Source organism: Dermacentor variabilis, chromosome 11, assembly GCF_050947875.1.
Source record: "Dermacentor variabilis isolate Ectoservices chromosome 11, ASM5094787v1, whole genome shotgun sequence".
Lineage (NCBI taxonomy): Eukaryota > Metazoa > Arthropoda > Arachnida > Ixodida > Ixodidae > Dermacentor > Dermacentor variabilis.
Genome location: NC_134578.1, coordinates 112,043,638 through 112,115,726, shown reverse-complemented (window position 1 = coordinate 112,115,726; position 72,089 = coordinate 112,043,638). Strand labels below are relative to the sequence as shown.

At 46.3% G+C, this 72,089-nt stretch overlaps 1 protein-coding gene across 1 annotated transcript; it reads left to right on the top strand.

The window, feature by feature from the left end:
* Positions 1-34,487: 34,487 nt before the first annotated feature.
* Positions 34,488-46,497, top strand: LOC142563117 (acetylcholinesterase-like). Its single transcript, XM_075673652.1, has 3 exons — positions 34,488-34,769; positions 36,651-37,873; positions 46,346-46,497. The coding sequence occupies exons 1-3, from the start codon at positions 34,503-34,505 to the stop codon at positions 46,485-46,487; spliced, it is 1,632 nt and encodes a 543-aa protein (XP_075529767.1). The 5' UTR covers positions 34,488-34,502; the 3' UTR covers positions 46,488-46,497.
* Positions 46,498-72,089: the final 25,592 nt, after the last annotated feature.

Genomic DNA, 72,089 nt, shown 5'->3' with positions numbered 1-72,089 from the left:
ATTAGACAGCGACATTTCTTTCCGAAGTGTATTTATCAAGCTTAATTTCAAGCAGCAATATTGTGTGCGAAACTACGACTATGTACCTTCCGCATGCTGAGAAGCCGCTGCTTGTTTACAATTTCACATATAAAAACGAGGGTCGGCCGCTTACTACCGAGCAGAAGAGGCGATTGCTACTATTAAGGGGGATGCTGATACTGAAGCAAGAAAAAATGCGGGTCAGGTGGTACATGTGGGTGCGGCCTGTCTGGTTGAGAGGAGAGCGAGCACCATACACTGGTAATATTATTAGCAAATTGTCTTGCCAGTATTAGCGATGAGACGCGACGCTTCTCCACTTTAGTTATTAGGGCCTCGTTGAAGGTTGCTTTGTTCATTTTAGGTGAACACGATGCGCGAACGAAATCACGGTAGCACGTTTTCCTTGACGCGCGCGCCAGTTCTGCCGAGAAAAAAAAAAATTCCGCCAATTAGCTTCCGTCGAGATGCGCAGAAAGGAGGGCCATCTGGTGGCAAAAAAAGAACCAAAATGCCACGTGACCAAATGCCACGTGACTTACCTGAACTCTGATTGGTGGACGCGCCGCGCGACGCGTTTTTTACTACTCCGAGCAGCAGCACGCGGCGGCGCGATTTCGTGACGGATCATGCTGGGCACGCGTCAAACTGACGCGCGCGTCCCACCACCCGCGCGTCAATCGCGCCTGCAATCGCGCCATGCGGTTTCGCCTTAAGACAACCTGTGCCACTCTTGGACCATGTAAATGAAAAAGACACTAATGCAGCATATACGTCATTGTGCTGTTTGTTCTTTATATGTGCAAGAATACAGTGGGTGTTGATTAGCCACAAGATGAATGGTGTGTGTGTTTCACAATGAAAAGAGAGGAAACGGCATGAGCTTAATAATGCTATCACCTATAGACTGGGCATATGAATGCAGCACTCCCCGATTTAAAGGTGCCATTACATGCATGTTCAATACCACATATTCTTTAACAATGTCATATACTTGCATGTACTAATTTTCACACAGGTTTAGCCCATGCATAGCTGGCTTGTGATGTGTCCATTTTATAGGCCAAATAATTGTACACTTTGTCCTTTTGTGTTGTATGAAAAGCGGCATCCTCTAGTCGGATACAACTTCACAAGACAGGAGAGGCCCCGCCCAGATGACCAAAGCGCAGCAGCCGATTGCCTCCACGTCTAAAGAAATAGTCCCTCTCCAATGAGCGGGTATTAGTGCGTCCAGCGGCACGACGTTAGTGTAGAGTGTGTGCCCATTGGTGCAAGCTTGTGTTTACCTGCCGTTGAAGTGCAGATTCTGCGGCCTCCTAAAAAGTTGTATCTGACTATAGAATCACTTAATGTCTTGCACTGGTTGCATAGACTTTAGCAACTTGATAGCACACAATGATCAGCAACAGAAATCTATAAAGGCACCCAAGCAAAGCTGGCTGGCCACACATCCATTATGAGGGGCTTTTAAAAGGTCTCGCCAAATATTCCCATGACATCCTTGAAAAAAAGGTGGTGTTTGGCACTTCTTTAGAATCAAAAACCGATTACAGTGAATGTTGTGTACCACGTTAAAACAAACTGAGCTTTATTATCTGCACAGCATGTAATGGACGCTTGTGCTTCACATAGGAAACAAACTGCTCCGTCCAGTACAAAAAAATTATGGGGTTTTACATGCCAAAACAACTTTCCGATTATGAGGCACGCCGTAGTGGAGGACTCCAGAAATTTCGACCACCTGGGGATCTTTAACGTGCGCCTAAATCTAAGTACACGGGTGTTTTCGCATTTCGCCCCCATCGAAATACGGCCGCCATAGCCGGGATTCGATCCCACGACCTCGTGCTCAGCAGCCCAACGCCATAGTGTCCAGTACAATTGTCGAGTTCGGTGTGGCACCTATTATGTCATTAGTGTCAACATATAAATTTTCAAAGGCCATTCATTTCACCATTATTTTTGTATGACGGTTCTTTCAATCAGTGCTTGTATTACATGAGCAGGTGGATTTGAAAGCAAAGCTTTGTTTGCAAACCTTCAGACTTTCATAATTTTGTGGCAAGGCACTTGCGTGTTGTCGAATAGCTCACACTTCCTCGGTCCTGCACCAAAGAAGCCCAATGCTCTATTTGAAGTTGGATCGCGCAACAATTAAACGGCACTCAAAGAAGAGTAACACAAACAGCAGAGCGTTCTGCTGTGTGTATTTCTTTTCTTTGTGTCCCGTCAAATTGTTGTGCAATTCAGCTTCAAGCTTCTATACCAATACAAACAGTCTTCAACCTCACCAATGCTCTAGTTATTAAGCCACAATGGCGCACATCTTTGAAATGTCCCAACACGAAGAAGCTCTCCAACATATCACCACAAGCGTAAAATTTTGCTGCACAGGTGTATGCACGTGCCATATTCTCTACCACTAAACTCGCAGGAATCAAAGGGGCAAGCATTAACCAGCCTTACTGCTGCCGTTGCCATCATCATAATGACACAAATAGAAAGACAGTGCTGCGTTTCAGTAAAGGGAGTGCCGGAGAGAAAGGCGTGACAGCGAGGCTTACAATAAAAATAGCATTTACAAGACATGTTCAATGCAAAAATACACTGCATATCGCTCATCCTACTTTGGCATTGCGGCAAGCTTTTACACGTTTGAGCATGTCACAGTTTGTGTAATCATTACTCTAAAGCTGTACAAAAGGTCTATTCTCTCTGCAATCTTCATTTTTATCATGGCGGGTCAAAGACCCACTTTTCATTGGCATCTGCACCACATTTCTCCCGATATGTAATTTTGCCTTGGTGGTTCACGACATCTTCACGCACACCAAGTTCTGCAGAGCATTGGATGTGCATTACTCTAATGCTGAAGAATTAGAGCCCCATTATGAGACGAAAATATACGATTTGTCCATACAGAATAACGCTGCCCCCCCCCCCAAAAGAAGATACACTGAACCACTGGCACATGCACCAACAGTGAACACAGCAAGCACTCTGAAGTATTTTCTTCATGCAAGCCAGCACACTAAGATTCTCAATGCATTTTCATTTCGCCATCAATGCATAGACACAACCGGCTTGGCGCGACATCCGCATCTCGCACTGCAACGAATTGTGCAATGCCTTGCTGTTTCATAGTGCGGCCGATACATGACGCATGAATAAAATTCAGCATTATGCATACTAAGTAACTTGTACTAAGTAATCCCATAAAAAACACAAGTTGTTTATGAGATTAGCATTCACAGGGTACTTCACACAATTTGTGATATCCATTTATCTATTTATAATTCATTAACCTTTTTCCCCAAAAAGTGAGCCATTTGGAAGGCACCCTGAAAGACAAGTACAACAACCGGTAAAAAGTCAGCAACCAGCGAAAAAGTCAGTATCATAGGCTGCCACATGTGTGATGTCGGTAACACAAAATTTAAGTCGGCTACACAGAAGTGACAAATTTGTCATTATGGTGCGTCTAGACATTACTTCAATGCTAATCACAGTAACGCTGACATTGAAGGCGCCTTAATTCCTACGTACGTTCCGTCGACACACCCTACTACGTTCGTAATGTTTCCGCGAAGCGTTTTTTATAAATGCCCGCTCAGCCGCAGTCTTCGGGAAAGCCAGCCACCGCTTCCGCACTGCCGCATCAATAAGCGCATCAGACATCTCTCACACAGAGGCTCACAGTAGTTTGATGACGTCCAATGTAACGCTCGGCGCCGACGCTTCCCTGAAAACTCCCAGTCCCGTAGAAACGGAGGGCGCAGAGGACTTGCTCTTCGACGGTGAGCGAACGATGCCCGCCACGCTGTCTCCACAGACGAGAGTCTTCGCCTAGCTCGGCCCACAGCCAGCGCACTGATGCCTTCGACAGGCGAAAATGACGCTGAAACTCCACGGCGGTCATGTAGGTGAACGGATCTAGACAGTCATACTGACGCTTGCTGCCGCTGGAAGCAATGACACAGGCTGCTGCTGCCGCCGCCATGTTCCCGAGTTGAACTCGGAGGGGGTTTCGCGATGTACGTGTTTAGCACGAGTTCGCTTGTCTACGGCTTGTTACGGTATTGCAATCAAAGCCAGAGGTCACACCCCGCGCGAGGCATGTAACTCGTGTTCGCGCACCCATCACGGTTGGGCCACGCCCAACTTATCTTTCGGCAACAGCGACGCGGTGCCGAGCTGAGAGGCATCAAAAATATTCACCACCGACATAAAACACACACAACGCACTGTTATCGGTGATGTACTGCGCACTACTATGAAAAACAAAGCGTTTACTGGCGTTGGCTTATGCATATCTCTTCTCGGGCTGAGATGGCTCCACAGCACGGTTTCATTGCCTGCATTGTGGCGACGTAGCGCACAGTAAATAATTATCGGCCCGTCACTGTAGCTGCTTGCAAGGCGTCGATGCGTCGAGGGTGACGACGATGCTGAGGAATGCGTATCGCAGCAGTCGTTTGAGATGGCTGCTCTGTCATCGGTGATGTATCGGAGCCACAACGTCGTAAACACGATCAGCGTCCGAGAATCGCTCGCTCTTCTAGACCCAGTGCAATGGCATTTCTTCATCACAAGCACTGCGCACTCAACAGTTCCAACACCTTCCTCAGTTCGAAGTCTCATTTCATAAACGCACACAAGCGCCCTCACCTGCCAAAACGCGATTGCTGCGGTGTCGTTACGATAGCGTTCTGCGATCGCTGCGGGCTCCAACATAAGTAATCCGCAAGCACCTTGGTGCGCACAAAACACTCAAATACTGCGTACATGTGCTCAGAGGCACTTTCACTTGGCAACCAATGACAAGCGATGAATTGTGTCGCTGGGAAGCACGCACTTCTTCGTAATGCATCGCCGAGGCTTCGCGCACAAAGATAAACTGGTAAATTTTCACTGAATTTCGTCACTACGGGCACTACGGACCGCCATTTTGCAGCGACAGCCGTTGCTCCCGTATTTATGACTAGTGTGTCGTTTTCAGTAGGTAAAGCAGGGGCCTTAAAGCGCCTGCGATGAACAGCCGTACCGCAGCGCTACGTTTCTATTCCCCTATTAGAGAAAGAGTGGTGATCACTGACATTATTGAGAATAGCACTGTAGCGCCCCTAGGCGACTTCTCACCGTATGAACGGCCTCGGGCGTGCGACCCGCTTCAATGTATCCGCTTCTAAGCTTTCGCCTCACTGTCACCACTCGCGGCAAGAAGTGCAAAATTTAATAATTTGCTCGATCTCCGTTTGTCATCAGAAATTTGTAGCATTCAAAACGACAAACAGACACTTAATGAAATAAAAATGTTCGTTAGGTTATTTGTTGTATTTTAACGTATTTGTTTGAGCGAAAGCGTAAGTGCAAGAATGCGCCGCATGTACCCTGTTCGCATGCGATGGAGGATAGAAAGATAGTGCCCGAAAGAGGAGGCACACCCTTGACGCGCCCGGGAAAGGCGTGGCAAGCGGCTCACGTCAAGTGTGCAGACAGACAGCGGGACAGTCACGGTATTTCTAAGTTGGGATAATCCGTTGATAACAATACGCGGCGCTGGCGCGTTCCGTTGTGCAGCCGTCTGCGCTTGAAACGTGGAAGCAGCGTACCGCGCAGGGTGCGCTCATGTTGTCATACGCGCCTTTTTGGCTACATATTTTTTTGCCTGCAGCCTTTGCGCGTTTCACGCTATCTCCGTTCACTGACTGCCGTCGAGCAAAGTCGGGTAAAACTCGGGTGAACGAGAAACTCGGCGCATCCCGCATAGCACCCCTGAACTGTGTTGGGCAAGCATCGGACTAGGCCAACGAGCACTAGGTTGAATATCGTCGGGCTCCCCCCAACTCTCCGCCTTGCGGTACTCCACGGCACGTTTGGTGTCGAGTCGTGGTGTCATCATCGGTCATCACGAAGAAGTGCCTGTCGGTCAAATAACTGCACAGCCACTGAAAAGTGCGGCCACTGATTCCAGTTTCAATCAGAGCATCTATAATGGCATAATGCGCTATATTATCATAGGCGCCTTTTATGTCTAGGAATAATGCAGCAGTGAGTCGTTTCCGACGTTTTTGATGCTGAACAAACGTAACCAAATCGATGACATTATCTATGGATGAGCGCCCACGCCGGAAGCCAGACATAGCATCTGGGTACACGTTATAATTTTCCAGGTACCATTCCAGGCGCGTCAAAATCATTCTTTCCATTATTTTCCCTATGCAGCTGGCCAGAGGGATGGGGCGGTACGGTGACAAGTTTAACGGTGATTTACCAGGTTTGAGAAGTGCAACAAAGCGGCTGCATTTCCATTCACGTGGAACCAAACCGTTGCGCCAAGACTCGTTGTAATGGTTTAGCTGCATGAGTCGCGCTTTCTGCCCAAGATTGGCGAGCGCCGCATAGATAACCCCGTCCGAGCCAGGTGACGAAGAGCGCCTGCAAGTCGCCAGGGCCGCTTCAACCTCCTCCAGCGAAAAAATTTCATCCATGCGGGAATACCGTGGCACAGGAGTGGCACATGGTGTAATAGAGTCGTTGAATGTTCCAGACTAATCGTTAGGATATGCGGGTCTTCCACAAAGTTCTACACCATTTGCGTCAGGCGATGAAATCAGATAACCCAAGGTTCGGCGACAACAGACAGCGGACAGAAGCATCGATTACTTTCCAGAACCTTCGGATACATGCACGCGTCCCGCGCTTTATGATAACATTTGTTAGGCGGCGAAACGTGGTCGCCCGATAAAGATAAGTACACGTGTCAATATATACTCATTTGCAAAATTTGAAGGTCTCTTCCAGTGCCACACTATGTTACTTGGAATTCATTGGCTGTATCTGCGGTTTGTTCGTACATTTCACTATAGCAAGTGTGCTCGTTCATGATACCCAAGGTCTCCTGAGCGCTTAAAAGAGCTAGCTGCAGTCCAGTTTAATATAATAGTCGGTGGTCCAAGGATCTTTATTTCCGAAAATTGTCTTAAGTCGAGTCGGTTCAATGCTGTCTGAAGAGCTTCACGCTGGACGTCGTACTAGGGACAGAGACAATTGATGTGTTCAATTGTTTCTATAGTTAAAAAAGAGCGGCACATGGGCGTATCCACCATTCGAATGCGGAAAAGTGGGCCTTCGTAAATGCCACCCCGAGCGAAATTGCGCCCAATACTGTCGCCTGAAAGCGGGAAACATTTGATGGCATTTTTAGCATTAGGGATGGATCAAGTCTACGAAGATGACACTTCGGGAGGTTGGGAGAAAACCAGGATTTGTGCGTCATAGCTTTAGCCACCATATCAAGCTTTCTTGGGGCGTCGGTTCTGAATAAGTGAATTGAATGGTCAGACTTTCATATGGGCAGACCGGGCTGCTTCGGCGGCTAGGTCATTACCAACAATGGCGGTATGCCCAGGTAGCCACTGGAATATAATTTCACGCCCTTTAGCAATAGCGTAATAGTGGTCTTGTCTTATTTAATTGTTTAGTTGCTCATGTGTCTTGCGGTATAAAGCAAACTGCAGACTCTGAAGTGCTGCCTTAGAGTAGCAAATAATTATCCGTTTCTGAGGTGCGTTGTTCAGGAGCTATTTGACGGTAGCACACAGGGATGCAAACTCTGCCGCTGTTGATGTAAGGAGTGACAGTTTGCATTTTTCGGTAGTTTTCGCAGCCGGAATGACAACTGCCCGTGAAGTGCTGGTAGATGACACCGAACCATCGTTATAAATGTGTACGCGGTCCCCGTGTTTCACATTGATAATAACAGAGTCATCTGTTTCAGAGCTATTTTTGAGTGATTGGCCGTCTTGTTTACTCCCGGAATACGTAGACGCACCCGAGGCTGTTGGAGACACGACAACGGGAATTGAGGCCTTGCTGCTGGTGAGTATACTGATAGAAGACAATCTTTATTGCTGGTGATAACGTCCTAAAGCGTTACGCGAAGCCTCTGCGAGGTCAAGAACGCCAAGTGATGATCGGGGACGAGGGGAAGATGACGGATATGCGTCCTGAGACAATCCAGAGCTACCTATGTTTAGATGAGATGATGGTTGACTAGCATAATTGTTGCAGGTGTTCACGCGCGGTGAGGAAGCCCTAATCATCTGCGCAGTGCTTGGCCCCGTAAGCTCTCCAGAGCGAATATTTGACTTGCACGTGCTGGACAACATGTTTTATAGCAGACGCTCTTTCGACGCTAGCGCCAAGGTCCCCTTCAGTTATGGCCCTAGCAAGAGGGCGATACTTCGTCAAAATATCGGCGCACACGATTGTATCCGTTGTCATGGCAACCAGAACAGCATCCGCGCGTCGCCTCCTCATCGTAGCGCTCTTTGTTTTTTTCTTTTTGTTGTAATTATGAATACCCGCTCCCTTTCCATCCTTCCACATGCCCCGCCGACCTTTCCTTTTTATTTCTTTTTCCCGGGCTGCTGCAATATATATGGCGCGCGCTACGCCAGACATTGGAATTGTTTGTGAACTGGAGCGTAGTGCGCCGTGGGTTCTTTATGTGTTTGCACGCACTCAGTCTTGTCCATAATTTGAGTATGCCAGCATACGCCAGAACATCTATAAATTCGACTTCCGACACAACAGATCTTTGGCTTCGTTTTATGGACTTCCGTTTCCGAAAACAAAGTTTTTCCTATAACTTGATATAATGCACGCTTAGAAAATGAACAAAAGTGAGAAATGCATAACTGTACATGACTACTAAATGACACATAAGTTCACACAGTGAAATAAAAAAATAAATAAAACTCAAGAAAACACGGAGGTGGTTTCATGTGCACACATATGAAAAAATATTTTTATATAATGCCCTAAAGACCGAAGTGTAGAAGAGCTTCTGATATACTCCCTCAGATATTGCATAAAACTGGACAACATGTCTGGCATAGTCATGACAACTAAAGAGAGGGAAAATTCACTGGTAATGGGAAAAACAATGACACGGAAAATACCTAAAAGTACAATAAAGTGCTGAGGTTCTGTTATTGACAGTCATATAACAGAAAAACAAGAAGCGTACATATACCTGCACAAAGGTATATGAAATGCGTCGCATGGTTCATTACTACTGAGCAAAATGAAAAGGGCATGGCAGAACAAAAATACTGTTGTACTAACGAGAGTAATACACATTATCACATTATATTGCACTTGGCCACAACTTGAGTAACGGAGGCAAGGGGGAGCAGAAGGTAGTCAGATTTTGTAGACGCACATAGAAAACATTAGCAGAAGGGCTTATTCGTCAGTCAAAGAACAGGTGAAATAAGCCAACGACACGACTTTTCTTTCACCCCGAAGGCAATGCTTAGTTGTGAAATTACGTCACTTAAAGCACTAAGTCGTACCTACTGGGCACTCCTTTGTGTAATAAACACGAACTGCCAAAATCTGCATATAGGACACTTGCAATGCTCATCCTTTCCAGAAAAATAAGTGCATCATGCCTACACGTGAAGTTTCCTGGTGCGGTTTTCCCATCGGCAATCACTGAGATAATACATAAACGCGAACAGTAATTCTTCAGCTGTTAGTACGTTTGCAGAACGGTGACACACAGAAAAACACTGAGGGCGGAATGAAAAGCTGGGCGAGTTACTGAAGTTGGCAGAATGAGACTTGGCACAGAAAAACACAAGTCATACACCAGGTGACAATGAGGAGGAACATATATTTGTCAGCTTTCTCTACTGATAAGAGGGAAGTATAGCAAAATCTGCCGAACTGCCTCTGTAACCGGGAGAACGCGAGCGGCAACGCGTGGGTAACACGTGGGCGCGAATCCGTGCAGCCGCCGCAGACAGGGCTCCGCTCATGCAGTGCTTTGTTTTGACGCGGTCGCCGCATGACTTATTGATGACACCATCGGTGAACAGACGGCGTGCGCTACTCTAGTGCTATCTCGGACCGACCGTCAAGGCAGAAAGCGCCACACACACTAAGCGCTAAAATGCGCGCGGCGCGCCGCCGTCGTTGAAATGCAGCGGTGGTACAGAGGCCACACCAACTGGCGGCGAGTCGCTGTGGGAGTAACATGCCAGCACGAAAATCTGTACTCCGCTCTCTAGGTGCCAGATGGGTGCTTTTATTGCGAAAGCAAAACTGCTCGCACATTCGGCCCATCGGTGGTCGTGGCGCCACAGAACACCTATACAAACTTAGAGAAGGGAAACTGTACCTTCCACAGTGCTACGGAAATAAGCGTAGCGGTAGCGTCGTCAACTAAAGTATGCGACCACAGGTGGCGCTGTACAACAGGAAACGGAAACGGGGTTTTGCACGGTATGGCCGCTTTACCAGGTGTTCTGTGGCTTTACTGGGTGTCTGGCTGCTGCGCCTCGATCGTGCTCCCGCCAGTTTAGTTGCTGTGTGACAAACGTAGCGCCTACATATATATGTAGGCGCTACGTTTGCCACACAGCAACAAAACTGGCGGGAGCACGATCGGGGCGCAGCAGAATACATGTAGCGCTGAGTCATATCGAGTTAAGGCACACTCTGAACTGACCTTTAAGGGCATCCGGAGCGGTTTTTCGTTTATTACGCCGCCGTTACCCCGAGTTGTGCCGCCACGCTCCAGCTGTTGCATTTAGTGTAGGGCTACTGACAGAATGCGGTTTCCAGGTGGCACGATGGCCTCGACTGGAATAAACGCACACTACACCAAATATTGAGTAAGCCTGAAAATATTTTATTTGCATTTTACAAGTACAACAAAAAGCACAGATCTACGCATCCACACAGACGTGGTTACATAGTCAAAAACATAGTCAAGAACATAGTCAAGAAATGGCTCATTAATAAGGGTAGCACAAACGCACAAGAAAGAAGACCTAAGCTACAAAACGTACGGTCGGCTGCTAAGTATAATAATTTCCCTGTAACCGCGTGTCACTTTTATACAGCATCTTTACAGCACTACCAGGCCGGGTAGTTTGGCGGAAAGAACGCAACAGTTTACGGCCTTCAGCTGCCTCTTACGAGTGTCATAATTATCCTAATCTCCGCATCAACGTCGTGCAAGTCCGCATACAGGCATCTGTATCTGAACCATATGTGCCAGTTTAATACATGTGTAGTGAATTATGATAACCACTGCGTCTTATCAAACGTATTGGTTTTGCAAATGCGCATTACATCTGACGGAACGACATACTGTAAGTGAAGCACAAGAGAACAAGGACAAAAGGAGGATACGACACTTGAAGAAATGAGGAATTAGTAGGCGTACAGCAAACAAGCGATGACGGAGAACACACAATGATGCATCGGGTGTTCTGTGACATCGGTTTGTGTACTTACGGTGTTATGGAGATCAACGGCATAAAAACGTACCTTCAAGCGTACTCCCTCAACCTCCGCCGCATTCATTATGATAATCAACGCCTAAACAAAATGAGGCACTATTTTTTGCCAAGAGTAGACCTCTTTACAGCAAGTCTATGTAATGACTCGCAGACGAAACCAGCATGCTTTCGAAAATGTTTTACCGCCGTAGTATTCGAACGCCAACGGCCAGGAAACACATCGATACCGATAGGCTGTCGGCTGTCGGTGGTTAATCAAGTACAAAAACCTTGACGCTATGACTAAAAAGCAGCTTCAACTATCACATTTAAAAAAAAACAACTGCGTATTTGCCTCAGGTAACAAAACATCCTTAGACACCTCGATTGTTTATGTCAATGACTTGTGTAAAGTAAAAAATTCAGCATGTTCAGCGCCCCTAGCAGAAAAAGCACAAATTAAAGTATGCGACCAAATTACAGTAGCTCCACTTGCGCTTACGCTGAAACACGCCTCGATTGATTTTTCACCCTCTGTGGCCATTTGTTGAACTTGAGAGTGTGCGGGGCCTGGTGGCGCCTCCTTACACAGCTGCGCGTCACGTGACCGTGTGACGTCACGCCAGACCAAGAGACGGGCCCCAGCTCGCGGCATCGATGGTGGAGGCGAAGCCTTGCGCGCCGCTGCTGCGGCGCTACCGAGAGAGGGCGCTCGCTGGTGTGACGTCATGCCAGACCGAGAGACGGGGCCCCAGCTCGCGGCATTGATGGTGGAGGCGAAGCCTTGCGCGCCGCTGCTGCGGCGCTACCGAGAGAGGGCGCTCGCTGGTGTGACGTCACGCTAAATGGGGATAAATGGGGCTACAGCTCGACTCCTCGCAGTGGTCGGCGCGCTGCCTTGAGCTATGTCGGAAGATGTATAGCCATAAGTTTAACAAAGGGCAACCATGTCCACACCATCAGCCGAACCAAGGCGCAGCCAAGGGTATTGCTTTCGCAATCTTCCAGGCTTAACCAAGCTAAGCCTTCAGCCAATTTTTCCTTCGCCTCCTCACAGGTCGGCGCTGTGTTTACGTTCTTGTAACTCGAAAATTCTGTCTTCTGAACGACTGAAAGCAGGCTTTACACCCAAGTCTTGAGTGGGAGTGGAAGGAATTGTGCGAGCGTCTAGCATTGTCTGGCTGAGAGGCTGTATTGAAACCGCATCGGCGTACATCGCGTACAATCGCGTCGGCTGAGGCCATACCATTTTGGAATGCGCAGTCGGCCGCGTATTTGTGCTCTTGAAGTTCAGGAAATAATGCCCGAGAGTGCCCTTGGAAATTAGATGTTTTCTTCGTATTTTAATATTGTTTAGGATGAGACGGGTGTTATTTACCTCATGTATGTGAAAGTGAATTCCTTTTGTTTACAATGCTAGCGATTCACCACTTTTACACGTTTCGACTTTAGAAGCAGTAATCCTATATTATATACATATATATCTAAATACCAAAATGGCTTGAATTAGTAAAGGCAAGGCGCAGACGACCAGGACTCAAGCAGAACACAAACGACAGGACCGGCGCCACTCACAACTAAGTTTATTTCCGCAACAAGCCTGCCTTATGTAGGTTAATCCAAGCCGAGTCACACACGAAAATTTAAAGTAAAATACAGCAATCCGTCGACCACTCAGGAATCATATCCGGCACAAAATATCAAATGAGCAAACAAGAACAACACGTGGAGCAGCACCGGAAGCAATTTATCGAGCATAGTCTTTTCCAAGCCAACGCGGAGAAAAAACGAGACATAAAAGTATCGTCTACACTTCACTACCAAACTATCCACGGCATAACACACTTCAAACGCCTAAGGCCCAGTCAGTGATAAAACCCGCACGACTATGGGAATAATGACCAACGAATAACACGGAAAAACATGTATAAGGGCGTCTAAGTACAGCGTCTGCGTCAAAAATAAAATCTCTAATAGTCACTCACCTAAAAAATTGATAAAACATGTGACTGCGCGAAAAATTAACCATGTGACAAACAATGAAATGGACAGAACAGTTGAACGATAAAGGGTCTAAAGAACAGTGTCTGCGTCAAAGAACGCAACAAAAGCTTAAGAGCTACTAGAAAATTGTGAACAAAATAAAAACTAATTAAATAAAAGGAAGACAAGGTAAAAACCTAAATGAAATCACTCTAACATGAGGCCTAAATGAAATCTTGTAAAAAAGTAGTCTCCTTGTCACTAAGCATAATGGACGGCCTGCTGACGCATTTGTTTCCCTCTTTCTTGAAGGAATAGGCTTCCACAATTTCCCGCTCGAACCTGTCATTTCCAAACTTCAAAAAAGTTTTGTCGAACTGAGGGCGGCAATTGGTGCAGTCTCTGCAATGCTCTGCAACGAAACTCCCTTCGTTGTTGCGCAGATTACGACAATGTTCCATTGCACGCTCACTGAAACATCGACCTGTTTGTCCAATATAGCTGCAACCACAGCTTAGAGGGATTTGGTAGACGACATGTGTCCTGCATTCCTTCTTTGTGTTCTTCTTGAGTCCTGGTCTTCTGCGCCTTGCCTTTACTAATTCAAGAATGAACCAACTAGCCCAAGCAAGAGTTTTACTTGACCAAAATGACACATGCTTGTAATTTACTTTCTTCAGGTGATGATTCCCGGTGAAGCTTCGTACGGCAACAAATGTTGCTTACCTGGTGCCGCAACGTTGGATGAATAAACAAAAAGCACGGAACGTAAATTTATAGAGCAACATAATCATTGCCTCATTTCACAACGCAGGTTGCGTCTACTTTATGAAATTGCACGGGGCACAAATTCGTTGGAGGCTTGTAAAGATCGTTCGCAATCATTTTTACTAAATCAAACGATTCCGCACTAAGACCGGACGCGGTTGAGAGTAGAGTGGCTACGCCGATCTACGCAGTCGGAGGAAGGCGTTCCAGCTAGCCTTCAAATCGCTCGCGCCCAGTACAGAAACCGGAAGTGTGGTTCAGGTATTAATGGCGGCTGCTTGGTGCGCTAGAGCCGATTTGGTCGCTGGGCTGCATGGCGGTGTCATCTCTTGTTGAATTTCTTTTTAAGGCGAAAGCCTTTCTAGGCTCATGGTGAAGTTTGTATCAGCAGACCTGAGCGCCGGAGCGCCCGCCGAAGCGTCATCCCGCCATATGAAGGCAGATTAAAGACAGATTGAAGAATAGAAAAATGATTGATGGTGACAGTTAGTGAATGATAACGTTATAATTGAGATCGGAAGATGTTAATGATGACTAGTAATGTATGCTAATGACTTGTAATGACTACGAATGACTCAGAAATGACCAATAAGTCTAACGACTGCTAGTAATAACCACAATTGATTCGACATGGCTAGAAATGTCTAGTATTAATTAGTAATGACCAAAACGACTACTAATGACTTGTAATGACTACTAATGGCTACTAAATGACAGAATATGTCTAAAGACGGCTCGTAACAACTACAATTGATTAGAAATGACTTAAAACGCTTAGTAATGACCAGTAATGACAAATAATGACTGAAATGACTTCTAATGACTAGTAATGACTACGAAATGACCAATATGTCTGACGACAACTTGTGAAGGCTGCAATTCATTATAAATCACTAAAATGCTTAGTAATGACCAGAAACGACCAATAATGACTGAAATGACTTGTAAAGACTACTAATGACTACGATATGGCAAACATGTCTAACGGTGGCTTAGAATAACGACAAATGATTGCAAATGACTAAATATGGTTGGTAGTGAGCATTAATGACTAAAGTAAGAAGAGAAAGAGAAGAGGCAAAGAGAAAGACGCCAATGATAAGATGAGGAAAACTACGCTTTCGCCGTTCACGTCTAAAGAGGAACTTACGAGACCCTGTAGGTTTTTGTCATAATGTACAGCGAATTCAAAACTCCTCAACAGATGCGCTCGAAATTCGGATTAGAGAGTATCGTAATCGTCGGTGAAATTTCTTACCCGTCGGCAAATGCTGCATGACACCACTCACAATATATTTCACAGTTCAGATTTTCTAGATCAAAGGAATTCAGTAGCTATTTGAGGAATGCAGGGTCGAGGAATGCCGCATGAAACTACCATTGTAGGCAGTGCTGCCTTACTACTAAACTTTTCTTTTCATGACATGCGTACATACAAGGCTGTCACATGCAAAAACATGATAAGACCATATATTTTAACTAGACGCATTCCTGAAACGGCATTTACCTTTAACTACACTTCTGTGATACGAAAATGTTGCGATATTCAAGCTTTCGTGGCGATGCACTTACTCGCACTTATAACTCGCTAGGAAGGCTCTATAAACAGTTTTGCAGAATCTGGGGTTGAATAAAGCATGTTTATTCCAGGAAAATAGCGTTGTAAGTGTTTGAACATTGAGGTTTAGAACTGTAGAACACTCTAGTGGAATGATTAGTCCGACCGCAGAAGGCCGCACTCTGGTGATATTAACCGAATTTAAAGAAATGTTGTAAAGACGCGGACGAAAGAAACATATAAGACACACAGAGCGCCCTGTCTGCGTGTGTGTCTGTAGTTTGTGCCCACGCCTGCCGTGGTGGTTTACAATCGCTAGTGTCGAGCGAACTAGTGCAAACTTATATTATTTTTACTTCTAGCGTACACTGTTAATAAACCTGGTCAATCAATGTTAGTGGAGTAGAATCATCTGCTACGTTAAATGATAGAAAGCTTAAAAAACGATGACTCTGTACATTTTCACTCTATAACACTGTGTCTCCGCTAGCCTTCAACCAGAAAGACCACAGGGCACTACAAAGGATCGTTTCAGCAAATTGTTGAGTCCTATAATATTCAATCAGTAGAGCTGGATTATGTATGGCTTTGCGCGTAGTACTTGCTATTTTTGTGAAAACATGTCACATACCACATCTTATCAGAGCAGTAGAAGACACTCTGTCGTTACTTTGCTCTATATGACTACACATAATACCGAAGTAGCAGCACAATTAGTGCAGAAATCATATTTTACGTATGATGTTTCCTTATCGAGCATGATGTTTCCTTATAGGCCTACGTGTCGATAATAAGTGAATAGGCACATTCTTGAACCAATGCACCAAAGCATGGGTGACGGACTGCCCGTCAGTGTAGTCCGTCACCCATGCGAGCCTTGCGCCTGAGAAGAACAAATCTACCACAACTTGGCACACCCACGAGCGAGGTGACAGAAAGTAAACTGTGAGATACTGAGCTCACCGAGGAAGGCTACTGCGGCAGAAACGGGACAGGCCGCTGTTGAAAATAGTCAGCAAATAAAATCGAACATAAAAGGACACTGATCCTCAATTATTTGAGAGGCGTAAAGTTTAGATAGGTTGCAATCATCTTCTAGCCCCACTTCTAGTAAAAGCAGAGTATACGCTGGTCGCACCTTTTGCGCAAGGCCTAATAAACTCGGAAACAACGTTTGGCGGAGATGTGGCCGGAGCTTCGTGTAGTCCGCCTAGCAACCGTATATGATGTGCACCGAAAGGGAGGTTTGCTGAGCTGCACCAGCCGCAGTGCACACCCATTGTAAACGCGGGAGAAACGGAGGCAGCTGAGACAATCCATGGACAGGTCTTCGAGTGATCAAACATGGCGGTGCGACATCGCTGTGGAAAGAGTGAATAAACAGAGATTTGGTTCCCTCTGAAAAGCAAACGAAACGTTCCCTGACGTCCACTCAGGCAACTCAATCTTATCGTGAAATAAGATGTATTACAAAGCAAACTATATGATGCAGACCACTATTGACAATATGCGATAGTTCACTCATGAATGCTGTTAATATCGATGATAGCAGGGCTAGTTTGTGCAGATGCATATTGGAAACAGAGCGACAGCATAGGACACAAGTTAAGAAAGAGAAGAAACGAGTTTGCATCTGCTCCTTTCTTGCCTCGTGACCTGTTTTGTTGTGTAGTTTGTGCAAATGCATGCGTGCCACATTGCGGCACGTGATAAAGTTAGCAGGTGCACTGCCGTGGCTTTGATTAACACTTACGATAGACGGGTTCTTATTTACGCGCTCGGCAGGTGACTTATATTGTGTTGTCAATATGCTTGGACTCCACTGTGAACGATTATAATTGTGCTGCCTTCGGTCACGTTGTCGCCTGAGAGCCTGTCCAACGCCTGAGAACTGGCAAAGATGCAAGAGCAGCAATCAAGATGATTGACAAAGGGTGCGTTCTCGGAAGCAACGGTCCCCACTGGTGAGGTCCTGTGCACCTGGGGAGTTAGCCTACATTCCCGACACCATACTTCCTAAGGATCAAGCGCCTCGCCTCGGCAACGACAATCGGGTCAAGGGAACTTGTATGGCCCTGCGACTGGCAACAAATGCAATGAAAGACCACTTGTTTAAGCCTCGGGGACATGGAGAACTGTGTGGTTATTTATGCGCTGATCATTCTCTTGTGATTTTCACCATCTAAATTGCTGTATATGGAGCTCCCTTTCACGTCCCTTCAGACTTCTATTTTCTCCTGGCAACCTGCCGGGAATCAGCCCTGGAGTCTCCGTTGCCGCTTCTAGCCCCCAAATTCGCAACAGTGCATAGCAGTTTATGGGATCGGCTGGCCTTTGCTATATCGATCGGTGTCATAAGCGCTACTTCTTCGCTTAACTATTAGAGCGAAATTTTAGGCGCCTGTTCCGACAGTGAGCGTCGGCTTCGGCGTAAGCATGCGAATGAGTAGAACAGCGAAGAAAGAAAGAGCGAGCGTGGAGAGTGAAATGAAAGGCGCGAGCCGCGAACGGCGGAGACAAATGAGATCAGCGCGTTCAGTGACATGCGGGCAGGGTATTGGTGTCACGTGGACCAGCGTGACTGCACGTTGCATACTCGTGTCCGGCCTTATTTCATACTAACGTCTGCTCCAGTGAGCTCTCGTTCGCGTTTATTTCGATTCTCATGGTTTGAGATTGTTTTTACAAGGATGAGTCTCAACTGATATTCCTGATGGAAAGATTTCAAGAGACAGTGCGCCATATGCAATTCTCCACGACAAGACGGACCCTCAATGCAAATACGCGGAGGCGACACCGAGTAACGCATTTTTCCTGAGTTTGGTCCGCGCTGATGATGCAACAGAAAAGAGCACACCTACATGATCACGATCAGTGGCAAAGACGTCATCTTCATAAGGCCCGACTATAGAGTCAAGTACCATGGAAGAAGAACGTAAACGTCGTGTCGACCTCCCAGCAGACGAAAGAAAAAGCACGCGACATTTCGCACATAAAGAGAGGAGACGAGATTTTCATGCTGTCACGTGACTGCCGTATCTATTCGCAGGCAGTTGGTGAGGCCGCTAGGCCGCAGGTGCGGGTTAACGCCGGCGGCGCCCCCGCGTGCCTTTTACTGCCGCGTCTATGGGTCTTTCTGCAGTGATGATCACTCAGAAATAGCGCTAGAGTAGCGCGGGTCGTTTGTTGACTGATGTCGCTATCGGCAAGGCATGCGGGGTTGCGTCAAAACAGAGCGCTTAATGAATGGAGGTCTGTCTGCGGCGGCTGCTCTGAATCGCGTGCACGTCTCAATCTGCCTTTCGCGATCTCCCGATTAAGGAGGCAGTCACACCACACTTCAGTCGTTTGCAACGTGCCGCAAGAGGTAGATTGTACGTGCCAGCCAGTATATCGTGAAATGAAAACAGCTATAGAGCTGCACTGAAATTTTGCAATGGGGGGTATAAAATGGTTGGTGAATTTTCGGCAGACTGATTGGTGCAGGTAGTCGGCAGTTGTTTCGCGTTGGTTGTGATTTTGTCTCAAAGACCAAAACGGGAGCTAGGCTCATAGGCTAAATGGCATGTAGACAAGTGACACTGGGTGCCGTGTAAAATACTTCTCGAATTTTTCTAAACCGGGGAGACATGTCCTTTCATCTAGCGAGACGCCAAATGAACAATGTACGGAGCGATAATTCTTATGTTTTAGACAATTTAAAAAATCACTTCAGGCAGATAGCGCTATACCATGACGGAATATTCAAGGACACGGACATTACTCGAATGAGTAATTGAAACACGTATAAGCTAATTTATTATAATCCACTAATTAGCCCTGTAATTAATTATTTACTTACATATTGCAATTCACAAAATGTAGTCGGTTAGTGTATAAGGCATACCTATTATTATTATTATTATGACGAAATCTTCAGAAAAGCCCGGATCTGGAGATGTGTCCCATCTTACTCACGATAAGAATGCACTTTTAAAAAAGAAATCCCTTTTATGCACTGAAGCACAAAATAAACTGGAACGGCCATGTATTTCGTCGCGAACTTTGGGACTGGCTATCCCGAAGCTGGTGTGGTCCTCAAAATTCATTTTAACTGGATGCGATACACCTTGCGACGCCACCGGCCACAATTCATAGATTGCAATTTGTGCCGCAAAGTAGTTGATTAAAAGGGTAGTTAGAGCGTTTGCGATATTTAGTTGAACACCTGAATAGATATCTCACGCATGTAATGTCCACCTCTTTAAATGCTTTAGTCTAAAGAAGGGAATTATGCTACCAGCAAGAGGTGACCTTAAAAATTCTATAAAATTTCGACGTGATAACGTGGCAGAGATTTTCCAAAATAAGGCAGTGCGTTTGGAGGAGGCTCATGAGGCCTCCACAAAATTCCAGAATGGAAGGATCGTGATGTGTGAGAGCAGGACGCCGAGAGAAAATGGAACAAAACGAATAGTGCATGTGTAACAGCAAAAACAACTTAATGACGGCCTGACCACTCTTTGAGCGCGGTAAACAAATCAAATTAGATGCGAGAGAATGCTTACGTGAATAAGTGGGCCAAATATTACTTAATTCCATTCAACGGAGAACTCACAGTGCCTCTGTCAAATGGGTGATGCCTGCCAATGGCTGGATGAGACCCCCGCCATATGAACTGTGTATTACAACGCCGTCGAACCCTAATACGACTATTCTCTAAATGTGGGAAAGTAATATGTGTGGAATATTATCGAAGCTCCGAATAGTAGATACAGAACAAACTAGCAATTTATTTCTTAAAGGTCAGCAGAAGCTTAACAACAACTGCAATAACCTACTCACTCCAGATCACACTCAATAACATGCCCTGCTATAGAAATACAAATACCTTTACGGAACTTCTATACAATAGAAATATCATTTCAACCCGTGTTTAGTCACCGAAGGCAATGAAATTATTCCCCATAATCATGTTTTCAAGTGAGTGAGTGAAAACTTTATTCTAAATGTCCGGCTATTTGTGTGGGGTGGCGCCATAAGCACCCCAGTCTAGGTGACGGCCTCGGGTCCTTGGACAGGGGCGGCTTCCTCGGCGTGCCGGACGGACCGCAGTTGATCAGCGAGGGTCGTGGCTGGGCAGGGCCGCCTACCAACGCACCCCTCGGTTCGAGACTGCCATGTCTAGCCCGTTCGGCGGGGACTCCTGCTGTTCCCTACCGGTGCATGCCCACAGCATGTGCTGCATCGTCGCTCTGGCTCCGCACGCTTTACAACCGTCGGACGAATAAATGTAGGGATAGCAGAGGTGAAGGTTCGCCGGGTTCGAATATGTGCGTGTTTGCAATTGCCTCCAGGCAACCGCCTGTTTCTTGCTTAGTTTGGCGTGCGGTGGTGGATATTTACATCTGTTCAACCTGTAGTGTTGCGTGATGTCTCTGAAAGTTGTCATGCGATCCCCCCACGTCTACTCCCGCAACGCTCTCGCGGTGGGCGCGACATCGGGACAGCCGGCGGGCGTCGCGGCTCGGCTTGTAATTCCTCGAGCCGCGGCGTGGGCCGTCTTGTTTCCCGGGAGTGGAGGGTCCGTGTGGGCGGGGGTCCATACGAGGAAACTGTCGTTTTTGCGGCAAATATTGGCATGTTGAATTTCGAGAATGCGGGCCGCTTCCCGGGAGATCCGGCCGCTAGCGTAGTTACGTATCGCTGCCTGTGAGTCGCTTATTATCACCTCGGCGGTCGTGGTGGCTACCGCGAGGGCTATCGCGGCTTCCTAGGCCGCCTCCGTTTCGTCCGTTCGTATCGTCGCGCTCGCGACGCAAGTTCCGCTGTGGTCCGTGATTGCGACCGCGAAACCGCGTCGCCGCTCGTAACGAGCCGCATCTACGTAAATGGTTTCCTTGCTGCTGCCGTATTTCTTTTGCAAGACTCGCGCGCGCCTGTTGCGCCGGCCGACGTGATGCGTCGAGTGCATGTTCTTGGGCAACGGGGAAACGACGATGGGCTCGCGAATGGGTGTTGGTATCGCGACCTTTTCACCCTGCTGCGTGTGGTAGCTGATGCCCAGTGTCTCGAGGATGTGTCGTCCGGTTCTCTTTTTTGCCAAACGCTCGTACTGCGCGACGTTGTGCGCTTCTATTATCTCGTCTAGGGTATTGTGTAAACCCAGTTTGAGAAATTTATCCGTGCTTGTATTCATAGGCAATCCGATGGCACATTTGTACGCCTTGTGGATGAGGCGGTCTAGCTTCGTTCGTTGGGTCGCCTGCCATTTGAGGTAGGAGGTGACGTACTTTATGTGACTGGTTACGAACTCCTGTACCAGGCGGATCGTATTGCATTCTTTCATTCCACTATGTCTGTTTGCGATACGTTTCAGCAACCGAATTGTTTCATCTACCACGCGCTCTAGCCTGCGTACGGTTTCGCCGTTGTGGCTGTCGGCCGACAGGTGCAAGCCCAGTAACCTAATATTGTGAACATGCGGGATGTCGGAGCCGTCAGATGTGACTACTCTAATTTCTCTGTCTGCGTGCTCGGCTGCGGAATCGGCGTTCTTCGGTTTGCGATCCTTGCGCGTGGGTCTGTAGAGCAGGAGCTCCGACTTCAAGGTCTCGAGGAAACTGTCTTCTTAGAAAAACGTCAGGCAGAAGCAAGCAGGTTATTCTCATTTCATTACTTGAACATTGTTTCTAGCGCGCTATATGTTATTGCGCGGAAAAATAACCCCATTACGCGACTGGTTCAAATTTTATTCACTCATTTGAAATCATACCATAAAGTTATCTTCACTTTTTTTTCTTTTTTTTCTGTAACAGCCGCAATCCAAGCATAACTACATTGAAATCCGGCCTAAACAAGGCTTAAAATTCCGCTTTGGCTTATCACCAGTGGCTGCGGGATGAACTAATCCTTTGTGCGGATAACGTTTCCTAATGAATATACCCTTCTTCCAAAGTAGGCGTCTCACCGTGCAGAAGTAGTCATTTGATGCAGCTCTTGTTACCAGGCTGGACGATATAGTGAAAGCAGCTTTGAGCGAGATCACGAAGAAATTAAGGAGCATTCAACTAGCATTGCCTTATAGAAGACAGCTATATTTTTATCGTTTATAACCCACCCCTCTTTGTAATGTCCCTTTTGTCACGATGGGCACCTGTAAAAAAGAATGAATAAAGTTAAGACGTTCTTGGAGCAACCTTTGTTGGTGGCTCATGCGCAGATGTAAGCCCTGATGGCAACCTACGACAATTTGCTCCACCCCCCCCCCCTTCTCCGTCCGCATATAGAAACACAAAGTAAAAAGGCACATATAAGGTGACGCCAATGGCATCTTCAAGGTTGCCCATCGGGATAACGAAAGCTGCCGGGTTCTTTATGCGGTGTTGTAAGTTCATTCTACATCGAGCACCCTGTGGTGCTTCCTTCCCATCCACCTATTTCCCCCGTACCTCCCTCCTTCGTCACACAAATCTTTGTCATGAACGCCTGTAGAGATGATAAAGAGAAGAATGCATTCGTTATCTGTGCGCTTGTTACCAACCATTACACCTATAAGATGTTGCTCACGAATGAATGAGGAGAGAAAAAAAATTATAAATGAAAGGCAGGGAGGTCAACTAGAACTGAGCCTGGTTGGCTACACTACATTGGGGGAATAGAAATGGAGAGGCACATATTAGGAGAAGAAGAGATAGTTACTAAGGATATCGCCGACGTGGTAACAGTTTTCTCCTTTATATCACTGATAGTCACTCAGTACGGCTCACAGATGGTCGCTCAATCCTGTAGCTTTCAAATATCGCAGCAGGACTTTTAGGGACTTTTGTAGCTGAGTATGCGAGGCCATGGACTCAAGATCCTGTTCAAGGGGAACGGTTTTCAATCTAACCGATTTGGAGCTGTGCACAGAACATGTCTTTGGTTTTCAAAAGATGGGCAGTAGCACAGTAGAACTTCTACAGTCTCCACGACACCACAGGCATTGCACTCGCCTCTATCAGCCGTTCAAATCAAACACGTATATGCATTGGTGAATAGGACGCCCAAGCGTAAGCGGCACAGCATTGTTTCCTCATTTTGCGGAACCCCAGGCAACAGCCGAAGTTGCATAGATGGGTCGAGGGAATGCAATCGATGCTGGGTGAATTCAGGTGTGCACCATTCCTCCAATGTCATAAGGTGCGTTAGCTTCCTTAAGTGCTGGGCCGCGTCAGTTCTCGATAAAAGTACAGAAACAAGGTGTGCTCCTCCGTGTTCTTTCCTAGCAGCTTCGTGATCGAGGCCGTCGCCGGAGATACCGAAATCACCCGGCAGCCGCTGAAACACGACGTCGCGATCATTCTAGCGACATTCTAGCGACAATCTAGCGCCGTTATTGAGTCGCAAACTTTCACCCACCCATTAGCTGGTTGATTGTTTATATGATGAACGGCATCTGAGAGAATACAAGATTCCTCACATCGACCGGTTCGGAGCTTGTTGTGAATACAAGGAAATGCTCAACAGACCTGTAGAGAGCTTATTGTAGCGAGATATGGAAGTATGTGCGCATATTGTAATTATAACATTTAATTATGCAGCATGAAACGCGCCCTGTACACTCTAAATACTAGGGAGAGTATCGCAGGAGTAAATGGGCCGATTTACTCTTCAAATAATTGTTTTACTCTTGTACAATGTCGAGTGGAGTGAAATGCATTGTTACTCCGTCAGCAAGGAGAGAGTGAAATGTTCTTGTCTCTCTGCCCTTCTGAGGGAGAGTAGAATGTCCATTCTACTCTTCCTCCAAGAGAGAAGAAAAAAACTTAGCAGAAGCTGCTGCTTCAAGTGCAGGGGGCTGGCACCGAACATTCCGATGTATCACTCACACACGCTGAGCAAAGGGCATACCGTTTTGCTTCAAAGTGAAAAGGCAGCCACAGTGGAAAGAGGAGCGGAGCCAGCGCTCTACTTTTTCACTCGGAATACTCTTTCATGTATTTATCACACTCTGTTTTAGAAGTATGACTTGCTCTTAGATTCCAGAAAGGGGAACCATTGGGGGCAGAGTACCCCATGTTTAAAACGTCATTATCGTTTACGTGCATGCTAACGAAACCAGTTCATTAGAACCGCTCGTGGCTCCCCAAGCGGGAGCAAGGCCTTTGCCTGTGTCCAGCGGAGTGCGCAGCTTACATCTTAATTAGAAGCTAGAGTCGCTTGCAATTGAACAATTAATTTGGAGCATCTAAAAGTGTTGTTTATCCTTATGAGAAATAGTCATATGAGTGCTTCTGGCTGGTATTTGAGATTTTGATTACAGTGAATCGATCTACTTGCCAACCAAGTATGCTAGTGGAGGGAGCGATGTGTTCAATGCAAAGAACTGAGAGCATCTGCGTGGAACACTTGTTCATCAATTGGCGGATGAGAACATATAGTGTTAATCAAGCAAAAGCCCCTTAGTTTGATGGCTTCTTCAGACACAACTGTTATAAGGGAGAATAAATTGAAACCTTACTGCACATAATAAATTTCTGGACTTAAGCTAGAGTGCCCAGCGATGCACTGTATCAGTCTTCATAGACAAATATATACTTATTTTGAGACGAAGATAAGATTCTGTTAAGCACGATAATTTTTCTTACTTGAGCGTACCTTAGCACTTCAGTAGGAGGAAACTTTGGTTTCCGGTAGTTCGTTCATTGTGCACGTATATGCATAGCCACATACAAAATTCACGGGCATGGAAGGCATATGTAAAACGGAATGGTGCCTCTCCCAATTTATGATTTGCGTCTTCGTCTTTTTCGTGCTCTGCCCTGCCTGTACTTGTGATTGTGTTGCTTTTGATGCATCATATTCGTGACATCTGATCTTTGGTTCACATCTCATGTCATTCTATACTTTAGTTAGATTACCTTTTCAACTAGTCACAATAATTGATCGTGTATTTATGCAGGCTGCTCTTCAAAAGAATGGCGTTAAGGCAGTAAAGCGAAATAAAAGGCTGCAATGTGTGGCATGAAATGTGGATTATTTTAATGTCAATGCTCCTGGCAGTTTTATGCTCATTTGCTACACACAAGATGATATTGTAAATTTAATTTTGTATATTTGTGAGAACATGTAACGGATCAATCCCAACAGCACCGCCAAACTACTATCGTCAAACGCCAACTAAATAGGAAATGTGATACGCCTCTGTACTGCTTTGAGACTGGGCGGGATAATGCTGTGGAACCACGACAAGACAAGTTTAGAAACAATGGGGTGCAGCCCACACAAGAATAACTTTATGTGAAATATTTATAGCCAAAGCTAGACTGCGGCCTCACATGAAAATAGCCGACAAATTTCTAAATGCATTGTACTCTCAGTCAGAAACATCCATAGATTGTACAGGACATTATCAAATGAACTACTCTCTTAGAATATGGCACACGAAAAAGTTTCTTGCACAATTTATCTACGCTACCAGCCTCATGCTTAGCAGCTCATCTGTTCACCTCTGCAATATGAGTGCATGTGTTTTGTGCTAGAAATGCGCTTGCTCACCAGTAAGTAGGCGTATATTTCTCTTCGATCGTTTCTTTTTTAACTTATGAGGTTTCACGTACCAAAACCATTTTCTGGTTATGAGGCACGCCGTAGTGGAGGACTCCGGAAATTTAGACCAGATGGGGTTCTTTAACGTGCACCGAAAGCTAAGCACACGGGTGTATTCGCATGCGGCCGCCATAGCCGGGATTCGATCCCGCGACCTCGTGCTCAGCAGCCCAACACCATAGTCACTGAGCAACCACGGCGGGTCCTCTTCGATCGTAGTGTCAATACTTTGTGAGTTGGGAAACCTTTGCTCTATGTTTAACTTTTCATTGTATACTTTATGGTTGAAAAGATGGAGCCAATTAAATATAAAGAATATTTCTACACTGTAATGCTGATGAAACTTTAGACAATATACTTATGTGTTATTACAAGATGTGTTCTAAGGTTCATGGGCATCATTGTGATCAGATTTTATACGTGTGTTGGTATGTATCTCAAGTTCTTATTCAGCTTGTCCTGTGACTGATAAATAAAGATTTTATCCTTCTAAGAGAAAACAAATTCAATTGAGTAACTAGGCGAATACAGATTACGTCCAATTCACCAAGCCTAAGTGCATGAGCTGCTTATGAAGGAATTAAATATTCCCCACATGTAAGTATTGCGAATCCCTTCTAATTAGACCATGGTTCTACGTAGTGAGCGTCGTCAAATGTAGTCTACGTGAACGTAGTCTACGTAGTGAGTAGTGTCACACTACTGGGAACAGTACAAGCAGTTTGTTCTGTGTTCTGAATGAGTACAAAATCTCTCTTTTAGGAGTGTAAGAAGTCTGTTTTGGGGAGTAGAAACACACAATCTGGAGGAGTAGAAGCACTCGGTCTGGAGAAGTAGAAACACTCGGTCTTGAAGAGTAGAAGTGCTCGGTCTGGGGGAGAATTATTACCCTTGTAGGGAGACTATTGCCACACTGGGGAAGAGTACTAGCACTCCTTTGCGATGAAATAGTAAAACTCTGTCAGGGGGATTCGTTCTAATCTTTCTCTCAAAGGTAGTCGATCTACTCGAAAAGGGAGTGAAATATGGGACAAGCAGATGCTCCCTCGAAGAGAGTTACTTTAACTCTTTTCGTTTTTAGAGTGTATGAAGAGAAACCACAAGGTTCAGGCGGTCCTCACCTCAGTATACTGGACTAAGCTAAGCGCAGCGACTATAAACTCCAATAACATTGGCTGTCATTTCCTACCGATATATGTATTAACAATCTGCGTGCTGCGTGCAGGTAGCTTCAGTATAACATGACTTAAACAGGATACTGGAAGACTTCGTAGATTACCCCCTTAGAAAAAAACAGGGCGATATTGACGAAGGACAAAGAGTGACAAGGGCGCTGAGTCACGACAAAATTTTTTTGTTACGCTCAAAAAATTATGCACATGAGCATAAGGGCCCTGGATGAATGAGAGTTATACAAAGTACATCAGAAAATTTAAAATTCATAGTTTCAGGAAACCAAGGCGATGTTTCAAAATAACAACTAAATAACCCACGCAGTATTCGAGGTGTACCATGAGCCTAAACATCCTGCCTTATGTGCAAGCCGAGCGTGTCCTCCCCCAATCGCCCTGCACAAGAAACTATAATTCGTAAGTGGTACGATTTCTCAATGCAACTGACATATCTGGCATGAATCACGTACGTTTGTTTTTGTTGCTGAGAATCTTGTCGCTGGAGTAAACCATTTATTCTTTGTCGGCCTCCGGGTTGTCTGATTCTTGTATTTCGTCTTTTGACCTCTCTGATTTCAAAAAAAAATATGGGGTTTTACGTGCCAAAACCACTTTCTGATTATGAGGCACGCCGTAGTGGAGGACTCCAGAAATCTGGGACCACCTGGGGGTCTTTAACGTGCACCTAAATCTAAGTACACGGGTGTTTTCGCATTTCGCCCCCATCGAAATGCGGCCGCCGTGGCCAGGATTCGATCCCGCGACCTTGTGCTCAGCAACCTAACACCATAGCCAATGGGCAACCACGGCGGGTACCTCTCTGATTTAGAAAATATTTTACAGCTCCACTAAAAGCAGCATGTATAAGCTCGATAATAGTCTTTCATATGGAATGGTTGGCATGATGGCTTTCGGACAGTGTATTCCTTACCACTGTTGCTCGGAAAAGAGGCCATACTTGGAGCCTGCATATCGAGATAACTGTCTGCCAGATAGAATGCACCATTAACAATTGCAGCTGGACATTTCTGGTGTAGCGGTAACTGATTTTCAATGTTGTTTTAACTTGCATAGAAACATGTGCTGCAGATGATTATGACACAAGACCAATGCCTCGTGCTATTACGAATGACTTCATTAAGATGTTGACACACATGTATAGGCCTAGTTCAATACGAGGGTGGGTACGTTGGTCTTCACAACTTCTACAACGCCGCGAACGCACAAATTTCTAGAAAAGGAGAACTTAACCGACTGTACGTCCGAATCTACACCAAAAAGCTCAACCTATATAGCTGAATTCGAGTTTGTTAGACGGACTAAGCTCCACCTCCACAACTCCGATTCAACTTTTCGTTAAGCAGGCACAAGTTATCTCGGCTTATTGCTCGAAGTAACATTTCTTTTCTTACCAATATATACATTGGTGGAAACCAGACAGCGGGTCAGACACGCAAGCGAGCACGTTCGCGAGCGTACGCGCGCCTTATCACGAGGGGCGATGCGCCGCCGACAAATCGGTAACCGTGACCCTTACTAGAGCACACACCCGCGACGGCGGTGGGGAATGCAGCCCTTCCTCGACTTTACTACACGTTCTCGCGTCGCACGCGAGCTTTTCTCTTCGAGCCTGCGGCGGCAGCTGGTGAAACACACAGTGTCGCAGGAATCCCGCCTAATATAAGTGCATCGTCGGTTGTACTTGTCTAGAGCTCTTTTGTTCTGGGTAGCCGCTCCGGTCCTGCAGTCGATATTAAAGGACGAGGTAAGTGCCACCGAACATGCATATGCACCAAAGCGATCCCTTCATGAAGTCCGGCGACTGAAACGGTCACATTATTTTCAGTCTGCGTAGCCGTATCTTATAATGTTTCTTTTCATTTTTCTCCAGATATTGTTGCTGTTGTTCTTGTTCTTGCCTTAGACAAAGTCATGTGCGTTTTGGGTGTACACAGGGAAAATTAAACCTTTGAAACCGACAATTAGTTGATATTCTGGCCCCAGGGATAGAAATTTGGCAATATTCTTTTGTTAAAAGTTCTGGCAGTCAACATAAAACGCCAGGATCATGAGCCCGCTCTGATCTTCTTCAATGAAAATGCGCCGGTATTAAGTGATAAATATATTCTAATACTTTTCATTCTCGCTTTTCGTCAGCTTTTCGAGCAGCGCTTCACCTACATTATCAACGGATCCGCGCTTCGTAAGCAGAGTGCGATAACGAAGGAATGAAAGAGAGAGAAATAAATCCGTACTGTAAACTCGCTGTGACGTTTGTGTCTTCAGCGTTTACGTCCAAACGGGTGACCTCTTGATTCCATTGAAGTACACCTGTGAAGTACGGCAAAAAACTTGTAGTGTTTCAGCTGATTTACACATCAGAGATGAAGCAAACGTCATTCATTTTGCATTTAAGTCGAGGTGGCGAACACCGAGTATTCGTCGCCCATGTTCTATTGTGTAAATTCACACAGTATAGCAAAATCAGCTCTAAGGGTATGCTTAATGTCAAATCGGAACCATGAAGATTAATATTTGTTAACCACCCGACAGTATCGCTTGAACGTAAAAAAGAAACCCTTATCGAGTAGGCTGCCCCCTTGGGACGTCCTGCGCACTTGCTTTGCCGCGTTCTCGGTCCGCGCTTGCACATCGCTGGTATCCGAGTACATAAGTACGACCTTGCGCGTGCATATGGGTGTCAAGGCAGGTTACGATGGCCGCAACGGTACGTTAAGCCATGCCACCTTGAACCAAAGAATCACGCCTGATATCTAGAAAGAAAGCTGTCTTGGAAGTGAGCCCGTATTTGTTTCAGCCGAACGTCGCATTACACCTGTACCGAAGGTAGAACACAGAATGTTCCTAAAAGTAGTCTGAAAATTGCTACCTGATGGTAGTATATGGTACTTTATGGTACTTGATTGTGCACGCAACCGACCCCACAACTACCCCTGAAAGCACGCTGGCCCCGTACTGGGGTGTCACACCTGGAAGTTGCCGGCGCTTGGGCGTCGTGGCTCTAGTGCGCGCAGCAGGCAACCAACCCGAGTGCGGTTACCACGTTATGAGTGTACGGAAAACACCTAACTGTACCCGCCATGGGCTCCACAGAAATATCAGTGTCCCTCCGCCTTCAGTTGTGTATTATTTCGGCCTCCATCTGTGATCAGCTAGCCGAGTTAACTCGGCTTCTAGAGCAGCCGCTCCTGTAAGACCTTGGTCGCGGGCGTAATCTTTCGATTAGAACTTTTTGTGACATAAGGAACATCTTTTTTCTGAAAATGCTATGTCGTTATCTGTTGTTGTTTTTGTGTTAAATTCTGTCATGCAGTAATGTTACATCAGATACAGCGGTCTCCGGACGGTCATCTTCTGGAGAAATAAAAATGCACACTTGTTGAGCGTGCACAACACGGAGCAGTAAAAAAGTCGATCGTTTATTAAGGCGCGCTGACCCATCTAACGGTAAACGAGAATGTGATTCGCTACTTGCTAGAAATTGATCGCATCACACTTTTGGGATCCGTTTCGTCTCTTTGGCCAGTTTTTTGCCAGACGTACCTACCGGGTGTTTCAGGGAACACGTTCAAAAATGCTAAAAATTGCATGTGCCAGATACCACACTTCTGGTCCATGATATGTCCACTCGGAGATGTGGAAAGTATATGCAAACAGATTGAAATGCATAATCTGCTTAATTATGCATAATCCCCAGAGTACAATCAGCCTCTATATATGGCTTCCATAGATTACGAAAAGGCATTTGATTCAGTAGAGCTACCAGCAGTCACAGAGGCATTAAGTAATGAAGGAGTACAGACCCCTTGCGTAAACAACCTGGAAAATATATACAAAGATTCTACTGCTATCTTAATTCTACACAAGAAGATTAGGAAGATACCTATAAAGGAAGGGGTGAAACGAGGAGACACAATCTCCCCAATGCTGTTCACTGCGCACTTTGAAGAAATATTCAAGCTGTTAAATTTGGAAGGCTTAGGAGTAAGGATCGACGGCGAATACCTCAGCCATCGTCGGCTTGGTGATGACATTGTTCTATTGAGCAACAGTGCAGGCGAGTTATAACAAATGATGGAGGACCTTAACAGAGAGAGCGTTAGAGTGGGGTTGACTGTTCATATGCACATGAGAAAGATAATGATGAAACACTCGCCAAGGGGACCAGAGTTCAGGATCGCCAGTCCGCCTTTAGAGTCGGTGAAGGAGTACGTTTACCTAGGTCAATTAATCACAGGGAACCCTGATCAGGAAAAGGAAATTCATAGAAGAATAAAGATGGGTTAGATCGCATACGGAAGACATTTTCAGCTCCTGACTGGAAGCGCACCATTGTCATTGAAAAGGAAAGTGTATACTTAGTGTATTTTACAGGTGCTGACATATGGTGCAGAGACTTGGAGACTGACAAAGAAGCTTGAGGACAAGTTAAGGACTGCACAAAGAGTGATGGGACGAAGAATGCTAGGGATAATCTTGAGAGACAGAAAGAGCGGTTTGGATCAGAGACATTAGGAAAAAGACTGGCGCTTGGCAGGGCATGTAATGCGCAGGTTAGATAACTGTTGGACCATTAGGGTTAAAGAATGGGTAGCAAGAGAAGGGAAGCGCAGTAGAGGAAGGCAGAAGACTAGGTGGTGCAATGAAATTAGGAGCTTCGCGGATGCTAGTTGGAATCGGTTGGCGCAGGATCGGGGTTATTGTAGATCGCAGGGCGAGGCCTTCGTCCTGCAGTGCGCATAAAAACGCTGCTGATGATGATACCCAAGCCCTGCATGCAGCGTAAGGGAGCTGCTGAACTAATTGAATTTCTTAAGCTAAAATACGTAGAAAAATCGTAGTGTGACTTACATCATACGTACAGACATGATAGCATCAGGTTGTAATTTGACTACACGAGATAACATAATGCCGTTATGCGAAAAGTCAAACAAACCCTTTTTACAGCGTTTCTACCATGCATACACTAGCCACGGCGTCTGTCATTTGTGCGCGCCGGTGCGTCAGTATCTTGGAGGCCCCGAGTGGCGAGCCCGGTTCCTTGCAATACCACCATATGGCCTTCGCATCTCCCGAATCGCGGCTCAGGCAAGAGGCCGCGTTTCTACCAGAAAGGCAGCCTTCGTGCTTAGCGTTCGCCGCCAACGTTTCCTAGCAAGCACTAAGATTACACACGCTCCAGTTGCCGGTTAGTGCGAGAAGCAGTCAGGGATCTTTGAATTCTATCGCGTACCACCAATAAAGGCGTAGATAAGCGACCCCCGTGTTTTTTGCTGAAACACCCTCTATATGAACACGGTAGGGCGGCGAGGACGGGCTCGGAGGCAGCGGCTTTGATGAGAGGGATATATGATTTTACTCTTGTACATCATTTTACAGAACACCTAACACCTACAACCAATGAACATTCATGAAATACGGAGAGTTGCCAACATCCAAAAGACTGCTTTGCACTGCACAGCAGAACAACCGAGAAAATTAACACCAATAAATGTCGTAGTAAAGCGAGTACGTACAGTCATTACTTTCTTGCCTATATTACTGCAGCGTTTGCCTAGATTAAGGAAACCCCGGCTGCTGTCAAATGTTGGCTTGGCCATGAGAAAATCTTCAGTAGCGCAGTATTTTGCCTGAAGACATAACGCAGCAGTAGCCAGGTGCGCCTCCTGTGCAACGTTGTCCTCTCTGCTTGGAACCTCCGATGTTCTTCTCTGGGGCATCGTTTTGCCCCGTATGCACCCTAATGACTTCCCTGCACACTGCCTGATTGTCAAAGTGTTATGACATCGGTATGCAGCGCTCAGAAGCACCATGTAGGGCATAAATGGAGCTTATTGACGACTTCCAGAGGAGGAAATGAGAGGTGTCAATAGTAGAGTGGCGCCAATTTCTCGAATTGTGGGCACGCCTGAACAGAAGATAGTAGACTTGAAGCAGCGCACCCCACCTCAAGATAGGCAGAGGGGAACATGCGTGCTGCGGCATCACGTCAAAACGTTGAGTTCGTATTATCAGAAGGCTGTCGTGTGCACCTCGACTTTTGATAGATTTGAGCCGATGTGGTTGCAATATACATTGCGCATAGGCATATTTAGTGGAGGTGTGGTGTACGCGGCCTCCCTCTTCTCGCAAAATGAATTGCTCCCCACTCCATTCATGTAAGGTGACAAATGGCGCATAAGCCCTGGCCGCATTTCACCATAGCACAGTTGTATTTCAGCACTTTGCACTTCAATGGTGTATGAAAAAGATAGCTGGGCACTATGCGTAGATAATATTTATGCCTACTGTATTTACTCGCATCATGCTCGCACCATCTATCACATGCATAATATTTGCGCGCATAATGCTCGTGCTATCGGGCATCAAAAGAGACGTTTTCTTTTTTCGAGTAAAAATCACAGCAACGAAACTTGCTGCAGCGACTTTCGTCAGCTTTTTCCGGCCGGCAATAAAGATAGCGTATGGTGGCCGAGTACCACCTGCTGAGCTCTACGTGGGCTTTTGACGCGCACAAGCATAATCCAATCCAAACCAAAAAGAAAAAGTGAGATTTCTGTCATTTCGTGAAGTCCGTGACTTCAATGGGGATAGCTAATGCGTCTCAGTTTTTCCTTTTTCTTGCTTCGTCAGAGCGCGAGATGTAATCTACACGAATGGACTCAAGCTGCACGATGACGACAAAGCTGACGAGAGAGGGATCAGAGACTTGAGTGTTAACATCGACTCTTTATTGATCGTGCCAAAGTCACTTTGTACGTTTGTTCATTGATTCTAGGTTAAGCCACTCTCTGAAAAATAAAGGGCATTTGCACTTTACGGTTATGTAAAACCACCACTTGGAAGTAATACTTATTAGCGAAAAGAAGGTAGGGCGGAACTTCAATTTACAACAACTTCACTCCCTAGTTTTTTATTTAGAACATAGAAAGTTCCCTGAAAAATTTTCTGGAAGAATTATTGCATCCCGCAAATTTGCATAAATGTTCAGCCAAAATAAAGTCCCAGCTTTACTCGAGTAAATACGGCATACGTGGTCCAAAGCTTTAACGACCTGGCGTCGCCTTTACAATTTTAAACTAGGCCAAATCATCGGCAACCAGAGCAATGGCGACCAGTGCAGCACTCCTGGCGGGCCTTCTCGTTGCCGTCGTGCTCACTGTCACGGCTGACGAGTCATTCGTCGAGAGGCAGACCACGGAAGGCATGGTTCGCGGCAAAGTTGTCCGTGTTCTGGACAAGTCCGTCGAAGAGTACCGTGGCATTCCGTTCGCCGAGCCGCCTCTGGGAAAGCTGCGCTTTCGGCCTCCACTTCCAAAACAACCTTGGGAAGGCACCGTGGACGCAACCGCTGGAAACACAGCCTGTCCTCAGGTGGGAATCACACGAGTACCGTCGCTTGACTTGCGTGATCGCGAAGAGAGAGTGGCAGGTGCACGAACTTAACATCATATTTTAGGAAAAGACACTGGAGGGAAAGAAAAGAATGAAAGGGATACATGTAGCTGAAGACGCATAGTAAGCGTATCACTTAAGCGGAAGGTCACGATGGTGCAGCGCAAGGTTGGAAACTAAGGGACGCCAAGTTTGTTTCAGTTAGCCAAGTAGCCGCAATTGCGGATGAAATGCGCATGGTCTCGACGCCTGTAGCAGCTGATAATTCTTCATGTTACAAGGAACAAGGCCATGTATCATGGTTGTCTATTACATTGCTGACAACAGGTCGATGCACTGAGAAGTGTGACAGGTACCTAAATAAATTTCAACCTTCTATGCCGCTTGGACGAGAAGAAAGGAAACCAAGGCGCCCGATTTTTATTATTCGAATCATCAGATGCGAACAGACACTAAGCACAACATAGGGGAAATTACTTGTGCCCACTAATTGAATTAAAGAGATTATAAGGACATGGATGAAAAAACAACTGGCCTCATGTGGGATACGAACTCACGTCTTCGCATTACGCGTGCGATTCTCATACCAACTGAGCCAAAGCTGCGCCGTTGCGTTTCCGCATTCCGTTTCTGAGGTATTTATGTTCTTCTAGTAGAACTAACCCTGGCAGTGTTAGCCTGTGCCATCTCTCACAAACCTAGGTGGTGGATGTGGCACGTTCTTTCTGCCGCAGTCGTCACAAGAAAGTGATCTATTTAGGTGATTGTGACGGATCCCTAAACCCACACATGCTACCTGAAGGCATCAATGTTGCTGGATTTGAAGCCGTCGTAATGCAGTGGATGGGCAAGTACGAGTAACTTCCCCTATCTTGTCCATGGTATCTGTTTGTTCCCGTCTGATGATATGATTAATAAAAATCGGGTCCCCGTTCCCTTACGACGAAGAACTCCAAGCCACAGACAAGAGGCAAAGAAAGCTTCGGTTAAAAAAATTCTAGTGCTCCTCCCGCCCCTAAACGCTGTCAGAACGTGTCGTACATTGCATAATGTCCTTCACTTTATTTTCGTCACTCATATCGCGTTATGCTCAACAGAATAAACATAAGCAGGATAATACCGACTCACCAATTCGCCACCGATTACTCCAATGAACATTAATCATAACACTTGATGAACCATCTCTGTCGATGGCGGCTGTAGAGAGAGAGAGAGAGACAGAGCAAAATAACTTTATTGTCGTAGTAAGCTTAAAGGGTGGGACCCTTAGTGCAGGACTCCAATGGTCATGGCCATGTCGCGGGCCTGCCAGACCAGCGCCTAAACAACCTACAGGTTTCTTTTCCTAGCACAGCGTCCAAGCTATGGGGAATATGGGGTGGAGGACATCTAAGAGGTGGAGGTTGGAGTAGGTGCTGGTATGCGCTTGCCTCAGAAGTACCCTGTCCTCTCTCAAAAGAGTAAAAGCTAGGGTATGCTTGACTAGCTCTCTGCTCCCCGAATGTAAATACATTTTGTTTCTTGGACTTGCAGCGTAAGCATGAAGAAGGCATACACAACGTAACTTCAAACAGAACAAGAAAATAATTGCACCCAAATCTATTCCTCAGCTCTGTGTGCACTTGTACTAGATGTACACACAGGTAGAATATATATATACATATATATATATATCGGACCAGTACGGCTTTTAATCTCAAAGCACTAAATTTACTGCAGAGCAAATGAAATGGCAAGCCAACCATTAAGGTCAAGGACTTCAGAGAACTGCAGTGAAAACATATGTCTTACCTAAGCGCGACCCAATGAACCGCTTTATTTCTTTCTCTATTTTTTTGCATATGGACTGCGCCAATCCAGGTGCTGTTGGAAGGAATCACAATGGGCAACCTGAGCTTTACAGAAGACTGCCTTCAGCTGAACGTATGGGTCCCAGAGGTCGCGAATGACTCGGGCTCGCGTCGGCCTGTACTTGTGTGGATCCACGGAGGAGCATTCACCTTTGGCAGCGCGAATACGGCGAACTGTAGCGGAGTCTTGCTCGCCGCGCTGATCGGTGTAGTCGTCGTCTCCATGAATTACCGTCTTGGCATCCTGGGTTTCATGAACGTGTACTCTTCTGAGGCGCCAGGCAATGTTGGCCTCTTGGATCAGAACATGGCTCTGAAGTGGGTGCAGCGGAACATCGGACACTTCGGAGGCGACCCTGAGCGAGTGACGTTGTTCGGCGAGGGCGCAGGCTCAATGAGCGTACACACGCAAATCATGTCGCCTTTAAGCCGACGCCTCTTCAAGAGGGCAGTCTTGATGAGTGGTACGATGTACAGCCGAGACACATGGGATACAGTTTACGAAAGCATAGTCAAAGCATACAAGGTCGCTAACGTTTTGGGGTGTTCTAACAGTGCAAGAATCGGGCTGTCACCGAATGTGGAAACAATCGTAGACTGCATGAGAAACAAGTCCGCCGATGAGCTCTCCACGGCTTCTCTGGTCGTAGCGGCACCGAAGATGGCCCCATTTTTGCCTACTTATAGTAACAAGTTCCTTCCCCAAAGTCCATTAGGGGCCCTGAAGCGTGGTTTCTTCTCATCTGTGGACGTCTTAGCTGGCGTAACTTTAGACGAAGGAGCTGCGTTTCTCCTGTTCCCGTTGGTCCCCGAACTTTTAGTGGAAGACCTTCAAGGTTCTCCACCAGAGGAGCTTGTTAAGTCTCTTCGCAGCGCATTATGGCGACGACTTAAAGAGAACATACGGGATATATTAGAAACGTACACCAAGGAAGCACCAAAAGACGATAATAACGCACTGAGACGCCAATACATCGACTACCTGTCGGACAGATTGTTTAACTGTCCCCTGCAGTTCTTCGCGGAGAAGCACAGCGAAAAGGACAACAAGGTTTTCACGTATGTATTCACCCACAAAACGGCAATGTTTCCACTGCCTGGGTGGATGGGAGCGCCCCACGGCTCCGATGTGGCCTTCGCGTTTGGTCACCCCTACGCAGTAAATCCTGATTCTCCGGATGGACGCATGGCTGAGGCCTTTGTGCGAATGCTGGCCAGCTTCGGCGAAAATGGGTGCGTTGCTTTCTTTATATTTATGTAGCACAGATTGAATGGTCTTGCCAGTAATTTGTCTTCATAATTAACCTCCTTGCTCTAGAAATAACACCAAAGTGGCAAAGTGAATCCATGAGAGCTGCACATCGACGCATTATGAACATTCAAGAATTTATGCTAATGCCAATACTTACAGTTGGCCGCTAACCGAACGCAGAAACCACCACATGTATCTACTTACAGCAGCGAGAACGCGTGGAACTTGTCGAATTTGTGTGACCACCTGTCGCGAACAATCGCTGGGGTTGTGGCCGAACCTTATGCTTATCTTATGCTCTAACAGATGTGTTGGCATTTTGAACGCTTAAAAGGGAATGGTCCCCTATCGATTACCGTATGATTTCTCAGCATAAAAAGGAATGGGATTTCATAAAAAGACAATGATAATAATTGAGTAAATTAGCGCTTTATTGTCTATATTAAGAAAGCCATCTAGAAACTTATGAGAAAATAGTAGATTACTGGCGCAACAAAAAAAAAATAGGTATCTGAGGAATATCGTGCATAGTATATTATATCGTGATTATCAGCGATACACCACGCTTTGTTCATTTACAATTTCGTAAAACAATTAAAACGCATGCAGCGAAATCGCAGCGGTCAATACTGGAATCAAGCCGCTAAAATAAAACGAATTTTGTGCGAGCTCATATTCCTTATGCCCTTGCGGTGTAGAACTCAAGGCCGCAGTAATCGACTGGAGTCAGTTCAAAAATTAGTGTGAAGAGCTGCACTTTGAAGAGCGAAGTGATCTGTATTAGCAACAGGATGAAATCATTAGGCAGTTTAGAAATAGTGCACCCAAATGTACTTACATGACCAATGGACATGAACCTGATGCCATGTAGGTGCAGGGGAAAATATTTTTTTTTTGCTCGAGAAATAAGAATGCTTTGGTTACGTTGTGTACACAATGGTTGACAAGCCTCACTCAAACTGAGCAGGGCATCGTTCTGAAGGGATTCAGGGTTACTTCTTGATTACGAATAACGGGGGCTGTGGAAAGGGCATTGAATTTTTCAACTGCTACTTGAATTGGAAGCTGCGATTTTTAGAGAAGTTCAGCTCACACCATGGCAGTTCCAGCTTTTTCATTAACAAAAGTTACTGGAAGAGTAGGACGGCGCGAAATGCCGTTTCCTTATAGGCACCGAACGCTAGAGCAAACATGAAGATGACATGGACATTTATTTTCTTAAATTCATTCTTATACCAGGCCAGAAGCACGAAAGCAGTGAAAAATGTTTTACTTCTTCGGATTCTTAATACCCTTGCGGCTAGAAATCAAGGCCTCAGTAATCGACTTCAGTCAGTTCAAAAATCAGTGTGAAGAGCTGCACTTACGAGCCCCAGCTAGCGAAGTGAGCTGTAGTAGTAGCTGGATGAAATCATTGGGCAGTTTAGAAATAGTTCACCCAAATGTAGTTACATGCTCAATTAACCCCGCCCTGCTAGCGTTCTTTTGTACACATTTTATCATCGTTTTGCTTTGTCTCCTCGTGATGTCAGTTAGCTTGTTATTAACCGCTGAAGTACCTTTCACTTGCCTGACATTGGAATCAAACCAGTTCATTGTTTGATCTAATGCTGGGTAATGCTTCTGGATACATTTCAGGCACGTTGGAGTGACGATTTCGTCTTTGTGATATTTGCATCCGTTTTAGACGACACCTCTGCTATCACCCTCTTCGGCCTTTCGAGCATGTCTGCAATAACATTTAGCAAATGATGTTCCACTGGTATCTGTAGAGATAGCCCCAGTACTTCGTTACAACTCCTATATATATATATACATTTATTATGCTAAAGGGGTGTGATATAATTTAATAATTCATAAAGATGCAATCAAGGGGATCTAATATTGCAGGTGTGGAAGCAATATTGCAAATGTATGAGCTCGGACAACCTTTTCTTGCTTGTGCTGCCGTGCCCACGGTGCTTAGCTCTCCTATGTACCGTCAAACTGCTCTTGCGGAAATTCCTTCTCCTGTGTGGCGACATCGAAATGAATCCAGCACCTACACTAGACCAAATCGTAAGCTCGTTAAAGGAAATCGCTTCGGATATTAAACTCGTTCAAGGAAAAGCGGTTTCCTGATATAGATTAAAAACTAGATGCCTTAACAAGACTTGAAGAGAGGCTTGGCTTGTGTCAAGAAGAAATTGTCAACATGAAACGCGCCTATGAAAGCTTGGAAAAGAAATTCGACGACCTAGAAAATCGGAGTAGGCGATCGAATTTAATTCTGTATGGCGTGCCAGAAATTGACGCTGACTCGAGTGAAATTCTTGAACAAACAGTGAACAAAACTGTTGTTCAGGGCACTCTCGACTTAAATCCGGTAACTATCGAACGCGTACATCGTCTAGGAAGAGCAGAACGGAACAAGAATAGGCCAGTAATGTTCCAGATGCTAGATTTCAGGCAGCAATCAGCCATAAATAAATAAAGTTATAAACTGAAAAACACGGACTTCTCAATCGGCGAATATTTTTCACCCAGAATCAGAGACATTAGAAGGAAGCAGTGGAATAGCGCAAAAGAAAACTGCGAGAAGAACGATAAAGTATCGCTACCATCTAATCAACTGTTCATTAACAATCGTCCCTTCATTTGGGACGAGGAAAAGAACGACAAAGCCCATCTCCAAAAAAAAGGACGAGGTACCACTAAGGCAGCAAACTCGTCAAACTCGTCAACAAGTAAAATTAAAGCCCTAACCATTTAAATTTTAACGCGAGAAGCGTTTTGAACAAAACAGAAGCTCTGGAAAATCTCCTACTGGAACATGATCCTGATACAGTAGGGGTCACGGAAACATAGCTTTCGCCCGAAATATTTCATTATGAGGTTGTTCGTCCTAATTACGTCTTTATTCGCAAAGACCGACCTTCCCATGGTGGTGGCGTCGCTTTACTCATCAAAAGATAGCTTTCATGTGTATGCCTTCTCGTTGTCACAGACGCCGAGGCCGTTTTCTCCCGGCATCTTTGTGGTGGCACCCCCATATTTGTGGGATGCATTTACCGAAGCCCGTCATCAGGTTACAAGTGCCTCACCACAATGTAAAACTTCCTGCAATATCACGTACGCAGCTCTCGTGTCTTGCTAATGGAGACGTTAAGGTTCTAGACATTGATTGGACTACACCTAAACCCCGCATCGGTTGCCGCGGACTTACTGATAGACCTAATGTTGACCTTTAACCTTCATCAAATTGTATCATCTCCAACGCGCAAACATAATACAACTAAAAATATACTTGACCTGATACTTATTAGTCAGCACTTTCCAATAGACCAGGTTCGAACTGATGTAATTAAGGTCATATCTGACCAAAGCATACATACCTGCTTGCTGCCGCTTGGCTTTAGCTTTGCAGATCAACAGCGTGGATCAACTGTAATCGATTTTAAAAGGGCAGACGATAACAGTGTGTTAACCTATCTCGCACATGAGTTTGAATTGTTTTCACCGCTAGCTTCCGACGCAGCTAGTGATACTAATCTACTTTGGCTCAGGTTCAAATCTGCTGTTATCCACTGTATTACTAACTTTATACCAACCAAACTGAGCAAATAAACAGTGAACAGCCCTTGGGTAACACGTGAAGTGATTCAAGCAAAGCGAAGAATAACAAGGCTGCGCAGGGTGGTGAAAAACACAAACTGTGAGCCTTGCATTCGGCACAGACTACACTGCGTGAAAGCAGAGTTTAGACATAGCCACGTAAATCACATAACACATAATCACATACATATAAGCAATACATGCCAAACAATGCTACTTCAAGGTCACCCTTCCTAGTTTTATTAAAAGCAGTCCTAAGAGGTTTTGTAGGCACCTCCGCACTAATAATTCCACGGCATCGCACACGGGTTCAGAGGAAAGAAAGGAGAAAGCTAATGCATACAACAGTTTTTTCCGCTCAGTTTTTACCACAGATAACGGTACCATCCCTCCCATTTTATCCTTTTGTGCATCAATCATGGATTGCCATGAAGTCACAAGATGCAGGAATACTCAGCCTACTGCGTACCTTCGATTCTAAAAATCCACTGGCCCAGACGATATTCCAAATGAGTTCCTTAGAAAATATGCGGAATGGTGTAGCAAGCACCTTTGGCTAATTTTTCGCAAATCACTTACTTTGTGTCAACTACCAGACGACTAGAAAATTGCAAAAATAATACCCATTCACAAATCTGGAGATAAGTCTTCAGTACCTAATTGCCGTCCGATATCTCTTACTAGCACTTCGTGTAAGTTAGTCGAACAGATTATCCTAAAACACATAGCCGTTTTTCGTGAGAAACTAAATTTCTTGTCCCCTAATAAGCATGGATTTCGTAACGGTTTGTCCACTATTACCCAGCTAACCGAGGTAGTGCATCACCTACCGCTTAACATCAATAATCGCGGCCAAACGTACATGATTTTACTTGATTTATCAAAGACCTTTCATTGCGTATGTCACAGTAAATTATTCGAACAACTAAGAAGTGTAATCGGAGAGGGATCCGTTTTTCATGGATGAAAGGTTTTTTAACCAACAGCTCGCAGTTCGTATTTTTCGAAGATGTTAAATCGGAAACAGTCCCATCAACTTAAGGAGTTCCTCAAAGTTCCGTCCTGGGACCACTGTTATTTTTATTCTTTATAAATGATATTACATAAAACATTGACTGTAGTATCAAGCTCTTCGCAGACTACTGCATTATTTATAAAGAAATTCACAGCATCACTGACCACCTTAAACTCAATGCATCCCTTGATAAGTTAGTAGACTGGTGCGTTAATAGCAAAGGTCCATTAATGTAAAAAAATTCGTAACCATTGCAGTAACAGGAAAACAGAATGCGTCCCAATTCACTTATACTATTTATGGTAAACCACTAGCCAATGTGGAACAACACAAGTATTTAGGCATTACGTTGACGTCTGGCCACAGATGGGACACACACGTTGCCACATTACGGCAGCCACACTACGCAAGCTTTTCTATGTAAAAATATGCTTAAGAATGGCACCCGCGTCTGCAAAGCTACTAGCATACACTACATTCGTAAGACCGGTGTTAGAATATGCTAACACAGTTTGGTTCGCTCATTCCCTAACTAGTATAACAAAATTGCAGTCAGTACGGCGCAAAGCCGTGAGATTTGTGTATAACGAGTATAAACGCACGGATTCTCCCGCTAACTTTCTAGCTTCTTCTGGCACTGGGACTCTATCCACAAGGGCAAAGCAGGCACGTCACAAGCTTTTGTACCAACTGCTGCATTACTTCTATAAGATAGATGTGTCTAAGTATATCGCATTTTCACAGTCGCGCCCGACTCTTCATAAGCGTAAATACATATTGACTGAATATTCTTTTAACAATGACTCGTTTGGGTAATCGTTTTTTCCACTTACGATACGCGAATGGAATAGGTTAAATCCCGATGTCAAGGACGCCGAAATAGTCTCCGCTTTCTGTGCAAAGTTACAACATACATCTAACCTAGTACCATCGCCACTGCCGCGCACCATATCTCATTTGTACGCTAGTTCCCTTTTCTTAGATTCCTAAACTTTTACCATGTATTTCCGTTCCTAACGTTTGCTATTCATGAGCGTTGAAGTGTGTACCGTTTTTCTTCGTGTAAGAGATTGCTTATGCTATCGCACATAATTTTGTCCTTGTACTATCACTTGCTTGCTTTTTTATTCCATTCCCCTTTTTGTAACATATTGCAATCCTGTGCCTGGTTGGGCTTCGCTTTTTTATTTTCAATAATATTTTGTGGTGCTTGCACATGAATTTGGGGGTGATCTTTGCCTTAAATGTTCTGTATAGAAGTTTGCTTTCTTCTCTTTTCTTCGAATATTTTCTATTTTCTATTTTTTTCACAATGTGCTAGATTGTGCACTGTTAAACTTAATTGCAATATTGATGTTTTTGCTTAAAGAACTGCTTAGACCACATTTATTGCTTTCATACTACCCTCGCGGATGTGCTTAGGTATTTCCTTGTCGATTCTCTTTTTCTGTTGTTTTCTTTTTAAAAATGATTGTCTTTCTAATGCCCACCTTCTATGCTCTCAACTGAGAGTGGAAGTATTGAAAAATTGTTGAAAATTATGTAAAATGTCGCCAGGGTCCCTATAACGTAAAGCTATTCCAACATCTTTCTATTCCTGACGTCAAATTTGCGTTACCACCGACGTAAGCATCGGGCGGTGACCTGCAGGGTTCTCTGAATAGATTAATCAAACGCTCTACTCATTTACAGGAGGTCACGTTTGTTTTCTTTAAAAACCAATAACATTGCCTACACTAAGCGGCTTGCCTTATCTAATTGGCTGACAAGAGCGAGGTGCGCGCTCAAGTAGAGAGGGCCGATACAGTCCACTGAAAATGAATAACTGGATGAAGAAGGGGGTGCCAGCGTCTTAGATTGGTCCGCTTTCCCTTACTTAGCTTGCTGTGGCTGGTCGAAAATCGTGAAGGCATGCAACGGAAGCTTAAGAAAGACGCTAAAACGGATCCTCAGCTAAAAGAAGAGTTGGCAGTACGATGTCGTAAACGTGCCGAAAGAGCTCGAAAACGTTACACGGCTTCGCGAAAGGTTTTGTTATACGCAAATAAAACCACGCTCAGTGGCAGGTGCAAGTAGTCAGTGCTTGAGCGATTGGTGGCAGCAATCTTTTATTCCTTTAGGAACGGAGCAGCCTGCGGCTATTCAGAAGAAAATTTAGTTTTTTTTTCGGCATATAATGCATCGTTCGCGCGTGCACGGCACTTTGATTTGACGCGGTTAGTTGTTATGGTCTTGTGAGGTCGCGTGACAGGCAGGTTAAGTGGGCGCAGCCCAAAACCTTTTCACGAATAGCCGATGGCTGATGGCGAAAAGGCGTCGAGTGAGAAACAACTGTATTGCTTTTGTTTGGTCAAGTCATACATAATGTCGTGTAACACGTCATATCCGATGGAGAGCAATCGCGGCTTTCGTGACTTCGCGTGACAGACAGGGGAAGTGGGGGTCGTCCAAATGAGTTTTGACCAGTCGCGGAGGGCTGATTGCAGAATTAGAATAGAAAATTTTGGAACAGTTTTAGGTTATAGCGCCCCTGTTTACGGTGAGCCGATTGGTCCAACGGTCGGTTGCTTGTACGACAAAAACTTCTCCGGCGCAACCCACCAGTGCATGCGCGAATGAAAAAGGAGAGAAAATGAGGCGCGCGCTTAGCCAACGCCACATAGATAGCAGGAGGCCTCTTTACTCCGATCCATGAAATCGCGCCACCTGGCCCGAAATCTCAATGAACAAGGCTGGCGTGAGGAAACCGGTGACGTCAAAATCACTGTTGCCTACTCGGGACCATCCCCATTAGACTCTATGGCAGCCGGGCCAGGTAACATGTGCCATGGATGGGTGTGAAAAGGCCATCTGCTATCTAGGTGGTGGTGGATTAGCTGCACCAACAGTGACGTCTTAGCTCTCCCTCGGAGCCGATCACGCGCAGCAGTTTCTTTCCGGCTTCGAAATGGGTAGGTCCCGCGTCATACGTACTCCTTAAGATCAATCAACAACGCCGCGGGCAGGACCAGGAACTAGCTCGGCTACACCGCGCCTATGCTGCAGCCCGCGCACAAGAACCGGCTCGTGCAGCCGAGCGCAAGTAGCAACTGCGTAATGAGGGTCCGGCAGATTATCAAGGCGTCATCTAATGAGCCGTCGGCACTAACCCAGTGATAAACACTGGGGCCGCACGTTTCAGCTTCGCTGGTTAACCATCTGTATGGACTGTAATTTTAGGACTAGCCGGAGAATACGCCGTTCTAAAAGGAATGGAAGATTTGCGCCCCCGCCCCCTAATCATCTATCTGCCTGCCACTAAATACTCGGGGCTTCCGGGGACCGTGAATTTATTTACGTATAATAAACATTTTTACGTTGCAGAACAACGTTGTCAAGCCCTTTCAGCGCGTTTACAACATTGCTCTGCCAACTGTTTTTCACTGGGTATCTAGCTTAGCGGCATTTTTAACCTTCGGCTGCAGAAACGTGCTGAGATAGGCAATTTCTGGTTGAAATCCGTTTTGAAGATAAACAAAGGCGACCTCCTACAAGAGACGAGACCGTTTGATTGCTTGGGTCCAATAACACTACGAGTCACCGCCCGATGCTTGCTCGGGTTTTAGGCAAATTTGACGTCAGGGGTTTTGAACAAAAACAAATTGGAATGTTTTTACGTTATACGGCCCCAGGTATACCTGTGTCATTGCGTTCATTGAGGTGTTGCTTTCCGCACAGTCAAGCCCTAATTCGGTTTCTCCTAATATATGTTTGCAATTAAAATTTTCTAAAGCATATCAGTTAGTATTTTTGCAAGTTGATGCTTCTGTGGAAAATATTTTGTGAAATTTTGTCTTATCAACAGGATTCCGGAACTGCCCGACAACGAGTCGTGGCCACGTTACAGCAAAAGCTCGCCAAGCATGATGGTTCTAAACAATGGCCATTTTAACGAGACGCAAGGATTCCGCTCAAGCTACTGCGAACGCTGGAGGCCTTTGTACTAAATGTGTCACTGAGGTTTGTTATGATTGATATGCATTACTGGCTTAGTAATTGCACATTTGCACTCCATTAACGGTACTACAAACAAATAATACAACTCAGGTTGACCTCCCTGCCATTTCTACGAAAAAAAAATGTATTTCTCTAAACTCATAGAGCAAACCCGCACAACGCGTTGGCCGGCTAGTTGGTGCGAATCCATGAGTACTTTGTTTAACGCAAAACAACAGACACAAGAAAGACGACAGGACAAGCGCCTTGTCCGGTCGTCTTTCTTGTGTCTGTTGTTATGCGCTAAACAAAGTATTCATAGAGCAAAGCGCCAACAGAAAAGGAACGCCGAAAAGAACGACAACATCCGAACGTTCCTTTACTGTTGGTACATTGTTGTAAAAAATGGTTGACCCTTCTTTCAAAGGAATTGGTCATAACACGAAACCAAAACGTGTATTTTATCAAGCTCCAACAGATTTGTTGCACATTAACTAATACAAGCCTATAAATATGCACAGCATTTTCTCATTAATTACAGTTTCGCTCTAAGGTCGAAGCAAAGCCAGCAGTAGCAAGCGCGCAGGCCTGTGCTGCTGCCTAGCTTGAAGAGCACGCCGGAGCATACCAGGCGTTATATGCATATACGACGCGTCGGTAAGTGCGTGTATAGCGATAATGCGTGGTTAGAGCTCCGGTGGATCACATGCAGGCGCCCACACAGATTTTCGAAGGTAAGCAGACGGCCCAAAGCGGTGTGGGCTGCCCGTTGACGGCCGCCGGAGATGACGTTATAAAGAGGCTCTAGGAGCGCACTACCCTTATAGATGCCCGGGCTGCCGGGCATTGTTCTGCCGTATTACTAAGCGATAAAAGAAATATTGCATAAATGTACTCATCACGATAAGCTAATCACACCAAGAACAGATTGCTGTTAATACAGCAAACATTTCTAACCTTTCTACACTTGCTTTTCTAACCGTTCGTTAGGCACAAAATGGCTAATTATCGCCATTGCCGGGATTGGCATGATGACCATGGCTTGACTACGCACGCGGGACAGATTTTTTGCAGGCGCTCGGATAGAACAATTCCGTGCTAAGCAGAATGTGTTTCAACATGCCCATATTTGTCTTGTTTTGCTAGGATTCAAATTCTTTGACACAACAGTACACCTCCATTTTATTATTCTTTGGAGTCGCACTCATATTCACTTTTTGGTGTGGCCCCCTGGATAACCTGACAGAACAATTTACACACGGCAAGGGCCGTCAGTGAGCGCTAATGGGAGAGTAAAGCACAGCGAATATTTTCTTTTGGATTGTAAACATCACTGCCAGCGGAATCAAGCCTGTTTGTACATTGCATTCAGGTACTGTGCAACAGCCGAGTCCCTTGCAATGTAGAAAATGCAAACTTAATTCTTAGATATGTACTGATGAGATACGGTCTGATAAAATTCCTTTTGCTGTTGTTTTCTTCTGTATATGACGCGCCCCTACGCAGAATCGGCACGGGTTTAATATAGATAAGTATTCGTTTGTGCCTATAGAGCAAACAAAATATTTATTGGAAAATCGAAGTAAAACCTAAACAGCATTACGCGCTATGCATTTAGCAGGGGAGCCGGCTTGATGCTAGCAAGAATTCTTTAACAGCTCATCGAACATTCTCTCCATAACGCCGTAGACAGGTGACGCCCAACGAGAGAGTGTCAGGAACAAGAAGATTCACTCCTATACAATGAAACGGGGCATATAAAATATTTTAATAAGGATGAGCAATGACAAATTACCAACAGGAATTGTATATCGTCTCAAGGTTACCGTAAACAGGCACAATAAGGGGTGCGGGGCGGACAAGCCACATCAAAATTCTGTCTATGTGTAGGACTGCGCAATCTAGTCATAAGTTTTTGCCTTATCTCCAAAAAAAAAAGATGTGGGGAAGGAAGCTCGAACAACAGCAGCAGCAGTAGTACCGGAGCAAGGAGGAGGCCCCCTCAAGTCATCAGAACGGCCGGCCCGCCGGCCCAGTCAAGGTGCACCCGTAGCTCGGTCGAGAACGAGGTCGGGGTTTAGGACGAGGTCCAACTCGATGTCCAGGGCAAGCTACATGTCCACGGATACTGGGAAGGGACGAGGACGCGGACTGCCACTCAGGCATACCAAGGACCCGCGGGGCCTGCAGAAGAATATGGCGGAAACCAAGGTTGTAAGCGTCGCTAGCGAAACCTCCCAAGCTGAAAAGACAGAGATTATCAGACTTAGGAAAGAAAAGGAGGCACTCAGAGAAGAGATTGATTAGAGAAATGAGGTACGAGATGCAAAACTTGGTAGCCGAATTCAAGGGAGAACTCGCTGATCCAAAGGCATCAACTGATAGACCCAACGCGCCCCCAGTAACCAAGAACGATTCTCCCCCACCGTCCAAACCGAGGACGGACAAACCAGAGGTGATGAATGTAGAAATATCTAGACCGCCCCCCCTGAAGCGCACAGTAGGGGAGACCGATTATCTGGTAGCATTGCAGAGGAGACTCGAGTAGAGATTCGATCTACAACAGGCCAAACACGAGGAACGGATCGATGCTCAGGAGGCGAGCATCCAACAGCTCATAGGTGGCCAGGGACAGATTTAAGCGCGATTGAGACGGCCACAAAAAATAATACAAAGCTTTCACGTATAGATGTGGATAATGAATGCCGCTCTCTTATAGAATTAAACCAAGAACACACCAACCTGTAAGAAAGATTTAAAAGCGTTCATGGCGAGGCGGCTTAAGCAAGAAAAACGCTTTAAAATCTGGCAATGGAACTGCCGTCGGCATCAACAAAGCGAGCACTACAGCAGCACATAGACTAAACTATCGAAACCCCATAGCCATAGCGATCCAGGAGAACGGAAAATAACCAGCCAAACTGTCGGAATATTAAAGCTTCGACAGCGACAGAGGAGAGAAATCCAGGGTAACCAACTTTCGTTAAAAGAAACGTTGCCGCAGTTGACCACAAAATCACATTTAGGGACTGTGACGCGATACTTACGGAAATTATTACAGGGAGAAAGGACCGGAGAAGCATATTCCTCCTTAATGTCTATAGTACACCGAAACAAAGAAACATCAGATTCTTACCCTTATTTCACAAAGCACTCAAAGCGTCCGGTAATAATCCTATTATACTAGCAGGGGACTTCAATGCGGCTCATGAGTAGTGGGGGGTACGTAAGGCAGGACTCCAAAGGCAGAAAGCTATGGGAAGACACACCAACGCTCGCCCTTACACTTCATACAGACCCCAGCGCACCCACCCGAATGGGCAATATCAGTAGTTGACACACAGTCCCGGATCTCACTCTTAGCCGGAACGCAGGAGCAGTTAATTGGAGAAACGCGGAGCAACACCTGGGTAGTGACCACTACATCATTTCGCTCGCACTAGGTAAGGGTGTCAAGATCAGACAAGGTAAGAAACCCAAAATTACGGATTGGGACTAATTCACACAAATCAGAGAAGCCGAACCCTCCGGAAGCATAACTGGCATTAATGAATGAACAGGACAGCTGAAAAAACACGTGAATAGCGCCTCCACCACCATATATCGCGAGGACGCACCATCAAACATAGAAAGCAAACTGTTAAACATGTGGAAAAGAAAAGGGAACCTATAAAAGAAATTAAAGCCCTAAAGAAGGAACCGAAGCGTTACGAGGGAATTGGCCAGACACAACAAGAAGATAGAGACATACGCCATAAAATTGAACAAGCTAAATTGGTGTAGCAGAAGCCACAAAATGGATAAGGGCATGAGCCTCTCCGAAACATAGAACATCCTGTGGCACCTGCATGATCCCAGCAAATAAAAAACGTAACGAAACATAAACCAAGTGAAAGCGAAACACGGCTTCACAGGAACAGATAAAAAGCTTATTGACGAATTAATTGAACTCAACATAAGACGGATAGATACCGAGACACCACGTGAATACTCGGGCAGTCCTAACCCGGGGCTGGACAGGCCTATTATGCAGGCTGAGGTTCAGGCTGAATTATTCGATGTAAAAACCTGGTCGGCCCCGGGACCGGACGGGGTAACAAACACGCTCCTCAGGAATCCAGATGAGAGTCCATAGCAGCGCTAACAAGATATATTGGCTAGGTATGGGAAACTGGACGCCTCCCACAAGCGTGGAAGAAAGCGGGCATGGCCCTCATACCCAAACATGGTAGATCACCAAAACTGGAGAATTTGAGGCCCATATTGCCAACTTCGTGTGTGGGCAAACTTATGGAGTACGTAGTGAAGACGAAGTTCACTAGATGCATGGAGCAGGAAAACCTTTGACAACACGAGATGGTAGGGCTTAGGCCAAGGACGCAGAACGGCTAAGGCTAAAATACGACATACTTAGTTCTTAGACAACTGATACAAAGGCCATCCTCGGCCTCGACCTCACTAACGCCTTTGACAACGTCCAACAGGCAGCCATGCTCGCAGTGCTTCAGGAGATGGGGGTCGGCGAGAAAACATATAACTACATCAGAGACTTCCCAACAACAGAGAAGTCAGGATCAAATTGCAAGACATTGAATCCCCCACAATTAAACTAGGGATAAGGGCATCCGCGAGGGTCAGTCTTGTCTCCTTTTCCTTTCAACATCGCAATGAGAGGACTCCTCCCCCCCATGTTAAGTCAAATCGAGGGCTTAAAGTTCAGCATGTATGCGGACGATATAACTCAATGGATAAGCAAAGGCTGACGCGCAAATAGACCGCAAACTGCAGACAACAGCAGACGCAGTTGTCGCATATGCGGCGGGCAGAGGACTGTCTTGCTCTGCGCGAAAACCAAGCTGCTCATTATTAAATCAAAGGGCTGAAAGAAAAACTCCCCTCTGACAAAAACAGACCTCGGAATCGGGGTATAAGACCGGTCGCCCCGATGGTCGAGAAAGTTAGGATATTAGGCATGTTTATTCAGACGAACGGACAAAACACGAACACAATCAAGAAGCTAGAAAATAATGTCGCACAGGTAACGGGGATTTTTAAAAAGGTGCCGTTTAAAAGCCACGGCCTCAAAGAGAGGAGCCTTCTTAAGATGACAAAAGCCTATATCATCAGCCGCACGTGTCACACAACCCCCTTTCTCAACATTAATAAAGCGGAGCGTGACAAACTCGACACAATAATTAGAAAATCTACTAAACGGACACTAGGGCTTCCCATAACCATCTCAACGGAGGTGCTAAACAGGATGGATATGCACAACACATGAGAAGAATTAGCAGAAGCAGTCCGAATAGCGCACCTAGAACGACTCAGCCGGTCAGAAACCGCGAGAAAGATCCTTGGATGGATTGGCTTCTAGACTGACAGAGGCTAGCATGAGAAAGCAGTGATTCCTTCTGACACAAGGAAGCATTTATTAATTGCGCCATTACCGATAAATATGCACCCCATACACAACAAACAACGCAGTGAGCAAAGAGCAAAAACAATAATAGGAGGAATGAAAAATGAAATAGCTGATGACGTAGTCTACGTCGACGCAGTGTGTGCTAGACATGGGGCTGCAGTCTCGGCTGTCGTAGATGGTGACGGAATATTCAAAATCGTGGCCTCGTCACTAGAGATGCAAGTACGGCTGAAGAAGTCGCAATATCGCACGCCTGGACTGGTACACAGGCGAACATAATCATTAGCGATTGGAAAACAGCTGTTTGGAATTTTAGTAAAGGAAGAATATCAGAGGAATCTAGACGCATACTCCTCGGTAAATCAATTATTAGAAAAATATCCATTATATGGATACCCACGAACGAATTTGTCCCAGGCAATGAGGCTGCGCAAGAGCTGGCCTGCGCTCTCGACCACCGGGTGGCTGCGGAACAGACCAAAGGTGGGGGAATGAAAGAAAGTGTAATTACACATAATGAAATCACTGATCATTACAAACTTGAAAGAAGAAATCTCCCACGTCCGGATCGGTCTCTCCCCTGCAACGAGGCGCGTATATGAAGGCGATTGCAATCCAGAAATTACTTCTGCCCATTTTGGGTCTATCTTACGCAGACAGGGGGCAAAAATGTCACCTAATGCAAAGATTGCGGCGAGAGGGGTAGGCTAGACCACATAATCTGGGAATGTACCTGTTGCCCAGGGATTAACCAAAGCACAGATAGTAGAGACGCCTGGGAGATCTGGCTGCGGAGCGAAGACCCCAACGTCCAGCAGCATGCCATCGCCCTGGCAGCTGAGGCCGTCAAGAAGCAATTTCACTAGCCGTTACTCTGCGGGGCAGTTCCTGATCCGCCTGCGCGGCGGAGCCAGGCTCGGATAGCCCATTTTCGGTGGAAATAAAATTTCTTCGTTCATTTATTCTAATAATTTTCATTCTCCACGCCGTTCCGAGCTCAGCGAGAAGGACGAAGTGCCGGGACTCACGGGTACAACTGTCCAATGGAGAAATATCTATGGTTGCTACAGTGAGGCCATCCTTCAGAATTTCATTAGTTACAGGCCCTTTTGCATTCATGTAATTCTGGATGGAGCATAGAACATACGATTGATGCAGCGAAGCCAGCGTCTAACCATTCACCTCGAGTTCCCGTCATCAAAAGAACGAGAAGCGTCTGGACTCTTCAGTCGTCCCTCGAAGTGTGAACTGCCGGTCACTGAGAAAAATAAGACTGAACACCTTAACGAATACATCACCAAAGTAAATATAAAATGCAACCTATACTTGAAAATATGTGATAGTTTCCTCATGTCTGCTATTAATAGGGCTGAAAACTTGGAGTTCGTGAGAAAGCATTGTTAGAAACTGGGCGACAAGACGTGACATGAGCTATGAAAGAAAACATGTGTGCGCTCGTCAGCTTCCTTCGCTTGCTTGCGTCCTGTCTTCTTGCGCAATTCGTGCCAGCGCATGTGAACCATATTCCGGCTGATGAAGAAGTCAGCACCCACACTGCCGTTGTTTTCAGTAACTGGACTCGCAATAGAGGACTTCTGATTGATGTGCTTGGCCGGCGGCTTGTATACGTATTCCAATGGACATACATTTGGAAAGGTAACGGGTTCTCAACGTGCGTATCACAACCATTTTTTACCAGTTAGCCAGGAACATAGGCTTAAACCAGGCTTTGACTTTCCTGTCTAGGAAAAAGCCTAAAACCAGATTGACACTTTAATGTTTCAGAGCTGCAAAAACAATATGAATTGCTTTCGGCCCCCACCAGCATAGGTCGACAAAATAAACGAAATTTATTTATACTCACTCACAAAATATTATTATTTGAATATATAGCTAATACCAGGGGGATAATAGCAGGTGGACATATAATGTGGGTAAATATAATTAAGAATACTACAAATGTATTAAAATACCATTCGGAATACAATAAGAATATCATTAAAATTAATGTACAATGAGTGACACTTATATGTATGAATAATGTAGACAGACAGGTGCAGAAAAACAAATTCAAGGAATAACTTCAGTTAACTGAACAATTCACCAGGAAAAAGAAACCCTAACATATGAAAATACTAGACGACGAAAAGAAATATACATAGTATGAGACATCAAATTTGTGAGGGTAGAAAAATGAAAATCGAAAAATCCACAAACATACTCCCATAACCTTGATGTGGGCGAGTTTAACGTACTCGAAGTATTTGTAGCGCTAATTTATTTTCTTCAAGTATACTTCCATAAATCCAACAGGTATAAAGGCAAAAACATGGCACTTAGATTTAGCATTTAGCATTCAATGGCAGATAAAAACTGGCTATTTGACGCACATCTAATGATGTGTACAGGACATCTATTCCATTCTCTGATAGTTAATGGGGAAAATGAGTTCTTGAAACGGTGGGTATGGAAAGGGTACTCACGAACATTTGTGAACGCGTATATCTGGCTGGACGTGTTTGTAAGCTGGAGATGTATTTCGCTGCGTCAATATTTGCTTCATCATGCAGCGTAGATACATGAAGTTTAGGCGACCTAGGCTCCGTGTTATGTTTGTACTCCAGCGGTATTGATTAACATGCTAGCTGAATCGTATGGCCCGCACCTGTTGAAGATAGACCTGACTGCCTTTCTCTGTATACGCGCAAGTTTATTATTGTGTTCATTAGTAAACGCGAACCACACGATGTTTCCGCACTCTAATATCAGTCTGAGAAATACTGACTCATGGACTTGTTTGTCTTTTACGGGTGAGCGCTTTTAACAGTTTAACAAATATTACCGCTCAGCGCCGGACGTTCCCGCATATATTGGATGTTTCTCGAATGTTAACGATGGTCCTCTTCGCGTCGCATGCACGACGCGAATTGTGTAGAATCTTCGGGAAGACAGGCGGGCACTACCCATTAGTCTGGGACCTTCTATGACTAGTGTGTAAAAGCCGACGAGCTTGACCGGCAGATCAGATTTTCGACAATGGCCGGCTGCATTCGCCGCTGTCGCCGTTCTGTGAGTGCAGCCAAATTTTGAGGGCACAAGTTCGCCAGTCAAACGCTAGTTTCGCAATTCCCATTTTTGGTGCTTTCTTCACCATCACTACTACGTGGCAATACATTGTAAGAGAACAGTTGAGTTTCTATGAGGGATAATTGGTGAGGGCGTCCGAAAGGTTGTGTGAGCGCGAACGAAGTGATGTGTTTAATATGATTGCTCCAGCTGAGCTACTCAGTAATTGTGAATCCAACCTACTTATGTTCAGTCATTGCACTATACTCAATGGTATTTATTTTAAACGGAAATAATCATTTATTCTTTTTCCACGAAGTCATGAGTACGGCCGACTTTTTAGCATTTTGTGATATATGCCCGTCGGAGAACAATTTCTGCACGGATTGTAAAGCGCAGTGAAGAGCCAGATGACCTTTGGGCAAGTTAAATTTGTTATAACCAATACAATCATCTGCGAACAGACTAATGTTAACGTGTATATTTACAGGCAGATCGTTAATAAAAATAGAAAGGGGGCAGGAGCCGTAACGCAGCCCTGGGGAACGTCAGACATCACTTCTGCTGCCTCGGATGACTGACCGTCAATTTCTAAGAATAGAGTGTCACCATTTACATAACCACATATCTAGTTAATTATGGGGCCATTACCTGCCGTTAATGCAAGCTTACAAACTAATTTCTGGTGGGATACTCGATCGAAGCCATTCGAAAAATCTAGTGGAATAAGGTCAATTAGCTTTTTAGAGTCGATGCAAAAAGACAAATCGGGGATAAGTTCCAAAAGCTGCGCCATTTGTTGATAGTCCACGGCAAAAACCACACTGAAAAAGCGTTAGGATGGATTCGTCTTCAAGTTAAGATGCTCTATGATTGAAAATGACGTGTTCTTGATATTCTTGTTGAAAAAGGCCTGAAGATATAATTGAAATAGGCCTGGAGTTGGTTACGTCTGGCTTGGTTCCTGATTTGTGTATTGGAGTCATTGTATCTATTTGCCGCTCATTCGGCAGTCTACCAGTTGAGACTTATTTCATCGAATATGATACCTAGCAACATCGATACCTAGCAACCCATTCTTCGTATCTTTTTGAGGAGTGTGTTAGTAATATCGTCCGGCCCAAAACCGTTTTTGAGATCTAGATTAAGAAGTTCATTAAGAACACCTGATTCAGTGATTGTAACGTATTTTGTGTTCCTCCTACCGCATGCGCATTGATATGGAATATTGCCGTAATCACATGTGAAGACTGAATTGAAATAGTCGTTAAGGGCTTCTGCAGCAGCTAAGCTTTCGCTTGGACTCGCTGCTTTTTCAGAGGGGTGACTTTGGATTAGGATAGTTCCAAATTTTCCATATGAAGTTCTTATAAAGCTATTGAGTTTATTCGTACAGAAATCGTTTTTGGCAGCCTTTAAATTTGCCTTGAGCTTGCTCATAGCATCGCCGCGATTGTTTTTTGCTGTCACAGTAAATTTTTTCGTAAGTGATTTCCCTAGCCGCTTTACTTTCCATTTTGCCTAGATGACTTCTCGCGTTATCGAAGGGCTATGTCTGCCTTTTTGTGTTATGGGTACAAGCAGAAGCTTGATGTGGGTGAGTTGGTTTTGCATAGTTGATGAAAAGAGCGCTACGAACACGCGGACTAAAAGAACATGTACGACGGACAAGCCGCTACTTCCAACTAAATATTTTTTTGAAGAAACAGGACTTTAAATGGATGCAACCAAGAATGGCCCATCGTGACATCACGACCTCCCTATCTCATTAGAAAAGCTACCTCTTTTTCGGTAAGCGTCACTGAAGGGCAACTAATTCACGTGCCCTCGGCTTTTGCAATGTAAAAAGCTTCTAATATCTCCCGTTCTAGTCTATCTCTAGCACTTGCCAGAAACCTGGTGTCGCGAAGATACGGACGACAATTGTGACGTTTACAGTGTTGTGCCAGATGGCCCCCCGCATTGTTATTTATGGCCCAATTGTGCTCACGTGCCCTTTCATTAAAACACCGTGCGGTTTGACCGATATAAACCTGTTGGCAACTTAGGGGTATCTCATATAGGACATTACTTTTGCAAGCAGTGTAGTGCGCTGTATGTTTCTTAGAGCATGGTTCGGGTTTTGCTTTTGTCATCATAGGGCATATCTTGGCCAGCTTACATGGTGCACTGAAGGGAAGATTGATACTGTGCCTTTGTGCCACCTTCTTGAGGTTGTGGGACACCCTGTGCCAATAAAGAATCGCATGTAATCTCTTCCTTCCAAATGGCTTTCTTGTGTTAGTGCCCTCTCTTCCCTGTTTGATCCTTTGAAGAAGCTTATCGCAAACGCTAGAGATCAAGACTGAAGAGAAACCGGCTAGGCGTAGCCTTGAAACTTGGTTATTGAAACTCATTTCTATATTGTGGTTGCAAGATTTGTGTAGCGCTTCTTTTAGACAAGTTATTGCAACTCCTCGTTTTACTAGCTTGGAGTGCGCAGTGTCGTATGCAATTAGCTGCTTGTTCAACCTCGGCTGGTATTCGAAATAGACATGCGTGTTCATAAGAGTGAAATTGAGGTCCAGAAAGCGAATGCTGTTATCACAGGGCCTTGTCCGTCGTACATGTTGTTCTTTTAGTCCGCGTCTTCGTAGCGCTCTTTTCATCAACTATGCAAAACCAACTCGCCCACATCAAGCTTTTGCTGCTTCAGACTTCTTGTACATAGGGCTCTTTCCTGTCTTCACAAGTTCAACCATGTCCCATCGCCACGTGCATCAACCTCATCGCAATCAACTCCTGTCAGTCTCTGATAGTGACATACTACCTCAAACTGGGAATAGTTGCTCCCGAAGTTCAAGTCTTCCTGGGTGGTATGGAACCTTCATGAGGACACGTCAAAAGGATGTACAGGATAATGAAGTCTGAGAAAGGGCGGCAGGTACGTAGGTACAACGACTGGCTTTGGGTCCTGTGCAACGAAAGCAAGGATCAGGGTGTAGGCTGCCGAGAATTCGCCCAGTCCAAAAGGATTGCCAAACAAGTGACTGAATTCCTTTGACAAAGGTCAAGAATAGGCCTTACCTAGCGAAGTCGACGAAACATTCAGCCAACAAAAGTGACACTACTCGGTGATGTTGTGCTCCCAGACGACGTTAGGAGTCTACTTCAAAAAGGAACGAAGTACAGCTTTGAGCCGCCGTCCAAGAAGCACCAGCTGCTCGCTACGGCCCGGCGAATCGGAAACTGCGCTGGCGAGGCAGAGCGGGATCGAGCTACCAGTGACGCGTTGGATACCCTTCTTCGGACCCTGCGTTCGAAATCCACCCCTAACCCTCCCTTCAAGAAGTTAACGGGCTTCCTACGGCAAAATGACCTCGTCGCGGTAGAGGCGGACAAGGAGGATGGCTTCGTCATCCTTTCCAAGGGTGCGTATGGAGGGAGGGCCATCAGCGCGATTGAGAAGAACTTCAAGGCCGTTGATTTCAACCACAAAAAGCAAAAAGCCAATGCGATCAAGCTGCTTGAAAACTTCAACCTGGGTGCTCTTCGGAAGGCGACCAACAGGGCTGAGGTAGGCGTCTTGGAAGTTTTTTTCTCCGGCAAGACCCACAAACCTCATTGCACCTTTAGGGCTATTGTCTCTGAGAAGAAGACATGGCAGATGCAAGTAGGGCACTACCTGAAGCGCCATTCATGCCAGTTACCTTTGGATGACCCTTTCCTTGTGCGGAGCTCTAGAGAAGTCGTGCTGACTTTAGAACAAGGAACTTGGAGCAATGTGTACGCGTTTTCACTGGACGTATGAGTTTCAGAAAGCGAATGCTTTCTGGACCTCATAGAAAAGTAAGCAGCTAATTTCATACGACACTGCGCACTCCAAGCTAGTAAAACAAGAAGTTGCAATGACTTGTCTAAAAGAAGCGCTAAACAAATCTTGCAACCACAAAATAGAAATCAGTTTCAATAATCAAGTTTCAAGGCTACGCCTAGCCGGTTTCTCTTCAGTCTTGATCTCTAGCGTTTGCGATAAGCTTCTTCAAAAGATCAAACAGGCAAGAGAGGGCACTAACACAAGAAAGCGATTTGATAGGAAGAGATCACATGTTATTCCTTATTGGCACAGGGTGTCCCACAACCTCAAGAAGGTGGCACAAAGGCACAGTATCAATCTTCTCTTCGGTGCACCATGTAAGCTGGTCAAGATATGCCCTATGATGACAAAAGCAAAACCCGAACCATGCTCTAAGAAACATGCAGCGCAGTACACTGCTTGCAAAAGTAATGTCGTATATGAGATACCCCTAAGTTGCCAACATGTTTATATCGGTCAAACCGGACGGTGTTTTAATGAAAGGGCACGTGAGCACAATTGGGCCGTAAATGACAATGCGGGGGACCATCTGGCAGAACACTGTAAACGTCACAATTGTCGTCCGTATCTTCGCGACACCAGGTTTCTGGCAAGTTCTAGAGATAGACTAGAACGGGAGATATTAGAAGCTTTGTACATTAGTTGTCCTTCAGTGACGCTTACCGAAAAAGAGATAGCTTTTCTAATGAGATAGGGAGGTCGTGATGTCACGATGGGCCATTCTTGGTTGCATCTATTTAAAGTCCTGTTTCTTCAAAAAAAATATTTAGTTGGAAGTAGCGCCTTGTCCGTCGTACATGTTGTTCTTTTAGTCCGCGTCTTCGTAGCGCTCTTTTCATCAGCTTTCATCAGTGTGAGACAGTCATTTTAATATTTTTGACAACTTTCCAGCGTCTGTGGAGGCCTAACAGGAAGTTTCGGGGAACGATTATAGTTGAAGTGCAAGATGGTCAATAATGGTGTTATCGTCGGCACTATGAAAGTCAACCAGTCCGTAGCAAGGCCACCATGTTGACCTTTTTTATGGACTGGTATGCAACAGATTACCAACTTGTCCAATATTCCGTCGGTTACTTCCATTTCTACTTGTTCAGATCGAAAGTCATCGCTCACACAAATGACGTCAAGCTAGCACTGGAATTTTGAAGGCGTGTAGGCGTTTTTACCGCTTGGCTCAGGTTGAAATATAACATAATGTCAAAAATTGTACCGGCAGGGGCGAAGTGCCGTGCCATTGTTAACAAGTTGATATCCGGAAGGCTGAAATCCCCAACCACGATTATTGTGCTCTTTTGCAGACGGTGGCGAATGTAATGGTATAATGCAAGTATTGTGTAATGATACGAATGAGGACCACGATAAACACATGCGGCAACAATTCTGCAGCAGCTAAGCACAGCTTGCAGACTATCACATCGACTCCCTCGACCTCCCGCAGTGGGGCGAAGCTTGTTTTTTTATTTATTAGTACTGCAACTACATCTCCTCGTGTCTGTCTATCTTCATGCAATATAGCATAATTCGGAGGAGTCACTTCAACATAAGATATCAGGCGACAGCCATGTTTCTGCGATTGCCATGAATTTCGGTTCGAGGGAGATGAGCAGACATTCCAGACAGTCTTTTTTTAAGATGCTGGGCGCAATAATGTTTCCAAATGTTATCTCTGATGCGCACGTGGACGTAGTGCCCGTGCGTTGTCTTGGCTGTTTTTGTGTCTCAGCATCGCTACTAGAACCAGGTCCCAGACGAAGTGTTCTCCGTTTACGCGTAGCCTCTCCTAGCTGAGAAAGGGCCTATCACCATCTTCTTTGAATCCTTTGCGCAGGTCAACAATTTGTTTTTTTATGTCGCAGCACTCCGCTCGAAAAGTCTTCACTGATGGAAAACTTCGGGCTTTTTAGTTTGTAGCAGTTGTTATGCGCTCGGGTTTTGTCGCTGTAATCACGTAGCTTTGTTCTGTAACTGGTCCGACTTTTTTGCTTTCAGTGGGTTAGCCTAGTCTGGGGGGGGGATTTATTCGATATCATTAGCATCAGTGTTTTTAGGATATAGTCCATTATCTTAGAGTTAACAGCAGTGTTAAGAGAGTTCGGGTCCTTATTCTTCCCTTCTGGGATACCGTATATAATGAGGTTATTTCTTCAGGCTCGATTTTTTAGGTAATGAATTTTCAGTTCGACGGCGAAAACAAGGTTTCTTGGAGACGGGATTACTTTCATGCATAAGGATATCTTGTTATGAAGATCGGGTAAGGTTTCCAACTTTTTATCCATGGATGCTTGGCTCTATTCCATGATTTCTTGAAGGTCGATTGTTATTGGCTGAAACCGCTTGGAAATTTGAGCGGTCTGAGGTCCAGGGAAGTGCTAGGCCACATCACCTGTTAAAAATTCCCAGGTGGGTTTATTTTCATTTACAGTATACCATCCAGAACGGTAACGCGAACCACAATTTCAGCGTATCCTTTTCAATACATCGGCGCTTGGGCTTTCGTCCTCAAGCCGTCTTATGGATAACTTAAGAGACCCGGTGAACTTTGGTCCTATTGGTCTGCGCGGATGCCGCGTTGGTATTCCGAACGACTGTGAGCATGTCGATGTCATGTCTGCGCACTAACCGTGCTGCGTCAAGATCTACGCTTTTGTGCAATTAGTGTCGTGATTAGTACTCCTGTTGCATGTTTGGAGCAACCACTGATGTTCTAAATGCTGAGTGCTCAACTTTACCTTCCAGAATGGCAACGTGGGCCCCATTTTTACTCATGTTTCCTTTTCAATACATCGGCCCTTGGGCTTTTGTATTGCGGTGAATGATGTCACACTCCATTAGCAATGCTGAAATGACGTCGGAGAGGAAGACGCGACCGCGGTCGTTCAGTAATTCTCGAGGTGCTCCAAGGCGTAATATCAGGTTTTCCAGGATAAAACTGGCGACCTCTTTTGCTGTGGCAGATGCTAGGACTGAAGTTTCAGCCTCCCGCATGAGATGGTCGATAGCAACAACAACCCAGCGGTTGCAGCTCGGAGTGTTGGGAAGCAGACTGTATAGGTCAATTCCAACGCGGTTGAACTCTCGCGCGGGACATGGTAAAGGTTGTAAAGGGCCAGCGGCATGGCTCTTGCGTCATTGGCATATGTGGCAAAAGGGGACATACGGGGGAACGAAACGGTACATAGCGCGTCAGTACTATAGAAGCTTGAGGCGAGAGTACGTCTTTAATAAACCAGTGTGGCCGCATTGTGCGTCATCGTGCAACGTAGCGCGGAGGTAAGAGCTGAGGTGTCCGGGTATAACAAGCAACCACTTTCGGCCGATGGAATGTGGTTGCGGCGGTACAGCAGGTTTTCCGGAATGATGAATTGCGTGGCTTAGCGTAGGAACGTCTGAGAGATCGGCGCTGGCGAATGACTAGACAGGAAGTCAGTAAGCGCAGACACCCATAGGTCTTTGCACTGCTCTGATGGCATGTCGGAAATGTTGTGTGCGAAGGCACCGCAGGTGAAAGTAGACGAGTGGACAGGACCAGAAGGCAGGGGTGAGCGGGTAGAGCGTCTGCGTCTGAATGCTTTCGGCCTGAGCGATAGACAACGCGAATGTCATACTCTTGTTGGCGTAATGCCCAACGGGCGACCCGACCAGTTGGATCGTTTGGTGAAGATAACCAGCATATGGCATGATTGTCGGTCATGATGACAAATGGATGCCCTTACACATAAGGACGAAATTTTCCCATAGCCCAAATGATGGCCCGATATTCCTTCTTAGTAACCGAGTAGTCCGCCTCGGCTTTGGTAGCGTTGTGGCTGACATACGCGACGACGTACTCTTTGAAGCTATCCTTGCGTTGTGAAAGAACAGCGCCGAGCCCGACGCGACTAACGCCCGTATGAACCTGATTTGGAGCAGAGGGATAGAAGTGTCGCAGTACTGGAGGCCAGGCGAGAACTCGTCGCAGTTCTTGGAATGCGTTGTCGCACGCCGGGGACCAGGCCGATAGGTCAGAATTGCCGGGGAGAAGCTGAGTTAAGGGTGCGATGATAGAGGCAATGTGACGGACGCAGCATCGGAAATATGAGCATACGCCAATGAAGCTACGAAGCCCTTTCATGCTGGTAGGTTTAGGGAACTCTGATACTGCGCTAAGTTTCGTGGGATCAGGGAGATGCCTTCTTTTAAAACTACATTGCCGAGAATAGGAAGCATGCAAGCGCCGAAGTGACATTTCGTCAATATTACTTGCAGTCCTTCAGTGGAGGGGCATGCGAGGACTTGCTCGAGCCGGCTGAGGTGCGATGCAAGATAGGTTGAGAAAGCCACAATGTCATCTAAAAAACAGAGGCACGTTTTCCACGTCATCCCTCGAATAATGGTGTCCATCATTCACTCGAAAGTGGCAGGCGCGTTGAAGAGACGAAACGGCAGGACGGGTAAATCCGTATAGCCCATCAGGTGTTACAAAGGCTGTCTCTTGGGAATCGGCCACTGCCATTGGCACTTGCCAGTACCCGGAGCATAGTCCCAGCGAGGGAAAGAATTGCCCTCCCTGTAGGCTGTCCAAGGCGTCGTCGTTGTGCGGCAGAGATGGACATCTTTGCGCGTTACGTGGTTAAAGCGGTGATAGTCGACGCAGAACCGTAAGAGCCATCTTTAGTTTTTTTTACGAGGACGACCAGCGATGCCCAGGGATTGTTAGAGGGCTGTATGATGTCACGCTCCAACATGTCTTCTACCTGCTGGTCGAGGCTCTGGCGTTCAGCGGTCGACACATCATATGGACGCTGGCGCAGTAGTGTTTGTGGACCTGCGTCGATACAGTGAACGACTGCAGACGCTCGGCCCAAGCATGGTTGGTCAATGTCAAATGAGGCTTGACAACGATGGTGAAGGAGCTGGACAATTTCTGTGTGCTGCTCAGGTGTGAGTTCTGCCTCGACAGCATGAGCGAAGACATGTACAGGCGCCTCGGTCGCGGCGGGAGGAGTTATGGCTCAAATCAGAAGTGATGCCGTATCACCAAGCAAGGTAGCCGGGAGAACGCAATCAAAAGCTTCAGAGGTACCCAAGCACTCGCCGCGGAGTAGGGATGATGGGCAGGCGGACGAGTTGCACACCGAAAAGGCAGCAGAACCGTCGGAAAAAGTGACGAAAACAAACGGAAGCAGAAAGTTCTGGCAACGCGCATATGAGGCTCACGGCGTAAACAGATGAGTTCGCAGCAGAGTTACATGAAACAGGGACCAGAGCGGCGGAAAAAGGTGCACTGTTGATGTCAGAGGCAGCAACAACTTTAGGAAAATACTGGTCATCAGGATCAAACCACGGCGCTGAAGACGTAAGCTCAGTACGAGCGTAGTCGACAAGAACTTGATTAACTTATACAAAATACCATCCAAGAATAACACCGTCCGAGGGACGAGATAGGACGAGAAATTTGATAACACACATAACGCATTGAATGACGACCCGGGCTGTGCACGACGCTAAAGGCTTAGTGCGATGAGAGGTGGCCGTACGCTGAGAAAGATACATAGGGGACTTTGTTCAAATTGCGGCAAAGCAAGAAAGCAAGAAAAGCGTAAACACGAGGCCGACCTCTCAGTGAACGAAGGAAAAAGCCAGCGACATCTCGCATCTCACGAGAGAAGTCGAGATTTTCACGCTGTCAGGTGACTGCCGTAGCTGCTCGCAGCCAGTTGGTGTGGCCGCTATGCCGCAGCTGCGTTAAGGCCAGAATACATGGAGCGAATATGCGACGAATAGTCGGCGTTTGACGCCCGGCGGCGTGCGCGCGACGCGCGGCGGCGAAGAAAACGTCGTTCGCCGCCGATCCAGCTGGCGCAGAAAAGTTCGTCGGGAGGCGACGATACCGGAAGCGGCAAACGAGCGGCGCCCCAAAGCGAGCCAATCAGGTCTCACTATCCGCCCCGACTTCCGGCTAGGCTTCCCCGCTTGTCCGTGTATCCCGATCCCGCTCTATCGTTCACGCCGGTCTCCCGCTTTTCGTATTCATGGCATCCAAAGCGGTTACTAAGTTAATAACAGCCATGGTTAGACAAGCTCACGTGCGCTACTTTCGGGTCTGCTTGCTTCGGCCGCGCGCGCGTTGAGCCACAGAACAGAGCCGCGGAGTTAGAAAGGCGAAAGTTGTTTACCCGCCCAGTGTTGACACAACGCATAGCATCGCCGCTTTCTTTAAACTACATCGGCACATGAATGTCTCAAACACATAAAAAACATTAGAAATCATTTCTAAACAAAATTTTACGCGTTTTTAGGGTGTTCCGCAATTCAAAAGCGATAATAGTTGTCGTTAAAGTTCTTTTTTTTTTGTTTTATGTGTTTCACTACAGCGCATTTGCCTCGCCTATATTTGAAGTAGTGGCTTAGCGCAAATTAAACTGCCTAGCCACGCCGATAACAACGCAGGGACTCACCGGCGGCGGCCGCCGTGTCTTCGCTCTATGTAGCGCAGCCCGACGAACATACGGGGTCGCGGCGTGGCAGATTTTCTGCCGCCCGAACTTCGTCGTGAAAGTTCGCTCCATGTATTCTGGCCTTTATAAGGCTGGCGGCGCGCCGCGCGCGTTTTACCGCTAGTGTGTACGGGGCTTTCTGCATCCACGATCGCTCTGGGGTAGCGTCAGAGTTGCACACGTCATCTGTTCACCGATGACGCAATCGGTAAAGCATACCGAGAGCTCATCCAAACAAAGCGCTTCATGAGCGGAGGTCTGTCTGCGGCGGATGTTCTGAATCGCGTACAGGTGTCATGCGCGCGCTGCGTCTCGCGATGTCCCGAATTGCGAGGAAATCGCGACAAAAACTTCGCTCGTTTTCAGCGTGCCACACGAGACAGACTGTCCGCGCCAGCCAATATATCGCGAAATGAAAACAGGTATGGAGCTGCGCACAAATTTTTCACTATAGTGTATCATAACGGGCAGTGAATTTTTTGCCAGACTCATTTCTGCAGGCAGCCGGCAGTTGTTTCGCGTTGCTCGTGATTTTGTCTCAACGACAAAGACAGGAACTAGGCACATAGGCTAAATTTCTTGTAGAGAAGCGACACAGGGTGTACTGTTAACATGTACATATTTAATGCACGAGGACTTCTCGAATTTTCTAAACAGCTGGACATTTCCTTTCGTTTTGCGAGGCGCAAAATCAACAAAGTAGGGAATAATTTTTTGGTTCTAGAGAATTATAAAAAAGCAATTGAGGCAAATAGCAAGAATCCATTCATTAAGCTGTAATATTGAAAGAGGCGGACATTCCTTGCGCGAGAAATCGAAACACATTATCAATTAATACACGAAAATCCACTAATTAACTCGTCAGATAATTAGTTTACGGTACGTATTGCAATTTACAAACTGTAGTCAGTTAGCCAACAAGGCATATCCATCGTTAAGACATTTGGAGGATGGGACAGACCTGGAGATATGCGCCATCAAACTCACGATAAGTATTCACTGTTATATTTTCTTTTTTTAAAAAATCCCTTTAATGCGCTTAAAAAGAAAAGCAACTGCAACGCCCATGTATTTCGTCGCGAACTTTGGGACTGAATATATCGCAACTAGATACGATACACCTTGCTAAGTCACCGGCTACAATTCCTAGATTGCAATTTCTGCTGCAAAGTAGTTAATTAAAAGGGTAATTCGTTAATTTCCGGTATTTGGCAGAACGTGCGGTTAGATATCTCCTGCAAGAATGGTCCGCCTAATTTAAATATTGAAGTTCGAAGAATGACATTATGCTATCATCTACAGGTGATCTTTAAGAATTCAGTAAAAATTCTTTAAAAATTATGACGTCACTGAGATTTTCCAAAATAAGGGAGCCCATTTGGAGGAGGCCGATGAGGCTATCACATAATTCCATAATTGAAGGAGCGCGAAGTGTCAGTGCAGGAAGCCGAGAGAAAGTGAAAAAAAAAATATAGGGCGTGCGCTAGAGCGAAAACAACTTACAGGCGCCCTCACCATAGGCATCAGAACGATTGATACGCATTCTTTTCGCGCAATTTCTTCGGATTTTATGTGAACATAGTGACACGTGTGCTTATATTTATCGGGCGACCCCGTTTCGCCGCCTACCAAATGTTATCGCACAGTGCGGGACGCGCGTGCATGTATCCGAAGTTTCTGGAAAGTTATCGATGCTTCTATCCGCTGTCTGTTGTCGCCGAGCCTTGTGTTATCTGATTGCATCGCGTGACGCGAATGGTGTAGAACTTTGTGGAAGGCACGCGGGTCCCAACGATTAGTCTGGAACATTCGACGACTGCTGCATAAAAGCCGACGCGCTTGACCCGCTGTTCAGATTTTCGGCGACCGCCGACTGTGTTTGCCGCTCTCGTTGTACTTTAAGTGTAGCCTGTTTTGTGGGCACAGGTTCGCCCAATAAAAGCTAGTTTTGTCTTTCAGAGTGTTGTTACTGTGTTGTTTAACGTCACTACCACGTGACATCTGGTGTAGGTGCTTTTCGTCCATGTACCGGACGCCCCCGACAAGCCGTGATCCAAGCCCGGACCGCAAAGATAGCACCAACGTAGTCCCGGACCATCGAGAAAGCTGTCGTCTACAACAGCTGCCCCTGGAGCACGGACGACCTGAGACAACCAAGAAGATTGTGGCCAAGACAACCACAATGGCTGCCCCAGTGTCACCCATCGTACTTTAACAACCCAGAGAGCCCCCTACCTTCCGTGGAGCTACGTCGGAGGATCCTGAAACCAGGCTCGAAACCTTCGAAAGGATCTCAACCTTCAATAACTGGACCGGTGAGGATAAGCTACGACATGTGTACTTCTACTTGGAAGATGCCGCGAGGACTTGGTTCGAGAACCGGGAGTCCACCCTTGCAACATGGGACCTCTTCCGTAGTAACTTGCTGAGGACGTTCACGAGCATTGTCCGAAAAGAAACGGCCGAAGTTTTGCTGTAAACCCGAGGTCAACTACCCAATGAGACCATCGCCGTTTTCGCTGAAGAGATGACCCGTCTTTTCACCGTCTTTTCAGGCACGCCGAACCGGAAATGTCCGAAGATAAAAAAGTACGTTTCTTGATGCGAGGCGTAAAGCAAGAACTTTTCGCCGGACTAATCCTAAACCCACGGCAGACTGTAGTTGAGTTCCTGACAGAGGCTATGACGATTGAGAAAACTTTCGAAATGCGCAATAGGCAATGTAACCGCCAATTGGTCACGCCTCAGTGCGCCATCTTAGCGCTGGACTCCGTTGATCTGAAAGAGACCATCAGGGCCATTGTGTGCGAAGAACTGCGCAAAGTCTTGGCTTCGTCGCAGCCTCAAGTAGCCTCGATCGCTGACATCGTGAAAGATGAGGTTCAGCGACCGCTGGGAGTTCCTGAGGTGCAACCTCAACTACCGCATCCCGAGACAGAAGCGATGACCTACGCCGCCGTCGCACGCCGTCAAGGTTCTCCTCCGCGACTGCGCCAGAGCCCTGTAATGCCGCAATTCCGCCGCCGCCGCCACCAGCACGACCACCCGTCGCCCAGCGCACCTACACGAGGAAGACTGACATTTGGCGTGTTCCCGACCACCGCCCGCTCTGCTACCACTGCGGCGAAGCCGGCCATGTGTACCGCCGATGTCCACACCGCGACCTGGGATTGCGAGGCTTCGCCGTCAACGCAGAGCGCCCGAGGGAAGGTGAACTCCCTCATGACATCGCCGACTACCTCGCCGCTACTCAGTGGAGTCCTCGACGACCGTCCCGTTCGCCGTCACCAGGCCGCTACCTGTCGCCGCAGCGCCGTCCATACACTGGCCCAGCCCGGGGCCGATCCGTGAGTCCATATCCGGAAAACTAAAAGCAGCAACCGATGGAGGTGCGGTTGCTGTTCGTCGAACTGACGAAGATCCTCCGCCGCCTACGAAGACTACGAAGAGACTGCCTCGACGACATAACGACATGCCGCCGTCCCGACGAAGACTGGAAGCAAAGAATACGCCGACGAAAGACCACCTGGCGACACCACGTACCAACCACACGTCAACGCGATGCACCCGTGATCCGACGACAAGGCCTAACTGTAACGCAAGACAAAGAACCACCGATCTCGATGTCCATCTCGACGGCCCCGCAGTTACCGCCTTAGCAGACACAGGAGCCGATTACTCCATCTTGAGTGGGCCCATCGCAGCCCAATTGAAGAAAGTTAAGACTGCATGGGAACGCCTGTTAATTCGGACCGCTGGAGGACGCCTCATCACACCGACTGGAATCTGCACGGCAAGAATTACCATTCGTGACCGGACTTATCCTGCCACCTTCGTTATACTGCAACAGTGTTCACGAGATGTCATTCTCGGCATGGACTTCCTGAACAAACACGGCGCAATCATCAACCTGAAGTCGAAGTCAATAACGCCGTCGGAAGATCAAGCGATACCGCCGGAGAGCCTTCGTAGTCACCACGCCTTGAGTGTGCTCGAAGATCAAGCGAGCATCCCGCCTTTCTCCAGCATTGTTATTTCGGTCGGCACCGAAACGCCCGCTGACGTAGAAGGCGTCATCGAAGGCGACCAACGTGTACTGCTCGACCGTGAAATTTGCGTCGCAAAAGGGATAGCTCGACTACACGGAGGAAACACGAAAGTGTTGCTGACAAACTTCAGGCAGGAGTTCAAGCACATGAACAAGGGCATGACGATCGCATACATCGAGGAAATTCTGGAAACCAGCGATACGTTTGTCCTCTCTGATTCTGTCGCATCTACACCGACGACCGTAGTTCCCGAGCCAGACTTCGACATAAATCCAAGTCTCCCCGTGATTAAGCAGCAACAGCTCAGAAGTCTGCTTCGACGATACAAAGACTGCTTTTCAACGTCGTCGAGGATTCGACAAACACCAGTCGCAAAGCATCGCATAATAATCGAAGAGTGCGCTCTATCACTCCGACAGAGCCCTTACCGAGTTTCGACGCGAAAGCGTGAAGCTATAAGAAAACAAGTCTACGAAATGCTGCGCGACGACATCATCCAGCCGTCGAAGAGCGCGTGGGCGCCTCAAGTTGTTTTAGTGAGGAAAAAGGACGGAGCCCTACGTTTCTGTGTCGATTATCGTCGACTGAACAAAATCACGAAGAAAGACGTATACCCCCTCCCACGGGTAGACGACGCATTGGATCGGCTCTGCAACGCTAAATACTTCTCATCGATGTACCTCAAGTCTGGCTACTGGCAAATAGATGTCGACGAAAGGGATCGCGAAAAGACCGCCTTCATCACGCCAGACGGCCTCTGAGTTCAAGGTTATGCCATTTGGACTGTGCTCGGCGCCTGCAACGTTCCAGCGCGTGATGGACACGGTTTTAGCAGGATTGAAGTGGCAGACCTGTCTTGTTTACTTGGATGACTTCGTCGTCTTCGCCGGAAATTTCGACGATCACCTTAGGCAGCTTGCGACAGTATTAGAGGCCAGCAAGTCATCAGGGCTCACTCTGAAACCGGAAAAGTGCCTCTTCGCTTACGATGAGCTTCTATTCCTAGGCCACGTCATCAGAAAATCTGGAGTACGCCCTGATCTGCAGAAGACAGCTGCGATGCAGGATTGAAGTGGCAGACCTGTCTTGTTTACTTGGATGACGTCGTCGTCTTCGCCGGGAATTTCGACGATCACCTTAAGCAGCTTGCGACAGTATTAGAGGCCATGAAGTCTTCAGGGCTCACTCTGAAGCCGGAAAAGTGTCTCTTCGCTTACGATGAGCTTCTATTACTAGGCCACGTCATCAGCAAATCTGGAGTACGCCCCAACCCGCAGAAGACAGCTGCCATCGCAAAGTTCCCGCAGCCAATCGACAAGAAAGCAGTGCGCAGATTCCTTGGCATGTGTGCCTACTATAGGCGCTTTGTCAAGGACTTTTGACACAACGCGGTGCCGCTAATATATCTAACGAAATGTGATGTCAAGTTCAAGTGAGAAACGCCGCAGACCGACGCATTTCAAGAACTCAGACGACGCATGCAATTGCCGCCGGTACTTGCACACTTCGACGAGGACGCCGATACTGAAATCCACACTGACGCCAGTAGCCTAGGCCTCGGTGCCGTCCTAACCCAGAGGAAAGACGGACTTGAACGGGTGATATCTTATGCTAGCCTGTCGCTATCGAAATCGAAAGGCAATTATTCTACGAGTGGAAACGAATGCCTCGCCATCATTTGGGCTACAGCAAAATTCCGCCCTTACTTATATGGCAGGCCATTCAAAGTCGTCGGCGACCATCACGCGTTGTGTTGGCTCGCTAACTGAAAGGACCCTTCAGGACGGCTGGCGCGGTGGAGCCTCAGACTGTAAGAATATGACGTCACCGTAATATACAAGACCGGAAGAAAACACTGACGCCGACTGCTTATCACGCGCCCCCATCGATCCCCCGCAGCAAGACGACGAGGACGACGACGCTTTCCTTGGAATAATAAGCGCGGAAGACTTCACTAAACAGCAGCCAGCAGACCCGGAGCTAAAAGGCCTCGTCGAGTATTTGGAAGGGAACATCGACGTTGTCCCTAGGGCATTTAAGCGCGGGTTCTCTTCGTTTACGCTACAAAACAACCTGCTCGTGAAGAACTTCTCACCAGTCCGCGAAAGCTACCTTCTTGTTCTACCGTCAGCGCTACGTCCAGAAGTACTGCACGCCCTACACGACGATCCAACCGCGGGGCACCTCGGATTCTCCCGGACGCTGTCGCGGATACAGGGAACGTATTACTGGCCGCGTCTGACCGCCATCGTCGCCCGTTACGTCAAGACATGCCGCGACTGTCAGGGACGCAAGACACCACCGACAAGGCCAGCAGGTTACTACAGCCGATCGAACCTCCTCGCCAGCCATTCCAGCAGATTGGGATGAATTTGTTCGGGCAGTTTCCGACGTCAATATCCGGGAATGAGTGCATCATCGTGGCGACGGACTACCTCACCCGCTTCGGTGAAACTAAAGATCTACCAAAAGGCAGCGCAACCGAAATGGCGAAATTTTTTGTTGAGAAAATCCTGCTGCGACATGGTGCCCCAGAAGTCCTTATCACCGACAGAGGAACGGCTTTTACAGCAGAGCTCAGCCAAGCCATTCTGCAATATAGCCAGACAAGCCACAGGAGGACAACTGCCTACCATCCGCAAACGAATAGTCTCAAGGCGCGTCTGAACAAGACCCTCTCCGACATGCTAGCAATGTACGTCTACATTGAGCACAAGACGTGGGACGCGGTCCTGCCGTATGTA

What these genes read in the sequence shown, in the direction of transcription:
- LOC142563117 (XM_075673652.1), top strand. Translation starts at nt 34,503, where the DNA reads ATGGCGACCAGTGCAGCACTCCTGGCGGGCCTTCTCGTTGCCGTCGTG. An exon ending in GAAACACAGCCTGTCCTCAG is followed by an intron (nt 34,770 to 36,650) that starts GTGGGAATCACA and finishes GCGCCAATCCAG; the next exon opens with GTGCTGTTGGAAGGAATCAC. An exon ending in GCCAGCTTCGGCGAAAATGG is followed by an intron (nt 37,874 to 46,345) that starts GTGCGTTGCTTT and finishes TCTTATCAACAG; the next exon opens with GATTCCGGAACTGCCCGACA.